Source organism: Mustela nigripes, chromosome 1, assembly GCF_022355385.1.
Source record: "Mustela nigripes isolate SB6536 chromosome 1, MUSNIG.SB6536, whole genome shotgun sequence".
In the NCBI taxonomy this organism is placed as follows: Eukaryota; Metazoa; Chordata; class Mammalia; order Carnivora; family Mustelidae; genus Mustela; species Mustela nigripes.
Window position 1 is genome coordinate 123,316,523 of NC_081557.1, and position 72,089 is coordinate 123,388,611.

The window sequence follows — 72,089 nt, forward strand, 5'->3', positions numbered from 1 at the left end:
AGGAACAGAGAGGTTAAGATAATTAACTAAGGGAACCCAGCAAATAACATGTAAGAATGGTGTGATAACCCAAATTTCCTAACCCAATGCTTTTCCTATACATCATCCAGCTTTACTATTCCTGATGATTGTAGTTAGTCATAATCCGTGATAAAATTATCGGTAGTGACTAAGTTATAAACAAGTGACATCCCAAAAATTGCATCCCATTTTCTTTCAAAAGTTACAAAATATATTTAACCCAGTCAGAATTATTCTAAAAGAATGCTCAACTAGGGCAGTCTTGGGTGACTAGTTTAGCCAGAACCCCAATATCTATCTGAGTGTGCCCTGTGGGTCAGATTCACTATCCAACACCTCCAACAACATTCTTCTGGAAGTCTGGAAATAGGGTCTGTCTCTGAAGGGAAGTGTCCTCTGGGGCTGGCGTAGTCAACATTTCTTTTCTAGAGAAGTAATTCTGATACTGTCTAATTTTTCAGTTCTCGGGAAATGGAAGTTGTTTTAATCTCACTGAAGGAAGCACAGAGAGACCTCAGGGAAGGAAGAAAATAAGAGCCAGTTTCCTGCTAAATTGATGATATCAGTCAGCCAGCCCACAGGCAGTTGAACAAACAGGAGTTATTACATATGAAGTTTTGGCCAGAAAGGAAATGTAGATAGATTAAATATGGTGATAAAGAACAACATACTGGGACACTGGGCAAAGCTCATAGTAGCAAAACATCAACATCAAAGGAATTCCTCTTCCTAAGTAGCCACACCCTTGATTTTCCAAATGCCGGCAAAATGGGGCTCGACTGCAAGTAATACTGAATAATCTTACTTCATTTCTAATTTCATTCCCTTTAGAAATTTAAGAAATGCTGAGACAAACACAAAAACCTTTGGGACACAGAAAAAGACTTGGGTTTGTAAAATTATGTGGTTTGATATTCTGTTGCTTTAGTGAACCCGTTGTTTGTATTAAGTGGGTTTAGAGCCAAAATATGTTACTGATTCTCATCCAAGTCATGTAGTTCAGCCCACACTTCCAAGAAACTAATGGCCTGACTCTATTTAAATGTATTGATTCTGTACTCATAAGGTTGTGTCACAATGTGATTACACATTCTTCAATTTCTACCCAACTCCCCTACCCTTACTCCTGCTAAGAAATCTTTCATGCATTCATTCTTCATTTCATCCTAAACTAGTACTTAGGTAAGAAATAGGGTCATGACTCTTTTTCCCCTCTTGAGGAAAAAGGAAACAAGAGACGAATTTGCTAAATTGATGCTATTCTAAACCCAAACCAAAACTAAAACCAAAACCCAATTCTAGTAATATGTCTGCTCTCTAGCAAGAGGAAGCCAGTATTAGATTTGATTAGACCTTCTGGAATTTAGGCTGACTGATATATGTCTAGTATCTCAGATATCCTTTGGAATTCTTAGAGATGGAGATGGTAGAAATGGAAAGGGGACTCTGGCTTCAAAGGGGGAGGCTCTTTCAAATTGGGAGATGTTACTTTACATACTTTTGAACACAGAAAAAGCCCTGCTTTGCAAAATCTTTTCTTTGATACTCTGTTGTTTTCTGAAACTGTTGTTTGTAGTTGTGCGATAATAGAATGTGTACACCTGTGTGTGTGTGTGTGTATAGGTACACACACACACACACACATATACATGTATATATAAAATGACTTTGCCCCCAATTCCTGGCACAGAACTCCTAAAACCCTTGTAAGTGCCTGAGTGGTAAGAGCAGTAGAATCATCTTTTGTTGTAATAGAGAGCCTTTGACTCCCATTCCCAGCACAGGGCTCATGATACCCTGGTAATTTTCTGGGTGATGCAAATGTCTTTTGTTCCAATGAGGTGACATCCTGGAGGGCTCCTGGTTAAGGGCTGGTCAGCAGAAAGATCAAGTCATGATCAGAATCCTGGAATTTTTAGTCCCCCTCTCCCATTCTCTTGGGAAGGGAGAAGGGCTGAAAATGGAGCTAATGTGAATGCTTACCTATGTGAAGAAGCTTCATAAAATCCCAACAGTGTGAGGGTCAGAGAACTTCCAGGTTGGCAAACACACCCACATCAGGAGAGTGATGCACCCCAGGTCTGTGGAGACAGAAGTTCTGCACTCAGAACCCTCCCAGAACTTATCCTGTATGTGTCTTCATCTGGCTGTTCATCTGTATCTTTTATCATATACTTTAATAACTTGGTAAAGGCAAGTCAGTAATATTTCCCTGGGTTTGTGAGCCTCTCTTGCAAATTAACCAAATCTGAGGAGGGAGCCATGGGAATCTCCAAATTTTAACCAACTAGGACAGAAGTCATGGGTAACCTGGGGGCTAATTCCTCAAGACTGGACTGAGCCCTTAACCTGAGGCATCTGATACTCTCTTGAGGTAGATAGTGTTAGCATGGGGTTAAAGTGTAAGACACCCAGCTGGTGTCACCAAGAATTGCTTGGTATGGGGAAAAACCTCCACACATCTGGTGTCAGAGTGTTGTGACTATGGTTGTGGGAGAGAATAAAGGAGACACACAAGAAAGACAGACACAGGAGAGAGGGAAAAACTGAGTGGTTTCTTTTTTCCTAATCCAATACTGTATATGTAATATCTAATATTATATATCATATTATATTGTGGGAAGATGGTCCGAAAAAGAATTGCTTTGTTATCACCAACTCGCCACACAATTCTGCCTTTCCGGCTTCACCTGAAATCAGATGTGTGAGGAAGGGCTGGGGATGAAGCGGTTGGGAAAGGTAGAGATGGCGGACAAGATGAGAAAGGTGAAGGCAGATGTCCTTTTCTTCTCAGGCTAAGTGACAGCTGCTCAGAAACAGGTACTGAGATTGCTAAAAAGGTGAAAGTTCAAGCTCTCCCCACCACAGTTTTATTTATTTTTAGTTTTAGTTTTTTATTTTTATTTTTTTTAAATCCTACCAGTTTTAAAAATGAAACTTTGTCATACACAAAGTTTCGGCATGTCCCAGGAACACATTGGGTACTGTGCTCATACTACTCAGGAGATGGTTACTTGTAACTTTAGGAGAGACCTGTGTAAGACACCCCTGCAGCCAACCAAAATGCTGATAGTCACTGTTTCTGATTTTGCTGCAATCCTGTGTTTTTTTTTTTATTTTAATAGAATATTATATACATGTATATATTACATATGTATTTAATCAAAATTTTATATATATATATATATATATATACATATATATATGTATCTTTTCATTGTTGGTGTTGTCCACTCAGTGATGTATTTTCCATGTGATCCATCCATAATATAAATCTATTTTACTTCTTTTAATTGCATATAATATTCTATTATAAAAATGTACTCCATTTTATTCATCTACTCCCTGTTAAACATTTCCAAGTTCCCAAGTTTTGACATGATGAAACATTTTTCCTCACCATGATAGTAAAATGCAAGAAAATGCTTTTCTCGTTTTTGCGATTAACAACAACAGAGGTGATCCCTGGGTTCGCTGGAAAATGCACGTGTATTGCGATCTGGACAAACTGCTTTCCAAGGGAATCTTGACAAACTGGCATGCTGAAATGGGAGAATAGCAGGGCTTGTGAGTTCCAGATCCTGGCACTAGAAATTTCTTGCCAATGAGGGCATTTTTTTCTGTAAATCAGAAAAGGGGAAAAAGAAAAAAATGGATTTCTGCCGTTGAGTTTCATGACTTCAAGAGGAACCAAATCTCAGATGTATTTCTTCAGAATAAGGAACATAGGCATAGCAATCATCCAAAGTTTCTTCTCTCTTGACTGTGATCTGTTGGACCTTATCTGTTCTTGCAAGCAAAGTTTTGTTGTCACTTTCCTGACGCTCAAAATTAGAAAAATCATATGTCCAAGCCTCTAGTACTTAGAGTTGTGCAAACTCCATATTCTATTTTCACAAGCACTTCTACATAAGTCTTTATAAAACAAAATAGAATTACAGGAAATAAGGTATCCCATATGTACTTAATACCTCTTGGTGGACTGTCCTTTTATGGGATTAGGGGCAGCTGGGAGGGTGGGTCAGTAAGAGGTCTGTTAGATTAAAAAAATGCAAATTATTATTATTTTTAATTGGTGCCGCTCATATACCAAGCTATTATTGCTTTTAAAGGGATGTGTGCTCCATAGAGCTGCTTTTCTTAAAGAGCTCATTTCTATGTCATATCCCCACCCACAAAAGTAGTGAAAATCTTAGAGTATGAAGGACATAAAAATAGGGGTTGACCAATTGCTGTTCTTTTATAAACAGGGCCCCTATTCTTCTGTTTTTTTTTTTTAATCTCCATCCCCACATATTTTGCAATTTCTGTTTAGAATATTGGCAGATAGTAGATAGAGTCTTTGTAGTCTGATTTACAGTTTGAATCCTTATCAATCAAATATTTAAGGTAATTCTACAACACAAGAGAACTTTGGCATTTTATGTTATCTCTGCATCTCTGGAAGACAAGACTCAATTTCTGTACACTGACAGACTAACTATGTAAAAGTAAGAGCATCTACACTTTAATTGGCTTAATCTTAGGAAAAAATAGTCAAGAAGATCAGAGTGTTTCAAATTGGTAATAAAGGCATATAAAAACAGGCACGATCATCTAGATAATAGAAATCGATTTCCTATCCTTGTACTAAAACCCAGACCCCACAAAGCAGCCTGATGTAATTCCATTACCATACTAAATCACTTGGCACCTGCATGGCCTTTTTATTTTTATGTTACTATTACTCCTGGCAAATGAATAAATTTCACTCAGCAGAAATAAATTAGATAACTTGTCACTCAAGCTAATCACTATGGAGCTTTCCTTTCCCTGCTCAAAAGATAGGTTGACACCTCCTGGGCATTAATTTAGTCATTTCTTGATAACAGAGCATCTATTTGCACATGGATATGAATAAAGTTATAAAGATTTTAAAAGTAATTATGTCTGGGTCTCCCTAGAATTTGAAAGTCTAATTAAAGACCGTTTAAATCTTTTATGGCATGCGGTCCAATCAGGTTGCCATTAAACTGGAACAAGGTATGTAAAAGATTGCCGGAACATTCATCTAAGCCAGGATTTAGCTGCTCACAACACTGAAGTTTCGGGACTCCAGGATGGCTCAGTCGCTTAAGTGTCCGCCTTCAGTTTAGGTCATGATCCCAGGGTCCAGAGATCAAGCCCGGCCTGGGGCTCCCTGTTTAGGGGGGAAGTCTGCTTCTCCCTCTGCCTGCTGCTCCCCCTGCCCATGCTCTCTCTCTCTCTCTCTGACAAATAAATAAATAAAATCTTAAAACACAGAAACCCCTTGAAGTTTCAATAAAATAGAGGAAAAGTGGTACGTAGAGGGACTCAGGTCTGTAACTCTGCTGAACAAAGAGAGTTAAGTCCAGATCCTCTCTTCTAGCTGGCATTAAGACTATGCCCTGGTACACACTTGTGTCAATGAACTATGTGGCCTTGTATTATTCTGAGTAGAGAACGGACACAACTGGAAGCAGTCATGAGAGAAGGGCAAGGATATGATTTTGGCTACATCCACTCCTGTGAATATGGCATCTGTGCCTAGGAATAAAATTCACTCTGTCCTGTTTATTCCTATATACTCTTTTTGCTTTGTTTCTTTTAGGCTAGACACTTTCTTAAAATAAGTGAAAAAATCTATTGGCTTCATGTATGCATTAACCCAAGACCTAAAGGACAATAAGATGGACAGAATTTTGCTGTGTACTGAAAATAGTCTATGTTTTTCTCTTGGGAATTTTCTTTTTAAGATTTTGTTCATTTATTTGGCAGAGGGAGACACAGTGAGAGAAGGAACACAAGCAGGGGGAAGTGCGAAGGGGAGAAGCAGGCTTCCTGCCAAGCAGGGAGCCTGATGTGGGGTTCGATCCCAGGACCCTGGGATCATGACCTGAGCAGAAGACAGGTGCTTCATGACTGAGGCACTCAGGGGCCCCATCTCTTGGGAATGTTAACAGTTTTTTTGATCATATGTAAACATATAAAAAAAGATCCTATCCTAAAGTACAAGTAATACAAGTAAATTGGTGTAGGATATGTCTGGAAGAATATGTATTAGCAGGAAAAAAATTCAATCAATTTTATCTTAAAAAGCAATTTTAGGAGCATTTTTTTGGAAGGTGTGCATTTAAGATAGCTGAATGTATTTCTTTCAAGCAGATGCACTATGACTTCCTGTGTTAAAAAAAAAAAAACAAACTATAGGAGTCACAAGGAGGAAGGGTAATATTCATAACTTTGTCTGGGGTCAGAGTCAGTAAACAGATCCATTTTAAATTTTGGTGGCAGAGAGTCATTTGAAAAGTACTGTTTTCCCAAACAATTTCCTTCATGTTCTACCACCTTGGGGAAACTTAAGAAAAGAAGGAGCAGTAAACAGACTCTGTATTAGAGGGGAAGATGTTGCTGCAAGCCTACTAATTTACTTGTATTACTGATGTCTCAGGAAAGAATTTGCTTTTAGATGTTTACATATGATCCCAAATAAGTATTTTTCCTTTACCCCTTTCTCTCAATTATTTTCCCCTCTAAAACTTTTACATTCTCAAGAGAGAAATATGGACTATTTTCAGTATACAGCAAAATTCTGCCTTCTTTTTCAAGTCCAGTGTTTCAAGCTTGACCCAAACCACAGCAAAGGAGGTATGCTTTGTCCTACATCCCATCAGCATTACTAAATATATATCAAAAGTCATCTGAGCAAGTTAAGCCTTGTAAAATTTACTTTAATGTCTTTGAAAAATGCCAAAGTGCTCACCAATCAGGAAAAAAGAGACCAATGGAAAATTATGATTTCTCCTTCACAGGTAGTTAAAAAACATTTTTAAAAAAATCAAGCTCAGAATTATTGAGCTAAGTAACAATTATTACTGTTTACACAGAAGTGCATTACTCAGCGCCATGGTAATAATCAGATTCAGAGCTTGACAATATGTATGATCCCTTACCCAATATAAATAAGAGTTTAATATCAATTCTATCTCTGGGTGAAAATAAATACCTCCGAAAAGTCGATGATTCTCATTTTCTTTCCCACTTGGCCTGTAATAGTTGTTTTATGTCATTCCTGTCAGAGCTCTGATACAAAGTTGTGTTGTATGTTACATCTGGGCTTTCAGCCTTTACTGAAAGTTAAATGAAAGATGCCTTTGCCACCAATTCAGAATTCTGAACTGTCAGTCTTCCTTGATTTTAGTTTGCCCCATATCCGCCAGCCAGTGGTCAACCCGTGCATGGTCTTTGGAGTTAGACAGATTGTGGTTTGAAACTTTGCTCAGCCCTTTGTATTTTTATTTGGTGAGGTTTCTTGTCTTCTCTGAGGTGTCATTCTCCTCTTTCTAGATGATGACTATCTGATCACAGGAGCAGGATGCCAAGACGTTTCTATACATGGGAGCAGGCCCAGTCCACTTGCCACACATGGCCTCTGAGGCTGGCGATGAGGACCTGCCCTCCATTGGGCACACTGAAGATTTCTACAGACCTGTCCAATGAGCAGCTTGCCAGGCGGGTGCCCCAGTAGTCCATCTGGGCGTTGTGAATCATGTCCTCATGGGAGGTGTCCACAGTGCCAATTATTGACACCATGGCTGTGATGACAGTAGCTCCTGGTCTCAGATGTTTTACAAATTCCAACTTTCATTCATTCAGTATTTACCAAAGAAATCTATTGCTTATGGTTTTCCCAGTCTTGGGTCACAGCAGCAAATAAGACAGTATCACTGAAATGGGGCTTACAATTTAATGAGGGGGAGGCATGGTCTGTAATACTGTAGAAAATAAAAAAATATGTATAAAGTTAGTAATGGATAGATGATAGAGCAGTGAGTGTAAGAAGTCCTATGAAGAACAATAAAGTGGAATAAGGGAGGAATGCTACAGGTCAGGTGTCCAGGAAAGAGAATCTGGGTTGGAGATTAAATGCAGAATGTTCACTGAAAGGATCAAGGCTTGTCAGAGAAAGGCAGGAAGCAGGATTGGGTGAAGAGAGAATCTGGCTATAAAGTGGACACAATGAGACCTCTGCCAACCCTCTGGGAAGCCAGGATGGACCTTTAGAGTAGTGTGCAGTTGGGGCAAAGGAGTGCCAGGTCTTTATGCTCCTGCAATGACCAGAAAGTGGTTGCAAGCTGTCCCTTGTGAGGTGGCTCTTTTCTGCCCTGGGCAATTCCCAAAGAGGGCTAATAGCAGTGCTCAGCCTCAGTACTGTATTCAGTACAAGGTGTGCCTCGTCAGGTGAGAAGGAAGAGATTGCTCATTTTATAAAAGATGATCTCCTAAAACTTTTTTGAGGGTACATTTGAAAGACATGAAAGAAAAACCAACTAGACATCTGGGGGAAGAGGATTCTTAGGGAAAATGATTTTAACCTTCATTTTAGATTTTTCTCAATGTAATTTCTATGCTCATTTATTGCTTTTCTACTCACGTTCTATCTTGGACAGTAATAATAGTAACAACAATAATATAATTTTTTATCATGTAATTGCAAGCTTTACTTTTAGGAGTTGATGTAAATGTCCTTCATAAAAATTTACTAGAGTATTAATAAACCAATCCATTTATTCCCTCAATTACTCAGTGAATATCTATAAGAGCTCAATGTATATCCCTTGCTACACGAGGTGTTATGGGTAAAATGGTGACAGGTGAATCAGTCTTTGATTTTGAAGCTGTTGACTGGGGAACACAACTGAAACAGGCTATTTAAACACAGGATAGAGAATGGCCTGCTGTGGTTAAGCACAGGGAGGGAAGATGCAAAAAACATATTAAACTAAACCGTAATGAAACCGGCATATGAATAGATGGGATAGGATAGATAACTAAAGCAAAGTCAAAATGAAGCAATTGAATTGGGGCAGAATGCTGTGTTCACAATAGATTATGTAAGTGACTCTGTAAAGGAAAACCATGCTTTACTCACTTTTTAAGTTGTAGGATGGGTTAAATCCACAAGGGTCTAGAAAGATAGCCATCTGTGCAGAAAACACACATTTCTATGATAAATCAGTTGTGCAAGAGGTTTTCATTGTGAAAGATGGGCTCTGAGCATGAAAGGGACTTGGTAAAACATGGCTCAAGGAGTAAACTGGCATTTCTTACCAGAGTGCTGAAAAATTCAATACCTTCTGTATTGGTTAGAAGGTAGAATGAGTTTTGAACAAGTTAGCTGTCTTGGGGGAAATAAAAAACACTGAATGTGTTAAATAAATATTCTTAGGAGATGAGATCTACTAATTGCTCTAGCAAATTTTATATGTCCTAAGAAAGTGTTTGAAACTTTCTTGTCATTCATTCCACTGCCTAGTTATTGAATGATGTCCCTCTTCTACTAACTAGTCTGGGCACATAGAAACCCATGCAGTCATTGCTCTTAGGAAACTTATAGCCTGGTGTCTGTGGGGCTGTGGGTGGCTTATAATAAAGTAGTAAGCCAATGTTACAAGATGTTGTGAGATATTCCTATTCTCTCATAATTGCCATCCATGACAAACCAAGAAAGCCTGAGTACCACCTCATTCTTAGAACCACTGAGCTGCTCCTCATATCAGTGGCCCAGCCACTTCACAGGGGTTTTTTAGACTTTACAGAACAAGACTTTCTATTGCCCATGTTCATGCAAGGTGAACAGAGTGGAGGGAAGAAACTCACTGGGGTTTCCTTGTCAGTGACCTGGTAGGGAATGTATGGAGGAAGAAAGAAGAGTGGTCTCCATTCCCAGATTCTAAGTGGGGAAGAGGAAGGGAAGCTCTGGAAGGAAAGTTTGTACAAATTAGGGATACCTGAAAGAATATGGGAGAGACTGGCATTTTGCTTATTGTTGGAAGGCTCTTTGGGCAACATTTTACGAACATGTCCCTATTTCTACATGAGTAGAGGAAAGACAATTGGAGTGGGACAACAGAGCTTAGAGAAGGGCAGTGCTTGAGAAGATGAACCCCACCCATTTGGTGTGTACTGATGCCAGAATATCCAATGGATCAAGTGGAAAGTGGCCAAAGAACTATCTTACTGGTATCTCACACAAAAGGATGGCCCCCTAAGCAAGGGGACACCAAGATTAAGAGCCTTGGGATAAGAATTTGGGGATAGGAGATGAACAAGAATAGAAGAGACAGCTGGTGTGAATCCCCATGTGATGTCAAGGCCTTCTGAGACTCCCTCGTATCTTTGAGGGATCCAGCATTGGACACTGACTCCTGGAGTCCATTGGTGGCATTTGTGTAAGCCAGATCAACAATCACAACCATCAAGAAGAAAAACACAGCTTGGAACAGTTAAGTACAATGATGTCACTTCCCTGTTTTTTTGTTCTCCACTTCTAACCCTCAGGAAGCTAAAGCTAGAAGGGAAAGGGGGTAGCCGCAGATCTTTGAATTGGATGTGAGATTCACATATTGAAAGTGAAATAGTTTTAATAACAAAAGAGACTAGAAAGCTTCTCTCTCTCAGATGTCTGAAAGTAATAGGAAACATATATTCCATATAGCATAAGTAAATAAAAAATTGAATTTTTTTTTTTTTTACCTTTTTGAGTTGGGACTTGCCAATAACCAGTTATGCAAATAAAGAGTATAGTCCTAGACACTGGTTGCTATGAAGAAAATAAAGGGAAAAAATGAGATAGAATTTAATGGAGGAAGGAGAGAGGAAGCTGCTTCCTCCTGCATAGGCAGGGGATTCCTATTTCATTCAATAAAATTTTATTGTTTTTCTGTCCACTCACTATTCTCAGCTTCGGGGATATAGTAATAAACAAAGCAGACAAAAGTAAAACCAACAGTAATCTTCTTTGAAGGTGTGAGACAGGAATGATATGAAGGAAGTAATCAAGGAAAGATATTGGGGATAAGTGAGAACAAGAAAGAAAGAAGCATAATGTGTTGGAGTTTCAAAAGAAAAGGTCAGTGGCTGGAGCCTATGAATAAGCAAAGATTTGGAGAAGGTACTGGGGTGAGAGAGAAGATCGGTCATAAGGACAGGTGAGACCCTGGGAGAGCATGCTAAAGAGTGGGGATTTTAGTCTGGTCCAATGGGAAGTCCATTGGAGATTTTTAAATTGGGGAAGTAAATGTTTATGTTTTAATTTATGTCTTATGTTTTTAGAAAAAATTTTCTGATTGCTTTGTGGTAGATGGAGGATAGGAAATAAGAAGGGAGATAGGGGAATAACATGTAGGCTCTCAATGTGTTCCCAATCTTACCTTTTCTTTGTGGTAAGAATAGATGACTTTGTCTTCTTTGGAGAAGTGTCTGTTCATATCTTCTGCTCACTTTTTGACTTGATTATTTGTTTTTCAGGTGTTGAGTTTGAGAAGTACTTTATAAATCTTAGATACCAGCCCTTTATCTGTAACATCATTTGCAAATATCTTCTCCTGTTACATGGGTTGTCTCTTAGTTTTGTTGACTGTTTCCTTTGTTGTACAGAGCTTTTTATCTTGATGAAGTCCCATAAGTTGATTTTTGCTTTTGTTTCCCTTTCCTTTGGAGACGTGTTTTGAAAGAAGTTGCTGTGGCCAATGTAGGAAAGATTACTGCCTGTGTTCTCTAGGATTTTGATGGATTCCTATCTCACATTGAGGATCTTTCATCCATTTAGATTTTATCTTTGTCTATGGTGTAAGAGAATGGTCACATTTCATTCTTCTGTATATAGCTGTCCAATTTTCCCAGCATGATTTATTTAAGAAAATGTCTTTTTTTCCATTGGATATTTTTTCCTGCTTTGTCAAAGGTTATTTGACCATAGAGTTGAGGGTCCACATCTGGGCTCTCTATTCTGTTCCACTGATCTAGATGTTTGTTTTTGTGCCAGTACCATGCTGTCTTGATTGTCACAGCTTTGTAATATAGCTTAAAATCAGGCAATGTGATGCCTTCAGCTGTGTTTTTCTTTTTCAATATTTCCTTGGTGATTCAGGGTCTCTTCTGGTTCCATACACATTTTAGGATTGTTTGTTCCAGCACTTTGAAAAATGCCATTGGTATTTTTATCAGATGGTGTTGAAACTATAGATATACAAACAGCTAACAGACACATGAAAAAAATGCAACATCATTAGTCAACAGGGAAATTCAAATCAAAACCACATTGAGATATCACCTTATAGAAAGGCAAAAATTGACAAGATAAGAAACAACAAATGTTGAAGAGGTTATGGAGAAAGGGAAGCCCCCTTACACTCTTGGTAGGAATGCAAGTTTGGTGCAGCCACTTTGGAAAACAGTATGGAGGTTCCTCAAAAATTTAAAAATAGATCTACCCTATAACTCAGAAACTGCATTACTGGATATTTACCCCAAAGACAGAGATATAGTGAAAAGAATGGCTATATACACCCTAATGTTCATAGCAACAATGTCCACAATAGCCAAACTGTGGAAGGAGCCAAGATACCCTTCACCAGAAGAATGGATAAAGAAGATGTGGTTCATATACACAATGGAATATTACTCAACCATCAGAAAGGATGAATACCCAACATTTGCATCAACATGGATGGAACTGGAGGAGATTATGCTAAGTGAAATAAGTCAAACAGAGAAAGACAATTATCATATGGTTTCACTTATTTGTGGAGCATAAAGAATAGCATGCAGGACATTAGGAGAAGGAAGGGGAAAATGAAGAGAAGGAATCAGAGGGGGAGATGAACTATGAGAGACCATGGACTCTCGGAATCAAATTGAGGGTTGGGGGGGATGGGGTAGGCTGCTGATAGGTATTAAAAAGGGCATGTATTGCATGGAGCACTGGGTGTTATATCTAAACAATGAATCATGGAACACTACATCTAAATAATGTACTATATAGTGACTAACAACATAATAATTTTAAAAAAAGAATAAATGGTGCTGGTCACTTTTCAGTACTCCTTTTTCTTCATTTCAGAATAATCAGGGATGGAGTTACTTTGATCTGAGAAAATTAAAATGCTCAGCACTTTTGGGTTTTAGCAGGCTTAGAAAGAATTTAATTGATTTAGGCTAAGTAAGACTTACATTAAACTGATTGCTTTTAATTTAATATTATCCTTCATCTGAGAATGGAAATTATTTTCACATGGTTGGCAATATTGGAAATAATTACTCAACTTCGATTGATAAATGGTCTAAAAATTACTTTATTAGCTTTTCTCAGATATTTCCACATCTTATTACAAATAACACTACCCACATGAGAGAATAGCCATGAGAAGGGTCAGGGACATCCTATGAGTGACGTTAGTAGAGACTGAAATAACATGATCTCCTAATGTATGATGCACTGATGGTATTTGGTAAAACCATCTGGAAGAGGCCCAAACTGAGACAACAATTCCACTTAATAAACTCCATTGGTTGATGTTCATCAACTGATAATGTGAACTCAGGTTGAACTCTAGTCACAAAACTTGGAAAGAGGGATGCTTGAGAAATTATATGTTCTTCATTGCGAAATGACTGACCTGAGCCTAAGATCAATTCTAAGACTGACTCTAAGGGGTGGATAATTTCAAGGCCAACCTAAAAAAAAGTTGAAACCACTCAGCACCTGTTGTTCCTCTCAAATTCTATTCCCTAACCCATCTATACTGAAGAACTTTTTGGATACCCACTGGAGGACTGAAATTCTTGTCTCTAATTTGAACTAAGAGTCACAGTTCTCTATAAGCCACAAACAGTCACTAGATGTGTTAGGCATGCAACCAACACTATCTAGGATCTCATAGATCTGGAGGACTGTTTTTTATCATAAATAAAACTCCATGTGGATTAATGCATTGTTCACTAGGGAAATGTGGTTTAGTAACTCTGGTCATTTTTTTTTTTTTTTAACTTTGCTAAACTGTGGAAGACACCAAGATGTCCTTCAACAGATAAATGGATAAAGAAGATGTAGTTCATATATATGATGGACTATTCCTCAGCCATCAGAAAGGATCAATACCCACATTTGTATCAACATGAATGTAACCAGAGGGGATTACGCTAAGTGAAACAAGCCAATCAGAGAAAGACAATTATCATATGGTTTCACGCATATGTGGAACATGAGGAATAGTACAGAGGACAATAGGGGAAGGGAGGAAAAACTGGGAAGAAATCAAGAGGGAGACAAGCTGGGGATTGCAGAAAGGGAGGTGGGCAGGGGAATGGGGTAACCAAGTGATTGGCATTAAAGAGGATACATGGTGTAATGAGCATTGGGTGTTATACTCACTGAATGATTTATTGAACATTATATCAAAAACTAATGATGTACTAATTGAATTTAAATTAAAAAAAGAAAACAATGGTTTTTATTTTTTCTTAAAGGTATAATGCAGGGTTATTATAGAAAATTTGGAAGTTAGGCAAATGTACAAAAGGAAAAGCCTAAAATTCACTATAAATACAATCCCTAAGCATATAGACACACACAGACACACACACGATGAGTTCTTACTACAGGACCCATTGGTAATCTTTCAAACATGCAAAAAAAACCTCATTCCTTGTCATTAAATCAAACAGATGTTAGCATAATGTGAATGTTAAGTCTTGTCCTGAGATTTCCAAAATGTACCAGAATTTAGACATTTAAAGCAGTCACTTTGGGAGTTCATGGTACACATTTATTCAAATGCTGATGCTGAGCAACACAGCTTTGTGACAGTCTTTTGTTGTCCATCAAGGGAAGGCAGGTGACACATGGCCAGGGCCTTGCCATACCCTGTCTTTTAGGATAGGAGAAATGAAAGCTCAGACATCCCTTACCCTCAACCCCAGGGCAAGGCTGTCAGTGTGTCTCGTGTGAGGGACGAGGAGGTGGAGGACTACATGTGACACGAGACTCTTTGGTTTAACTTTGTGTCATAGGCATGAGGGTGTCATGGAGCCCCTTAGAGATTTCTGACTCAGATCTGCCCTGTTTTTGAGATGACAGGGAGTCTCCAGAGATCATTTGGAAGTCAGGCCTTCCTCTGTGGGTTCCTACCCTATGCCTATCCCTCTCTTTACTGTTGAGGGAAGGCTCTAAATTCCAGGCAGGTTAATTATAATTGAGCTCACTTCATACCAATGGAAGCCTTTCAAAAACCCTGCCTTAGAGGCAAAGATTTGAAATAAACGCAGTCCCCGTCCTCATGGAGGGGGATAATAATAAATTGCCCTTTTGCTTTATTTTTAATCACAGTGCCATTTCAGCAGCCAGGCACTTGGGATACTTGACTAAATCTCATTTTTTTTTTCTGGGACATTCCTTTGCCATCCCTCACATGTTATTTCATTTGTGTCTGGACCACCATGCAGCTAGGATGCAGGCTGAAGTCTCCCTCCCTCTTCTGCACATTCTCTGCTCTTGGCTTTGTTCATACCTATCTCCCTCGCCCCGCAAGGATGACAAGAACCCTGGTTCGGATGCATCTTCTCTCTCTTTATTTCCGCAAGTCTACACACTTATATACGTTTACATGACCAATCAGCGAGCAGGGTACAGGAGGGAGCGAATCAGGCTGTGCACCTAAACAAACAACTTCGCTAGCAACCAATGCTGTTTACTTCCTCTTTGGGCGTTCCGCTTAGTCTCACGAGGCAATCCTAACCTGGCAACTAGCCAGGCGCCATCTTTTAATGGCGGAGGCCGCCCTGGCCAGGGGCCTGCCTCCAACATCTCCCCCTTTTTTCTTTTATGGCAGGGATCGTGCCTGTCTTAGGTTGTCAGTGGCGGGGAATATCCTTACCCATCATCAGACGGCAGATATCAATGATCTGCGTCCTGTCTTAGGTTGGTATATTTCCCCCACCAATCTTACCCGTCGTTGACTACTGATCCAGCATAGTTAGCCATATTTGGGGGGATGTTCCAGCCTCGATGGCTAACAAAGCCTGCACCATGGCTTGCTGTTGCCTATGTTGCTGTCGCCTCCAAATACTAGCAGAATCAAGCCCACTACAAGGATTGTCATCAGACCATTTATGCTAGCCCATTGTTTCGTAAAGGTTAACACATCTTGCAATGTTTTGATTATCTCTGGGAGGGTTGCAAGCTCAACTCTGGTGTTATTTATCCTTGTTATGCCTAGTAGCAGGTGCTGAGTATAGTTTTGGAATTCTGCGGACTAATTCCCCCGCAAGTATTGAGAGAGCTGTCGGGAGACATTCTGTAAGTCACTCATATTAGTATAGGCTATGGGAGTTACACAAATTGCCGGGAAGGGTACTATACATCCCAGTCCCAATAGGGCCCCCCATATGTCCACTTGTTCTTGAACCAAATCTACTCTCTGGTTGACTATCAGGATTCCTGCTTGCAGATGTGCATTGATCTGAGTCTATGTTTGAAGGGCAGCCGCCATTCCTTCTGCAAGGGTGTTCACAGCTTCTGCAGTGGGTATAGTTGCAGCAAGCGAGACTGCTGCTGCCGTGGCAGCTGCTGTAGATATAGCCAATGCTGTCACAACGGTGGCTGTGATACCAAAATCTCTCTTCTTTCTGGATAGCACCACCGGTAACTTGTCCTCTGGAATGGAAACTGGGATAGGAACATGGGTAGGGATACGCATAATCACAGCCAGCTTGAAGGCCGTGACATTCCAGCACTGGGAAATATAACAATTCTTAGTGCAATTCAACGTATCATTCAGCTCGCTAGCATTTGTTACGAGGAAAAGGAATGGTGGCCAGACGCATATGGGAGTGGGCTGATAAGTAATATTATTGGGACAAGACACATTAACTGTTGTCTCAAAGGTACTAGAGTCATTTTGTTTATAAGAACAGTTGAGGAATTTGCCACCATTTAACATGGACACTGCTGAGGTATCAGTACATGCTCCTAGCAAGTTACAGACCTGCCATGCATCAAAGGGAGAGGAGGGAATATGAGAGAAGAGTTAGTCACTGGTAAAGGATATAGCCATGCTTTAACCACTGTCCACAGCTCTCTGGCTTCAGTCTGCCACAGGAGGTGTAGCATCCCCAGAGTTATCATCAGCATCTTCAGCATCATGACTGGTGTTTGGAGGCAAGGCTGCATGCACCAGCCGCTCTGGGATCCAAATTGGAGCCTCCTTTTCCTGTGGAAAAACACATACAGACCCCCTACTCCATACTAACACTGGATCTGGTCCATTCCACTTTCCTGTGAGGATGTCCTTCCAAAGTACTAAAGGCTTAGGAGAAGCAGCAGCATCACTTGCATGTCTGTCTGCAGCTGATTTACCCGTTTTGTCCAACGTTAAAAAAATCAAAATAAAGAGAATGGTGTTGAGCTTATCTTTAGGGGACCTGAAGGTGTCCCCTATTCCCCCTTTTTGTTTATAAAGCTCATTTTTTATTGTAAGATGCGCGCGCTCCACAACACTCTGTCCTTGTGGGTTATAGGTATTCCATGTATCAAGTGAATGTCAAGTTGTTGTAGGAAGGCTTTAAAGGGTTGTGAGGTGTAGCCTGGACAATTATCTGTCTTTAATTGGTGTGGCTTTCCCCATGCCGCGAAAGCCTGTAGGCAATGGGCGATAACATCTCTGGATTTTTCCCCGTATGCACTGAGGCGAAAATTATTCCAGAGCAGGTATCTACAGAGACATGAACATATCTTAACTTTACAAATTCTGAAACATGTGTGACATCCATATGCCATATATGATTAGGTAACAAACCCTTAGGATTAACCCCCAAGGACGGGGCAGGTAGTAAGATCATGCAATTTCTGCAGGAGACTACTATGTCCCGTGCCTGTGCTTTTGTTATGTTAAATTTGAGGTGAAGAGTTAAAGCATCCTGTTTCTTCAAATCCTCCCATAAGTGGTCCCATTGAGGTATGTTTAGCAAGCCTTCATCTAGGAACCATGGAGCCGCCTTTTCCACTGTATTCAAAATGGCCCGAGCAGTTTTTGCTTTTAGTGGAGTTCCATTGGCTTTCAGCAGGTCTTCTAAAGACCCTTCCAACCGCACTTTAGATACTTCAGATCCCATTATGAACACACAGACAACAGATGCGGACGTTAAAGACTCGCCGCTAAATTCCGGCTCTAAGGCCGCCCCACTTCCTATTGCGGACTTGTAAAATCCCGGCTCTAAGGCCGCCCCGCTTCTTATTGCGGACTTGTACAAGATTCCCACCACTTTGATCGTGGTCCCTTCCCCGCTTACCTGCGGTTTTGATAAGAAAATCCCGGCTCTATGGCCGCCCCGCTTCTTGTTGCGGTCTTGTACAAGTTTCCCACCACTTTTGTCGTGGTTTTACCCCGCTTACCTGTGCACTTCTCCCTTGCAAGGTTTTTCTATTTTTACTCCCCGCTTTACCGCGGAATTCCCACTTTTGAACGTGGCTAATGTCCCCGCTTACCTGCGGACCTTTACTCCCCGCTTTCCTGCGGATTACCTTGCAAGATTCCTTTTATTAGTTCCCAGGTGCCGGCGCCATTTATCGCCCTCGACCCGCAAGGACAACAAGTAGCCCCGGTTCGGATGCATCTTCTCTCTCTTTATTTCCGCAAGTCTACACACTTATATACGCTTACATGACCAATCAGCGAGTAGGGTACAGGAGGGAGCGAATCAGGCTGTGTACCTAAACAAACAACTTCGCTAGCAACCAATGCTGTTTACTTCCTCTTTGGGCTTTCCGCTTAGTCTCACGAGGCAATCCTAACCTGGCAACTAGCCAGGCGCCATCTTTTAATGGCAGAGGCCGCCCTGGCCAGGGGCCTGCCTCCGACACATACCTTCATTCCTTCACATTTATCCTACTGGGTTTAAAATCTTAAAAATGGACTGAGAAGAACAAATCATCAAGATAACACATGTACATGTCTATAACAAATGTTTTTTCATGAAATTATAATAAAAATCATAATACTGACATTAATTGATCACTAGGATTGCCCTGGGCACTATTCTAAATGTTGTGTATATGAACTCGTTCACTCCTCACTACCACGTGTTGAGAAGGTACAATTGTGATTATCAACCCTATTTTGCAAATAAGAGCAATGAAGCACAGAGAGGTTAAATAGTATATTCAAGACCTCACAACTAGTATATGGTAGAGCTTGGATTTGAACCTATGTGTCCTGTCTGTAAGAACTGTGTTTTTAACCACAATGCTATTTGGCAACCATTCTTTGTTCCAGCCTCCCCCCACTACTCATTTCAGGTCCTAGAAATAAACATTCACACAGGCAGTCTTGTTATTCTCTAAAGAACTTATTTGGGTTTTTGGGGGGGGGGAAATTCTATTGCACAAATCACATTTCCTCTTCCTTTCTAATTCATCAGTTACTGTTCTCTTTTGTTTTTAGTTTTCCAGATCTTTACTGAAATATCCATATGTTGTTATTCTTTCTTCTGTTCTTTAAATTTTGTTTGTTACCATTTACTATGATTAGAAGGAGGCTTAGAAAGGAGAAAATATATACTCCCATGATCATTGTGTTATCTTGAATGAAAGGTCTATTTTGACCTGACTTAGAGAGGTGTGACTTGCATTAGGGTTCCCCGGGTGTACCTTTGATCCACCACCAGGCTGCTCTCTCAAACTTGACTCCTACTTTAGGCTTCATACTTTTCTGTATGTCTACTTCCCATCTCTAACCCCTTCAGTCTTTCTTGAAACCTACAGTTGAACATGATCTTTCTTCTTCATCTCAATTCCTGGAACACCTGTGGTACTTCACTGGCAATGTGCATCAAGATTTCTCCTTCATTACAGTCATTTCTATGCACAATTTCACTTCCATGCTGCACAGAAGCTTCTAATGAGTAGTTGCCAAATCCTTTTGTAGTTGCCAAATCAAAGTCAGTGCTTGAAATCAGGTGCAGTTGTACTCAAATGATAATTACAGGAGTAGGAAAGATTAAAATTTACAAATTTTTGTAAATAGCTTTAGGAAAGAAAAAAAAATTGATAGGATTCAACAACTGCTTATGATGAAAAAAAAAAAATACCCCAGCAACTGGGAAAGGTTGATGATGGTTATAGGTGAAAAATTATAGGAAACATTATTCTAAATGGGCACACAAGTTCAGACATAATCCCTTTAGAAAAAGAGGAAGAATAATGTCAACTACCACTGCCCCTGTGTAACATATTACTCAAGATAGCAGCTAAAACAAATCTTAGTTTCCATGACCTTTAGTTATAGTCATGCAACTAACTCTGGCCAATGGCATGGGAGTGAAGGTTACCAATTATCCCACTTGACAGTCTGTCCCAGAAAGACTCATGGGAATGTCCCTCCATTCTTCCCCCCTGCTAGGTGATTGGAAAGATGACTTTGCAGAGCAAGAGGAACAGTAAGCCTAGAACCCTGAATGACTGTATGGAGCAGAAATCATTTCTCATCCCCTCTCAGATTCACACTGGACAGTTATATGAGCAAAATTATGAACTCTAATTGTGCTGAACCCTAAAATTTTGGTCTTACTTGTTGTAGTATTTAGCCTGTCTAATACAGGAATGGGGATGCATAGCAAAACCCTGAAATATATGACATGGATTTAATATCTTGGTGTCAGGAGACAAAGAATGAGATATTACTTTAGGGAAGTGGACTAGTCACACTATGTCGATGTAAGTTATTTGGTGAGTGCTGTCTACAATAACCTGGAAGGGATTACTATGTGCCTTCTGTGTCTATAGCTTAGGAGATGGTTGGAAAGAGCCCAAGTTTTAGTGTTTGTTAATTGTCACAGCTTTTAACAATATTATAACAAAAATGAGTTTAGGAAATAATTGGCTGATCCAAGAAGAAATTAAGAATCTTTTGGCCTAAAAGAGTGGGACAGATAAGACTGAAAAAGACATCGATGTTTCTCATTAACCAAAGAACTCAGCCCTGGGGCTAAGAGCACATCAAGAATATTGCTTTTCATTATAACCCATTATTTAAGATGGCTCAAAGAAGCTGTCATTAAGTTAGAGGCAAGGATTAATGCAAGTATACAAAGAAATGAAAAGATTTAGAATTTTGTCTCAGAAATAACTTTGGATGTAGTTACAGGAAAATGGAGCTGACTGAAAGCAAACTGAACAGAAGTCACTTTATTTTCTAGGGGATTTGTGTTGCCACAGTAAGTTTGAGCCTGGCTTGAAAAAGTTTTTTCCTATTTCTCTATAAATCAACCCTACCACCACTGGAAAATGTGCTACCAAATTTGTATAGCTCATAAGCAGGGCACAACATTCACTTCAAATATGGCCATGGAATCTAATGACCAGGAAGAACTTACTCAGTGCAAAGCCAAGTGCAAAGCGTATTGCCATAGAGAACAACAGACACTTCCATATCCTGCTCAGGAGCCTACACAGTGTTTGCCCATCAGATTCTCTCAGTGCCACGGACCAATGACTGATGTGTGTTTCACATTCATCTCTTTTTGGATGACTAATTTTTATTGCAGATGTCCTAGCTCCACCACTGTGTATTGGATATAGCTGTGGGAAGAAAACTTGACTTCTTAGCTTGTTGGTTGTCTGATGAGGAGAAACTACCTTTCAGCCTGATGAGAAAACTGTATATGACCAAGAGGTCCTGGGCTTTGAGCTGTATGCATTAACAAAGGGGAGAAGAGTATGATATGTGTGTGAGAATAAAGGGCATACATGAGTATGTCGTGACCAGAGGCATGAGTTGTGGTAGAAACTGCCAGCTGTCCGTTAAAATCTGTTCTACTTTTATTCCTGAGCACAAGGCTTGAGTTTTCCCAGACTCCCTTGCTGTTAAGTGTGGTGGTGTGACTGAATAGTAGAGAATTGAATATGAGTCGAGAAGCAGCCATTCCCCATCCCTTCCTTTCGGTTCTTAATTCATGGGAGGGGTGGATTAAACATCCCATATGTGCTCCTACTTATTATTTCCCTCTTCTGGAATGGTAATTTCAAGGGAAATTGACGATGGCAAAGATGCCATCAGCTTAGGTCCATGAATGACTATGTGAAGGATAATCTCTGTTCCCCACAGACCTGCAATATTTCTGTACCATTACTTGAACAGAAAAATTAACTTCCTATGTATTAACATCATTATGTTTGGGGTCTTAAATTGCTCTAATTAAAACCACATACATTCTAGTGGGTGAGATAATGTAACAGGAAGTTCAGGCATTGACAATACTCAGACTCAGATGGAGGGCAACGGATAACCTGATTAGGTTTAGAATCACAACCACATCAGGTCCTGAGGATACAGAGAAGTATCTCTCACGGGAAGAGGGCTATCCAAGTGGTCAGCAACCAGATGGAAGAGTTAGGATTCAAGTCCATTTTCCAATCCTAGTAGAGGAATTGTGGGAAAAGTCATTCTTATAAATCCAAAAATCAGGTATTTGTCACTTGAAGAAACTTTTTCAAACTACCAGGAAACACAGTATTATTCTCATTTCCAAGTATGTCTGCAGAAAACTTGAGAAAAAAGAAAAAAAAGGAACTCTTGGTCTACTCTAGATTTTGCTTTCAATTTTTTTTTTGTTTTTTTTTTTTTGAGAGGGAAAGAGAGAAAACATGCGTTGCGCAGGGGAGGGACAGAGGGAGAGAGAGACAGGGTTCAATCTAAGATGACCGGAGCTGACATCAAGAATCAGATGTTTAAGCAAGTAAGCCACGCAGGCACCACTTGGTCTATCCAAGTTTTGATTTCAAGAAGAGTTACTAGAAATATAAGTAATAATGAGTCATTGTGGTAGGCTCTGTTCTGAGCTCAGGGGAGGAGCCATGACGTGAAGATCCTGTGTATTGCCCTTGAGACTCTCACAGTACACGCTGCAAGTAAGAGGAGAGTAAACCACATGATACGAGAGGTCATGCAATAGAGCTGTATTAAACAAGAATAAGGGGGGACTGCTGGGAACTTGGACTCCCATATATGGGAACCTTTGTAATAACCCTGAGGTGAGGAGATCAAAGCAAATTATAATTAAAGATTTTTTAAAAAATTATGACATGGTTATCATTACATAGAAGACTGTGTATCATTACATAGAGCTTTAAAAGTGGAAAAGAACTGTTATATGTCAGGGGAAATGGGCAACATAACTCCTGTACCTTTTGTTCCAAAGGTCCCGGTGAGAGAGATGACAGCTTCTTTTGCTTTCCTTTTGGGTTTTCTGTATAAGCCCCTGTGGGAAGCACGACCACTGCTGAATGGGGTGGCTATCAGATATCTGGGAATAAACACTATCTTCTAGAAGACTTAGTGTGAGGGGGAAACAGATGCATGATTTTTTGCCTTCTGTTGTTGGGCCAACACTGCTATTCCTTAGGTCTCTAAGAGGAAGAAGTAGCCTGATTCTTTCAAACAAGGATTTAAGTGATGTGAAATAAGTTGAGCTCATGGAAGATCATATATATACTTGCTCCTAACATTGCATCAAACTAATACATGTCTTAATACGAGAAAATAGCTTTTAAGTCAACAGCATATTAAAGAAAATAAGATCACTTTCCTTTTAAAGTGTACAGACCAAGTTATTCTATTGATGAATTTTTCTGTTTTGCACTTTATTTGAACATTTATCCTTCAATTTTCAAGGACGATTTTTGCCAAGTCACAGCACATATCGAGCACACCCACAAATGTGTTTCATGAGATATGGACAATGGTGCAATGCCAAGATGTTGCTGGTGTTCAATTTTAACAGAGAGCTCTAGCTTCGAGATATTCAACAGGATCCTGCAACGTTGGTACCATTTCATATTAAATTAGTTCCCCTTAACAACAAGAAAAAAGAAACTACTGAATATTACTGCACATTTTTTCTGAACTTATTAACTTATGCATGTTTATTTTTGTTGTGGTGGTTGGGAGTAAACATACTATTTTCTACGTTTGCAAGAATAAACTTGTACCTAGCTCAGGGGTTTTGTAAAGATCACACTAAGCATTTAAAATAGTGTCTGGCACATGGTAAATGCTCAATAAATATTAACATATCATTATCCATGAAGCCTGTGTTTAAAATAAATTTAAATGGCAAAATATTTCTTGAATGCGTAATTGTACTATGGTGCTATGGTAATAAAAAGGAAAAAAATTCAAACTTGTTTCTGCTGAAACTTTAAAATCTAAAACATATAAAAAAAGACATATACTGCCAATGTTCACATTTATGTAGGTAGCAAAATGAAACAAATCATTGTTATAATCACAACAAGGTCACTTAAGGAGATGAGACAGTTTAGGAAGGTTTATGAATCCAGAAAGCACCCAGAATTAGAAAAGAGAATTCTCTTTTTGAAGAGAATGTGTCTTTTTTAAATGTTCAGTTAGCCAGTATATAGTACATCATAAGTTTTTGTTGTAGTGTTCAATGATTTATTAGTTGCAAAGAGAATGTGTCAACATGATCAAAACTTTCTGGGATTAAAAGTCAGTAGAATCAGTTATTCCAAAAAGAATGGCTATGCTTCTGTCAGTTTAATAGTTGTTTAATATCCAAAATTTTTGACTTCTTACTTTGAGGAAATTTTTATCTGGTAAATTATATACACTGTAACTGACACTTGAAGTTACACAATATTTAAATTGTAGGTTGGTTCCATTATTAGCTGTTAAGCACAAATGGCAAAAATGTTTTTCATAACACTCTGAATCTTCATATGCTTTCCAACCAATTCTCTAAGAAAAGAAAGAAAGCAAGTCAGATGTACAAGTAGGGAAGGCTTTCCCCACCCCCCAATTACAAAACCTACACTGAGTGAGTGAGTTTGTTGGACATTTTAAAAATGATGAAAATTAGTAATTACTTCCTTTATCACCGAGAACCTATATTTCTAAACCTATTGTCTTCAAAACAAACTTACCTTTTCAATTTACTCTCAAGTAACATGTTAAAGCTACTGATGACAACTGAAATCTAAAAGGCAACGGATTTCGTTTCGTACGTCTACTCAGTGAAAAACGCATATTGTCATATTCCAGCGACAAAAGAAATACTGACTTTCCTGTTTTGTCCAACAAAAAATGATATGGCAAAAAGAAAGGTGGGAACAGCCTTCAAAGGCTAAATATTTCCACAGGGCATTTAAAGTGCATTGGCTATGGAACTCAATGCTGCCTTGCTGGTAGCGAGTAAGGAAGAGTTCGTCACAGATGATGTTAATCAGAGCTGCCATTTATTGAGCACCTCCTGGGTGCTGGGCATGCCCTCCATACCTCATTTTCACACCAATGTCAAGACGTTTTTGCAAGACAGTTAGTCTTACCCTCACATTGCAGATAAGGAAATTGAAGTTGCGTGAATAAACAAGCAAGGGTTCGAAATCGATTCTCTTTCCATACCATGCCAGATGAAGCCTTTGTAGCACTAGGAATAATGTCATTTTAAATATTAAGAAAAGCATCCTGAAATAAGAGCAGGTTTTGTGAAGCCTCACAGGAATCACAAAAATGAATTAAAGTCCCTGCACCCAAGGACTCACAGTTAAGTAGGGGATAGAATTCAGATCATAGCAAATGTAGCAGAAGACTATGGACTCCGGGGAAACAGACTGCAGGTTTTAGAAAGGAGGAGGTAGGGAGGGATGGGTGAGCCTGGTGCTGGGTCTCATGGAGGGCACGGACTGCATGGAGCAGCAAAGGTTATATGCAAACCATGAGTCATGGAAAACTGCATCAGGAACTAACGGTGTACTGTTTTATGACTAACATAACACAATAAAAAAATTCACAACAATAACAGCAACAACAAAACAAGATGCACAAATGACGTGAGGATTCAGACTACATGTTTCCATCTAAAAACTGCAAGCGGGTTATCGGGAAGCTGCCCGTGCACATACACCCGCTGAACAGAGCTGAGGACACGAGATACTCATTACATAGATAACCACTGACGCTGTGACAGGCTTGTGCACGATACTGGGTAGAATTTTGTATTGCTTTTTGTTTGAATGACATTTGGCTCTTAGGAATTTCCTATGAGAAATGTGCTGCCTTTGATAAGACAAATACTGAGAAGAAACCAGAAGGCTGTTGATCTATTGCTGCATATGAGTTTACTGAAATAACCCTTCCACCTTGTCCTTCCGTGGCTTCCCCATGTTCTTCCTTCACAAATTTCTCGTCTTTCTCCATTCATTTCCCCTCGTGGAAACCCTCTGCTCACACCTACACAAGCAAACATATGGACTGAAGGATCAAATTTTCTTATCAGGTTCATTCCCACCCCTGATTCGGGTCTCAATTTTAAGAAATTCAACATGAACCGTTCATGTCAGCCTCCAAGGTAAGATTTCTTCATGATAGTCTTAGACTGATTGAATTATTAAACTACAAAGACCGTAAACGAAATTCCTCCTACAAACATTAATTGCGAAAGTGAAAAGTCCACAGATAGAAGTGTAGAGAAATTAACTGGAAGAGTTCCAGGAGGTTAAAGGAATTCATACTTTAATTATTCTCTGAGTTCTTTTGCTCTTGTTGAGAAGGGACAGCCACTCTAGTCTATTGTCTTTGACTTGTAAATTACTTTAGAGACAAGCCAACTCTCCTGTACTTGGTTCAACATTTTGTTTTTATTGAAAAAGTACATTTCAAATTGCCTTGGTGCTTGAGTAATTCAGTAGATTAAATTAACCTAATAATACGGTTAAACTACTTTAAAAAATATGTAACAACAGAAATCCACCCTTATTTTCAATTTAACACAAGAACCCTCTCAGAACAAACAAGTAGGTTAAAATTTAGACTTTGTAATTTATTTAAAAAAATTGAACTTGCTGAGCCCAAATATGTACATAATATTATTTACTTAATTATCACACAATAAAAAGCCACATGGATTTTTAGTCATTTGGAAGTAGGCAATCACAGGAGGGTACCTCTCTGTTTTTATATTGCTTTTTAAGTTTTGTTATAAATGAGTGATAGCTCTATGGTTACAAAGCAATCGTCTAATGTCTAGAAATTTCTTTTGGATTATTTAGGCTAATTTTCAAAGCTTTCCTAGAGAGAAAATAGGACTGGATAGATTAAAGAATTCAAATGAGAATACAGGACAACCTATTAGCATATTCACCTGCTTGTCAAGTTTGCCCTTCTTATTGCATTTATAGAGTTACTCAGTTTCATTATACTGCATTTAGAGAATTATTAAGTTTGCAAGGAAATGTCATTATATAAGAGGTCAGGACTCTATGACCTCTTATATAAATAACTCTGCCAGTGGAACAAAAAAAGAGTTCACACTTGACTGTCAGACAAATTCCTTGAAATAGGTCATTCACACATGTGTAACATCTCACCTCTTCAAGTGGGAAAACCTTTTTGTGTCAATTTTTGCATTAGAGGATGAATGTGAATGTCATTTTATACATCTATATCTATGTTATCTGTAATGTATGTGTTTATGCACGTGTGTACGTAAGGGATCTCCAAACACAAGCCTTATCAGTGTAACTAAAATATCATTATCATCAGTGTACTACCCCATCTTGCAGTGGAAAGAAATATTAGGATTTCAGGTCCCCTTAATATATTTAAAACAATGACAAGTCTCAGAATTCTGGGATGAGAACTTAATATCATCCAGACATTACAAGCCTTTCATTTGACAGCACAATCACTGAACTGTAATAAAATAGAATAAGTCATAAAGAACTACAGACGAAGTCAACTGGAGTTTGGGCATCAGAATTCTAAATCAATTAATTATAAAAATAACACTAACACACAAAAGCATGCATAAAAGGAAATAATTGCTCTTCATTTTGTAATGTTAATGAGTAGAGACATTTTCCATCATCGAGTCACTGGACTCCTTATGATGAAATTTTCATCTTCAAGTTGTACTGCGTAGGAAGGTATACAATATATTGGAGTATGTAATTCACACGTTCGTTTTTCATTTGACTGAAGTCTTGTGTCTTTGACTTCTTCCAAAATTTGGCTTAAGGATCAGATTCTCGTGAATTACTTTTCTGTGGAGGATTATAGAGAGGGGGAAAAAGCAATAGTATGAGTCACAGTTCTATTTAAGCAAAACAGGAAATTAATGCATAAAATACACTTTAGAATTCTACATTCTCAGAGTTGTCCTTGAATATAACTATAAATATTGAATGAAAGGAATTTTCTTTCAGATTAGCACTATAAGAGAAAAACATGTAAAGAAAGGATTCTTAGAAAATCTATTCTAAAAGCCTTAGATAAGGCACAAACATAATTACTCTGCTCCTAATTTCTACAGAGATGAGATGCCAACACCAAACTTGTATAGGGGCTGAATATAGTGGGAAGGCAGCAACTGATGCGTGAGTTAAATTACATATAGGTCTCTGAACCTAAGGCAATCTCCCTCATCTATAATGGGAATAACTTTGTTCCTTGGACATCAGCAAGGAGAAGTCTGTACAGCATCTCACATCTAAATTCCTCTCTGATACTAACATATGGGGAAAGGGAGCAGGGTTGGTCTCTTTAATCAAACCTGATGCTCAACCTTTCTTGGCTACAAAGTTGAATTTGTGTTACTTCTGGAGAGTGCATTAAAGGGGTGAGAAGAGCTTTTGCTCTTGTGAAAACAGCGTTCTCCACAGTTTTCTTCCTTTGGGGTATCAGAGGAACTGTGTATCCCAAACATTCTCCTGTGAGAAATGAGCCGCCACCAAGGACAGCTAACTCAGATCCAACTATTCTCACTTCCTATCAGGCCAAAACTACATGAAAATTCAGGGGGTTAAAGTAATTAATACTTTACCCCCTAACATTTCCAGTTCTCATTTATAGGGCACGGTCCCTCTGTCTCTTATTGTCTTTGACTTCTACGTTTCTTTACAGCAGTATGCTACAAAAACAGGACTAGAGTATTTTTAGAAACTCTTATGTATTTCCCAATATTTCCTGTGAGATGGGATCAGATTTTATAACCATTTCACTAATTTTCTGAGACACACTTAATAACTTCATTTGCACCAATATGGGGAAATGAAAAAAGCCTGAAATCTGATTCATCTGACTTTCCCCTGTCTTTTCCATATATTTGAGGCATGAACTGGGAACCAAAGCATTCATCTTGCTAATGTAGAAATGCACATAATTCCCTGAAGCATATTCTGTCTTCTCCCATGCCATTTGCCATGTTGTCCTTCTGTCCCAAGATGCCTTGTCTTGCCTTGGGTAATGTTCATGGTTTTGGGTGGTAAGCACTTCGTTTAGAAACAGCATCAGAACATTTTTTTTAAAAAAATAATGCATCACCTGTACCCCTGGGGATAAAAATATATGTTTATAAAAAATAAAAAATTTTATTAAAAGCCTTAAAAAATAAAAATAAAACATGTTCATAAAAAAAGAAAAAAAATAATGCATTATGTAGATAAAAATTACAGATATTAGCTCTACCTGCAAGTCCTAAAACAAAGTATCCTTGTGCATGAAGTGGTTCTGCGCCCGACTTCAAACTTTAAGTATCAGCCGATGGGGTTTTACTAATCCTTTTTGCTGAGAACTTTGTATATGGAATTTACTCTACAAAGCATGACCTTCCTGGGACTAAGGAATTATGTAATAATCATAGTTAAGCTTACAGGACAATCCACAAGATAATTTGATTAGGCAAGTCCTGCTCTAATAGGTTATGCAGCTGGAGTGAATCTTTCAAACTTTCTTTCGCCACTCCAAACTCTAGGAAACCCAGCAAGTCCTTTGAAGACAGGTGCTTAGTCCCAGGTTAAAACTAGAATCCAAAAATTTATAGTTCTTCAGTCCTATCGTGATTTTTTAAAAGATTTTATTTATTTATTTGAGAGAGAGAGCATGGGGACAGCAGAGGGTGGGGGAAAGTGAGAATGTCAAGCAGACTTCCCGCTGAGCTCAGAGTCCGGGCAGGGCTGGCTTTCAGGATCCTGAGATCATAACCTGAGCTGAAACCAAGAGTCAGATGCTCAACTGATTGAGCCACCCAGGTGCCCCTGTCATGAGTTTTTGTAATTATGGAAAAACCCTAGTCAGTTTTGTAGGGGGGGTTAGGTCCTTTTTGCTTGAGCCTCACAGAGAGAGATTCATTCTTGGTGGACATCTGCCAAGATAGACATCACTTGGATTTATGCTTCAGGTGACATCTAACAGGAACTATATACTCATCATCAAGAATGTACAAGAGGCCATCATGAATGAAATAAATGGAATTGTCTTGGTATTTAAACCAACAGCTGAGGCAGCAACCACTACTTAGCAATTCTTAGGAATTGCTCTCATGCTGGTACAGAGGTTCCAACACTGTTAGAATTTACATTTTATTTTTTTTCTGTAAGAGAGAACTAATTTGTTTTAACCTAAAAGTCTCCTATTTTTCTTAAGTTGGAAATGAATATTCTTTTTAAAAACCACTATGTAGGCTAATACTGCTCTGTGTGAACAAAACTGACCTGCAGTTTTCCAGGTGTTGTGTATCTATTTAGCACCTGCAGGTGGAGGTAAAAACTGGGGCCGAGGAACTGGCCATTTGTGCAGAGAAGGTCATTTGGGTGTGGAGCCTACATCACTTATTACAGCTAACAGGCATGAGCATTTACAATGGTCAAGAACTCTTCTAAATGCTTACTTGTTGTAGCTCACTTAATCCTCATGAAACATTATCATTATGTCCATATTAAGTGATCTCCACATTAACTATCATTATCTCCATAGTAGAAGCTTGCTCACGGTTACACAGCTAGTTAAGTGTTGGAGTATGGATTCAAAGCCAGGTCTAGCTGTAGATCAGGAGCTATTAAACTATATCCACTGTAGGGTCTCCTAAACACACACCCTTGCAGTTTGGAAAATAGGAAGTATACAAAAGAACTTAACTTTTGCTTTTACTTATAGCATTTGTTTTAGGTTTTTTTTTAGAATAAAAAAGAAACTTTGTGCCTAAGGGATAATTTCACTATGCTGAAGACAAATGTTCCCATAAAAAACATCTTCCAGAGGTAACATTGATGAAATAGAATGTAAATGAATACGAATTGGGCATAAACCTCCCAACACAGAGAGAAGTAACTAATTTATTTCCCTCCCCAAAAGGCAAACGATATTAAGAATATCAGCACCAACCTAGATTCTTGTTTCTATAGAACTTCAAAGTCTGCATTTTCTGGGGACGAATGTTGGACAGGAAGTGAACGTTTCTATGAATAAAAATCAGACAAATATTAATGCCACAATTTTCAAAACTTAAGACCATATAAAGAAAAATGCCTCAAGTTCAAATCTTTTTGTTTTTGGTTAACGTTTGTTTTCTCTTGATTAAAATGTGTTTTGTAGAGGTTACTTTTGGAAAAATTCACAATTTCATAGATACTTGCAAACTGATTTCAACTTGTAATTGTCTTTAAAATAGTATTTGATATTTCATAGATGAATTATTACCCCCAAACATTGACTTTCATATTTTCCTGCTGTAATGAAAAGTTAAAATGGAAAGTTTTTAAAAAGAGGTAAGGTCTCTTAGCATACTAATTATGATCCAATTTTTCTATATACAAATGGAATATTTTCTCTGAATTTTACTAAGTATTTTAGTGACTTTTCTGATTTTAGATCATCAGCCAAGAGACAAGACAACTCATTTTGCCATATACACCCAAACACAAGGAGATGATTTCCCCCAGTATTTGTATAGCAGACCAGAGGACTTACCTTACATTCAAGCTTTACTACATCCCTCATATCACAGCAAACATTCTCAATGACTTTTACTAGGAAGTATTCTTTAGAAAAGATACATTTACATGTAGCAATGATAATCCATCATACGTTTAGACGATTATAGAAGTCACCTAATAGAAGTTGTTGTTATATCCCTGTCATTGCAAAGTTGTTGCCCCTCTAAATAAGCCTTTTTAAGAGAATATACATAGTGGCTAAGGTGTGGAGAACACAAAGAGAGATCAAGAAGAGAGGATGAGCGATAACTCAACCGTATCGTTCTTTGGTGACCAGATACCTAACGATCTAGGATTACAGTTCTAATTATGGCATCAGAAACACACACACACAAAATTTTGTTTTAAACATGTTAGGTAGCAAGTTAGAGTAAAGGTTATGTGCTTTGAAATGCTGTGTCACATAGATTTAAAATTAGCTTTAGTGATGAAAAAAATCACCCATGTTGGAAAACATGTCGGTGGGGTTTGATGAATATGTACCAGGAAATATGAGACTGAAAAAGAGCAAAAGTTTTAAACATATGTAAATATATCATGTTATTTTAAATATTTTGCAAACACAAGTTAAAGTACATATATAATTGGAAATTTGCCTATTTTATGAATATCCATCAAAGTATTCTAAATCAAGTGAGGCAAAAACTTTGGAAAATTTTTCACTAGAAACTGGGGGAGAGTTTTATATTTTGGGTTCCTTTATAGGGAATATGCAAAAAAAAATCCACTAGAATAGCCATGACTTTTACGTGTATGGCTGAAAAAGATGGAGTTTTATGCAGTTTAGTTTCTCTTTGAGTTTATCTGAACTCAAAGGAATAGAGTTGCTCACACCAGCACTTACAGCAAAATTAAAAACTGGATTCTCACCTTTGTCAGTTGGCTAATACAGAAGGCAATTGCAAGGATAACTGTAATGATACCAAGCATCACTGCATAAATAATCCCTATTATCACTGAGGGAGAAAAAGAGAACAGAAAATTATAAAAGTATGAGATAAACTACCACATATCAACTTAAAAATGAAACAGGTAAAATCAGGGTAATATCACTTTACCATTTTATGGAAAATACATTATTATACTTTCATGTATGTTATATATTTTTAAAAATTAGGTTTTTCACAGTAACCATGTGGGAGACTGGAACTTTGAGTACTAACATCTTTGTCCAAGGTCACACATCTAATGATGACAAGTCTCCAGAGTTCAACTCACTCCTATTGTTCTGGACAGGACCTCACAGGCATAATTATGGAGAAAAGCCATGTGGACATTCTGCGGCAATATGGAAGAAACCACAAACTCATAGTTTCAAAGTTATGAGAGAAAATAATGTCTTGATGTACAAAGGGTATTGGGGAGATCATTGAATCAGCAGTTTTGGAGGAAATAAACTCAATATAATATACCCTAGTATATAAAATATGTATACTAATTAGTATAGTAATATACTATATGTATATATAGTATATTACTATATATACTAAAAATATTTCTCAAATCTTTTACATGTTGAGAATGAAACAGTTTCAATTTAATGAAACAGTTTCATTAAGTTTCAATGAAATTGAAACTTAAATGAAATTTAAGTTATAGATAGTCTTGCCTATTCATGAGTACTTCTACTTTCAAATGAAGTAAATAGAACTGAAGGCTAGACATACAAGTAAAAGGGCATATTTATTTGGCTCATTTATAACTGAAAGATTTATTATTTATTTTTTAAAAAGTAAATGTAGGGTTTTTTTTTGCCACAGGTGTTGCCCAGCCTTCCTGTCCGTGTAGCTTTAACTCATGAGCTGGTGATTCAGTTCTACAATCCGTTTTTCTCATATGAAGAATGGATGCAGGCCAAGTGTGAAGGGAGGCTTAGAAAGGCCGAATAATAAATGAGCACATAAATCAACTAATGCCAGATCCACAGCAGCACCTAAGAAGTGGGGATGACAGTCCTCCAGTCAGAGAGGGCTGGGAGGATAGCCCCAAAGTGGTGGCATAGGGCCCCGAATGAATCAGGATTGAGATATTTATTTATTTGAAAATTAATTTTATTTATTTATTTATTTATGGGCGCCTGGGTGGCTCAGTGGGTTAAGCCGCTGCCTTCGGCTCAGGTCATGATCTCAGGGTCCTGGGATCGAGTTCCGCATCGGGCTCTCTGCTCAGCAGGGAGCCTGCTTCCCTCTCTCTCTCTGCCTGCCTCTCAGTCTACTTGTGATTTCTCTCTGTCAAATAAATAAATAAAATCTTAAAAAAATATATTTATTTATTTATATTTATTCCTGAGATGTGCCAAGTAATCAGATGATTTTAAGCTCCTTGCTTTCTTTACAAGTAGGGAACAAGGATGTTCAATGGTTTTATAAGCTCCTATGAGACTTTTCTCAAGTACCCATGCTTGGTTAGAAAGCTAAAAAAGTTTAAATTATGTACTGCTAGTTCCAAAATATTTAGGAAAATAAGAAATGCATATTTTAATTTTAAAAAGAGCGTGTTTTGCTTGCCTTTACAATTTTATATCATGAAAGTTAATAATATGCCTTCTTCTGTTTTAAAAACTGATGCTTTTTGGGGGGCCCAGGGGAGCCTCAGTCGTTAAGCATCAGCCTTCAGCTCGGGTCGTGATCCCAGGGTCCTGGAATTGAGCCCCATATGGGGCTGCCTGCTCAGCGGGAAGCCTGCTTCTCCCTCTCCCACTCCCCCTGCTTATATTCCCTTTCTCACCATGTCTCTCTGTCAAATAAATTTTAAAAATCTTAAAAAAAAAATTGATGCTTCTTGGGGTGCCTGGGTGGCTCAGTCAGTTAGGCCTCTGACTCTTGGTTCCAGTTCAGGTCATGATCTCAGAATGGTCAGATGGAACCCCACATTGGGCTCCATGGTTAACATGGAGTCTGCTTGGGATCCTTTCATTCTTCCTGTCCCTTCCCTTCTGCACCTCCCCACACTCTGTCTTTCTCAAGCAAATAAAATCTTTAAATAAATTAAAAAGTTAAAAATTGGCATTTCTTATTTTCTTCGGCATTTGGAACTAGCAATGTGTCATATAAGATGCAATTATTGTTATTTTATGTTGAGTATTAACATACCTGGTTCAGAGAAAGGGTGGACAATTTGTTCCTTTGCTTCTAAAAACACAAAATTTCAAAATCAGAATACATAGAGTCTATCTTTAAAGTTCCATATTAGAATTATTGTTTAGTGGGTTTCTTTTTATTAACTGTGTTTGGGGAGCTACTGTTCAATTTTAAACAGTTAACTAGTAAACCTTCTGAGGTGATGGGTCAGTTTTAACATCAGTAATTCCACTATCTACTTTCAACTACCCAACAGGTATTCATGGATCAGACATTAGCAAACTATCTTCTTAAATGAAGGAAAGGGTATGAGAAAGTACTGAAAGAACCACTTATTGATGTCTACAAAAAGCAGTGCATTTAAAAATATATGAAAAAATGGGGAGAAGAAAGAAGACCCAATGAGCCATCACCCCACATGAGTTTCAGCCCAAACCCAAGAGAGATCATGTCAGGTATCAATTTTCCAGTTTTAGGCCACAGCCACCATCTGAATCCAAATCCTTATTGTGTCTCATCTGAGCTTTTGTCAACAGTTGGACTGGATTCCCTATCTGCAGAAGTTTCTAGCATTGCTGCCTCAATGCAGCTTAAGGTACTACTAGTATTAACCCGATGACATTACTTTCTTTGCAGTCACCAACACCATTTTATGTGTCGAAGTACTAAGACTACCACAGCCTTACCGTTTTCTTGAATTTAGTTATTACAAATAACATATCGCACCATATGTTATCATGTCGTCAGGGACTTGGTTATATTGGGTCATTCTTTAGAGGTTATGTTTAAAGATTAATTGGGGGTTGTGCTCTCTTTCTTCATAGCAGGTGGGAATTATGGTTAGTATGCAAGCTCAGGAGCGAAACAGGTGGGGTTTCAGTCACAGGAATCTCTCTCACTAGTTATGTGGCCTTGGACAAGTTCCTTAATTGCTCTGTGCTTTGGTAATTTCTTAGGCAAATGTAGATTATAATACCTATCTCTTTGGGTGAAATTAGGTAATGCATGAAAACACTTACAATGGCCCCCCAATGCTAGCCTTTATTTCTAGGATTCAGGGCATGTAGCGCTGCCTGTCTATGTTTGACATTTTAATGCCTTCCAGTTGGACACCATCAATTGGCTTCACATTGAAGTGACTTTGAAAATTAGATTGTTTGTTTCATTGAACACAGAAGCCCAATAATTAGTTCCTAGCCCTCAGCCTAATTTTCCTTCGCAGGTCTCTGTTTTTAAAATCTGCTGCTTCCGCTTATCCCAGAGCATTTTCTCCGTGTTTCTATTAACTAATGATCCTGCAGCTTCTCAAGGTATTTTCTAAGCCTTTTTAAAAAATCTGGAGTAGCCTGGGGCACCTGGGTGGCTCAGTGGGTTGTGCCTCTGCCTTTGGCTTGCGTCATGGTCTCAGGGCCCCAGAATCGAGCCCCACATCGGGCTCTCTGCTCAGCAGGGAGCCTGCTTCCCCTGGCACCACCCCCCCCCCAGCCGCCTCTCTGCCTACTTGTGGTCTCTGTCTGTCAAATAAATAAATAAAATCTTTAGGAAAAAAGAAAATCTGGAGTAGCCTGCCTAAACCCACCTACAAGAGACACTTTCCCTTTCCACTTTCAACTGGCTTTGGTGATGTTATCCTCTTTTTCTGATAAAAATAGCCAGAGGCAGTGAATTTGACCTAATGGCCCTTCTCTCAGTACCCAGCATGACTTAGAGTTCTCATTTACTAGGTCATTACGGTATTACGTATTACGATATTACGATAGGCTTGGGGTGAGGCAATTTTGCATACATCTTCTTATTTGATCTCTAGAGAAATACTGTAAGATGAGAATTATGGACCCAAAAATGAAGGGGACAGAAACCTCTTGGGGAACTTCACTCAGGGTCAGCGGGTAGGATAGCTGACCCCTGCATGGTTTGACTCCAGGCCATCCTCACCACTGCACAATGAGATCCCTTCCATCTGGCCCGCCATTTCATGATCACAGTCAGCATTTATGAACTCTGCTAGATTGTTTTAATTTCTTTAGCCCACAGTATTATTTCTGTGAGATATTCCAGAGGTGAGAATTCCTCTGGAGTAGAGACGGTGTCTACTTAGGGTTGTTTCTCAGTGTTGGTCACAGTTTTGCCACAGTGACAGGTCCAATTAAATAGAGTTGCATCATAACAATTAACTCCAAAGGTAACTATTTTAAAATATAAACAAACCTGGTTTTTCTTGTTTCTCTCTTTTTTTCCTTGTTTCCTAAATTTCATGTATGAGTGAAATCATATGATAGTTGTTTTTCTCTGACTGACTTATTTCACCTAGCACTATACCCTGTAGATACATCCACATTGTTGCAAATGGCAAGATTTCATTCTTTTTTTAGGGCTGAGTAACATTCCATTGTACATACAGACCACATCTTCCTTATCCCTCCATCTATGGATGGACACTTGGGCTGTTTCCTTATCTTGGCTACTGTAAATAATGCTTCAGTAAACATAAGGATGCATATATATTTTCAAATTAGTGTTTTCACCCTCTCCTGGTAAATATTCAGTAGTGGAATTACTGGGTCATATGGTATTTCTATTTTTTAATTTTTGGAGGAAACTCCATACTGCTTTTTTCACAGTGGTGGCACCAGCTTGCATTTCCACCAGTAGTGAAATAGGTGAAGGGGGTTAAGAGTATATATATATATATTTTTTTTTTAAGATTTTGTTTATTTATCTGACAGACAGAGATCACAAGCAGGCAGAGAGGCAGGCAGAGAGAAAGGAGGAAGCAGGCTCCCTGCTGAGCAGAGATGTGGATGTGGGGCTCGATCCCAAGACTCTGGGATCATGCATGACCTGAGCCGAAGGCAGAGGCTTTAACCCACTGAGCCACCCAGGTGCCCCTAGAGTACATTTCTTGTGATAATTATATTGTATACCTGAAACTAATACCATAGTGTACATTAACTATACTTGAATTACAAAAAAATTTAAAAATGAACATACTTTTTCTCCTGTCTGGGGGTGGTTGGTGTGTAAAATCTGAAGAGGCTTGTCTTATACTAGGAGGGCTAGGTGATGGCTTCACTGGGGGAGTAGAGGCTGTAGAAAACAGAAGTTGAGAAGAAGATCAGCAATGAGGTGACTGAGTGGACTCTAGAGCATATCATACAAGGCAAATTTATCCCATGTCCCTCTCAGTGGCAGCTCCAGAATTTCTACATAGCAGGGGCTTACAGATGAAGAAAGTGTATCTTAATTTCCTGTGTAAAGCACTAAAATCTGCCTCAAAATGTCCTTGTAAGGACTAAAGTAGTTTCTTCCACATATGTACATTTACATACACATGTTAGTAGAGTACTTGGCACATAAAGAATGTGACATACATGTTGGTTATTACTGCTGCCATTCTTATAAAGGGAAGAGAGACTGGAAGCTGCTTTTGCATGTCATGTTCCATAACTTCACGAAATTGTCAATGTTAAAGAAAGGGAGACTATGGGGAGGACTGTGAAGTGTGTAAACCTGGCGACTCACAGACCTGTACCCCTGGGGATAAAAATACATTATATGTTTATAAAAAATATTTTAAAAATTTAATAAAAAAAAAAAGAAAGGGAGAGACTCATGACGATGACATAAGACCAAAGTTCTGTCACATGCCTCCCTTTCTCCACCTCCTTGGTACAATTCTACTTCCCTGGTAAAAATTAAAACCAAGACATGATTAAATTCAATTTTCTTCTTGTTGGATAGAGAGTGAGTCAATTCCAAGGTTCCCCACCCATGCTTTTTTTTTCTCCTTCAAAAGTAGCATTTCAGAATTATAATTGAACTGTAGGAAATACTGGCTCCAGTCCAAGATTACTGGCTGGGGATCCAGATAACCAAGTGATGCAATGAATTCTAGGCCATGGTTACTCCTTAGAATAAAAACATATAAACACACAAACATGTATATAAGATGTGTATTCTCATACATCCTTTGAAAATCCCTTTAAATATATTATAAATTTATTTTTGTAACAAAACAATTATATTTTTAAATTTTATAAGTATAAAATTTATGAATTATAAGACTTATAAATTAAATGGGATTTTTTTTTTTATTACAAAAGTAATCCAGTGGACCTGGGTGGCTCAGTTGTTTAAGGGTCTTCCTTCAGCTCAGGTCATAACCCCAGTGTTGGGCTCCCTGCTCAGCAGGGAGTCTGCTTCTTCCTCTCCCTCTCCCCTCCCCTCTGCTCATGCTCTCTCTCTCGTTATCTCTCTCTCTCAAATAAAGGGAAAAATGAAGGGGGAGAAATTGGAGGGGGAGATGAACCATGAGAGACTATGGACTCCAGGAAACAAGCTGAGGGTTTTATAAGGGGAAGGGGTGGTGGGGTGGGTTAGCCTGGTGCTGGGTATTAAGGAGAGCATGGATTGCATGGAGCACTGGGTGTTATGCATAAACAATAAATCATGGAACCCTATGTCAAACACTAATGACCTACTGTATGGTGACAAACATAAAACAATAAAAATAAATAAATAAACAAACATTATGGTATATAGTCATCTGAACTTTTAGCTATGCATCTAAATATAGGATCATTTTGTTTAAGTATGTATAAATATGTACATAGTGTTTAAAATATATATACTACAATCATGTACCCTATGTTTTTTAATATTCTTCTATGACAAGATTTTTAATGGCTGTATAGTATTCCACTGTATGAGTGTACCATAGTTTTGTCATCAGTCTCTGACTTTGAGCATTTATGTTATTTTTATGCATTGTTAGATAACCATCAGCATACTAAACTCTGGGCATGTATCTCTGCTTATTCCTTTGAGACATTCTAGTGACAGGAAATTGTGCTCAGGTACAACAACGAGGAGGTGGTCAAGCACCTGTCCAGAGACATTGTCCAGAGATACTGTCACCTCAGCTAAATGCTCAACATTTCCTGGAGAAAAGAACTCAAAAATATCGTTGACATTTCTGGTCAGTCTCCTCAAGGACTGAGTACCAAGACCTGCCTCTTTCTACCAGCTACCAGTGAATCCTGTGCAGGCAGGAATCATTGTCCCCAAACTATCTGCAATGTTTTCTCTTCTCTTATAAATTCAATTTTCATCTTGTTGCTCAACTTGGTTCTACCACCTGATTCATTACATGTATTAAACAATTGCTACAAAATGAACTAAATAGTATGATAAATTACAGATATCTCTAGGTTCATCTTCAACACTCAGGTGTGATGATTTTAAAAGATAATATAAGAAAAAACATTTTTAACAATAATCTGATGACAGGAATTTTAAGCTTCAACAAATATTGAAATCAAAATTATGGAAAAAATTTTTTTTATTAAGAATCAATGAAAGTATGTAAAAATATAAAGAAGGATACCTAATGAACAAAAATTATTTAATATCTTGATTATTACATCTCCTTTACACCTTTCCGTTCAGTATAATTATTTAATTATTTATTATTTAATTAATTATTTATAATTAATTATTTGTAATCACTTTAGAACATGAAATGGATTCTTTTGAGACATAAAACTTGTTTCCAGGGCTGCTAGTTCCCAGGGCTAGCTCATTTTGAATCCCCTCAGCCTTAGAACAGTGTTTTGTACATAATATGTATTTAGTGAAATACTAATAGTTATAAATTTTTAGCCAATTTCTTATAGAGGAACAACCAAGTGAGTTTCTAGGTTGCATCTAAAATAAAATAACAATGAATTAAATAAGCCATATGGCAACGAGGCACCTACAGAATGAGTACAAGCATATCTGAAAAAATGCATTCACAGACGAGCAACAAAGTATTTTCAACATTTCAATAACATGCACATACTTATTTTTTAAGGTTTTATTTATCTATTTGACAGAAAGAGAGAGAGAGATCACAAGTAGGCAGAGAGAGAGGAGGAAGCAGGCCTCCCGCCGAGCAGAGAGCCCGATGCAGGGCTTGATCCCAGGACCCTGGGATCATGACCTGAGCTGAAGGCAGAGGCTTAACCCACTGAGCCACCCAGGTGCCCCCACACTTTTAAAACAGAAAAAAAAATCTAAAACTGAAAAATAAAACAATCCATACCAAAGTTTTTAAGTGTTAAAAGACTGAAAATGTTAAAAATTTAACCAAAGCCATGGAGGAGTTTTGTCTGTGAACACAAATACGCCCTCCTCCAGGTTTCCTAACTCTTCCACAGGACATCATGGTCTACCTGAGTGGGGATTTGCAGGAGTCAGTTAGGGCAATGCTCAATCTATGGGCAGGTGGCCCCTCCTCTTTTCTGAACACCTATAAGACCCCACCTGTTCCAGCCCCCCACTTGTCTCCCCATCTTATGGCTTGTCCCTCAATCTTCTTTCTCTAGGCTCCAGCCATGCCAGACACCTCTTGGTTCCTCAAATGCACCATACTATTTCCCATACCCGCAACTTTGTGCCTCCTCTTCCCTTTGTCTGAGGTATCCTCTCCCATCCTCCCATCCCCCATCTCACCTAGCTGTCTGCTTCTTGGGACTCAGTTCAATACCATTTCTCTTTGAAGGTCCTTTCTTATCTCCACTCCTTGTACCACAAACTCTATCAAGTCCCCAGTGCTTGGCATGGTGTGGTAAAAGCTTAGTGAAATCTTCCAAGGACCCCTCGGTTACTGGGAACCTTGGGTATTCATTCATTTACTCATTAGTTCATGAAGGTGTTTTAGCACGCTTACTTTGCGCTATGTACAAAGAACACAAGAAATAAATGAATCAATAAATCAGTAAATCGATAAATCATGGTCTTCCCAGCAAGGAAATTGCAGCTTAGTAAAGAGACACAACGATTTGATCTAAGTCTTATAATGTGTTTTCTCTGGAAGTGAAGTGATGGCCCCAAAGAGGCTGTGGTCCATTCTATGGGGAGGAGGACGAGGTCGAAAGACCTCGGGGAGGTGTTCTTGGAACTCATCTTGCAAGAACTCTAGGATTTCGACTGTGTGGACATTTAGGTACTGAGTCAGCAGTGCCAGCCATGCCCAGGAATTTGAGACATTGCTGAGGGATCTGCAAATATCTAAGTGGCTGTCGCACAAATGGGAAGAGAAGCAATACAGAGAGGGAGTGAAGGAAACTGCTGAAGAGCTTAGCAGAGCCCTGTGTGCCACGGGCCCTGGTAGGGAATTCGGACGTTATCCTTAAAACAGTGGAAGGACAATAAAGGGTTTGAAGCAAATTTTCATTTGCGGGACATCACTGTCAATAGTAGGTTGAAGGATGTGGGGGAAAAGAGCATGCCCAAGAATGAGAACCCTGTGTTCAGGGGCGGCCAAGATAAGCAGTCCCTTTGTAACCTGGCACTCCTTTCCACTGAGGGTCCTTATCACTACTTGGCCTTGCTTTTTGGCAGAGAAGACGTATAATCTGAGGGCATAACAAGTAGAAAATGACAGTGTGTTGTGGAGAAAAAAAAGACCCAAGAATAGGATCGAACACCTCTTAAAACCCGTACCTTAGTGCTTTGTGTGTGTGTGTGTTTTTTAAAGATTTTATTTATTTATTTGACAGAGAGAGATCACAAGTAGGTAGAAAGGCAGACAGAGAGAGGGGGGGAAGCTGGCTCCCTGCTGAGCAGAGAGCCCAATGCAGGGCTCGATCCCAGGACCCTGAGATCATGACCTGAGCCAAAGGCAGAGGCTTTAAGCCACTGAGCCACCCAGGTGCCCCAGTGCTTTGAATTTTAAACAAAGTCAGAGAAGGGGAAAAAAATAATTATAAATGTATAAGCAAAGTATATATAACTTTTTGTTGTTGCTGTTATCGAAATGAGAAGATGCTTATGGAGTACAGACCTTATTAAAATAAAATTTGAACTTTATCAAAATCATTTTCAGCCTCTGGCAAATAGGTGTCTTTCTTCTCCAAAAGCTATTTCTCAGAGAAAAGGAGCATTTAGTGGAAATTTTTTTCGAAAGAAGTAAAGGCTGAAGCCCAAGGCCCTAAACTCTAGCCAGAACTCAGGAATATCTAACACTGAAGGCAACTCATTGTTTAGAGAAACAAAGTCCTTGAGGTAATTTCCAAAAATTGCGTATACTTGATTCAAGTCCCAACTGCAAATGTTGCGTTCTACTTGCACACTTACAAAAACTTATTGGTGGCCAAATTTATTTGAGGCCAAAATTTTCCACTTCTCTTCTTAGAAATACCTGCCTTAGTTCTCCAGAATTAGTTGCTTTGATGCAATTTCTTATTATACTCACCTAAAGTCACCAACACAGTAAGAAAATAAATATAGCAAATAAATGCCCTAAGAGCAACTTGATAAAAAATGTTTTTTAAACTTCATTTTCTCAACAATCAAGTATCCGGAACGGATCTATAAAATGATCTTTGTTGTAGTTTTCCTTCCATTTTTAGAAAAAAAAAATCTGTATTTCAATAGTCATTAACCTGTGTGCTTGTTAGCAGAACGAGGAGGGCTCAGAATCTTTTACAGAAACACATGGTCTACCAAAAAATGTTAGCTCGAAGGATTAATAATTTTGCTCACTCACATAAGTTTTTCTATTTTTAGCACGTAGTTAAATTTTAAAGAACTTGCTGGTTATTTTTAAGATTCACATGGGGCAATTTGAAACATTTTATCAATCACTTCAAATTAAATACACTATCCCTGGGTTGAAAAATGTCACCTAGGAGAAACAAAAGAAGTATCCTCTTGTACATTCTCAGGTGCTTAAACTACTTTCAATATTCAAAGTAAGGAAACTAAAATCCCACAATACTACGCGTACCCCTAACAACTGTCAAGAATGTTTTGATGTTTACATTCGGCAGCAATAGCCCTCAATTTTGTGTGACTCTCCCACAGTCCTTGGGCCCTAATCAGCTAAAGAATAGCTGTGGACATATATAGTTACCCAAAGCTGCAAAATTTCTGTGAATAAGGGGATTTTATTTTTATTTTTTTTATTAATTTTATTCATTTATTTTGACAGAGAGAGATCACAAGTAGGCAGAGAAGCAGGCAGAGAGAGAAGGGGAAGCAGGCTCCTCTCTGAGCAGAGAGCCCGATGTGGGGCCCGATCCCAGGACCATGAGACCATGACCTGAGCTGAAGGCAGAGGCTTAATGAGACCATGACCTGAGCTGAAGGCAGAGGCTTAACCAATCACCCAGGCACCCTGCTACAGTACTTCTTAAAAAGTACGTTACAGTGACTGGAATTGAATCACCTAATTTTAGGTTCGGGAAGGGTGTCATGAATGAATCCATATATGCCATCCAGAATGGTGAAGATTTCTAATTTTCATGATTGTATCATCTCTTACTTATATACTATTTGAATTGTTCCAGAACATTAACCTCTTTTGTCTCTTCTCCTCACTGCTCCGATCTCACGGTTGCTCACTAAAACTCTACCAGTCTGAGATGTCCCTGTGTTGAGTCAGGGAGCATGGGAAAGCCCCCATCTCTGTTCCCAGTGCAACAAAAGGGTGGGGTGACATGTGGGCCCAGGACACATTAGAGATAGAATGGAGACTAGAGGTCCAGTTTCCTAACACCCTCCTCCATGCTCTTCCCACCATATCACACGGCTTTCCCAAACAGTTAACATTTCTAACATGAAATGTTATAAGAAAGAAAAACAATAAAGTGCCATGTTGGACAAATGCCCTATGGTCTTGCTTAATGGCCATACTCCCAATAGTTGAGCTCCTGACTCAGTGTGATAACACCGGCTCTTGCAGCTGCTGCCTTGGGTTTGGTTCCCTCCTGACTTGCAGGTGATAGAAGTCTTATCTTGCAAAAGCAAACTCTTACAAGGACACACCCTACACATGAAATGCCTGAAGTAGTTTCCAAGTCAGAAAACTAAATTTTCTAAGCACTACAGTTTTTTGCTGTTGTTGTTTTGTTGTTTTGTTTTGTTTTTGGCATTGTGAAGACCATGAAAACTGATTGACAGACTTATCTGTGGAAGTTTCCCACAGCTAATTTGTGGTCAGATAGGGACAAAAACTCACATCTCCTGACTTCCAACTCAGTGTCTCTTTGGCCAGCCCTCTTGTTTTATACAGAGTGAATGTATAAATGAGGATCTTGCCTGTTCCCAAATATTTATGTATATATACATATATGTATACATATATATATGTATATATATATAAGAAGATGCTGAGGAAGATGTATACACACATGTGTATATACACATGTATATACATATATACATATATATGTATGTGTATATACATATATACATATATATGTATGTGTATATATATATATATATATATATATTTGGAGGACACTATTGTTGCGAAACAATATTTTAAAGGAAATATTCAGTTTTGCTCTTGAACCACAGGATTGACAAACTCAATCTGGGTCAAGTCAGATGTCCATCCTGTCTGTGGTCACTCATTTTCTTTTTTTGGAAGGGTTTTGTTTTTTTTTTTAGTAGGCTAGAATAGTCAATTACAACTTAGAAAAACTGAGCTTCCTAAAGAATAAGGTGGTCATTGTGATGACATTTGAGCCTGATGTTTTGAATAGCCCTCAGTGTTTGGTTTGAACTCTCTGCTCAAGAGCTCTTAAAGAAAGGGACAAGGACACCTGAGGGGCACAGTGGGTTTAAGCCTCTGCCTTTGGTTTGGGTCATGATCTCAGGGTTCTAGGATCGAGCCCCACATCAGGCTCTCTGCTCAGCGGGGAGCCTGCTTCCCCCCCTCTCTCTGCCTGCCTCTCTGCCTACTTATGATCTCTGCCTGTCAAATAAATAAACAAAATCTTAAAAAAAAAATAAAAAAATAAAAAAATAAAGGGGCAGTTTGTTAACCGGTACATTTCATGGGCATGGTGTCCAATGCAGTAACCCAGTTTCCACTCATCTACAGAGGCCTGCTCTGGTGACTCCCATGCAGCCAAGTGGTCACACTTCTACCTTCCTTCACTTGATAGAATAACAGCTCCTCATTGAGTCCTCATTGTCGACTAGAGTGACAGCAACTTCCTTCAAGGAACCTTGAACGTGACTGCTTGGCTCTGAACTGCCCAGCTACTGGCCATTCTCATGGTCCCAAATCATTGTTGAGACAGCAGGAACAGAAGGAAAAATCAGCCTATAATCTCAGACACTGTATTTTCTTCAGCCCAGATAGAAAGAAAGCAAAGGATATTTATCTCTGCTATCTCAGTGAGAAAGGAGGTCAGAATTTCACTCTTAGCAGGATCTGAGTAGGTCACTGAATTTATCAGTAGTGGAACAGATATCCTCTAAGGATATCCTCTAAGGAACAAATTGTTTGTTGACTGAGATAATAATATTCATATTTAACACATTGCCTATTCATTACAGTCTGGATATCCTCTCTTGCCATCTTCAAAACAGTTACCTGAGTGCATATTACTATCTATTAATCATTAACTATAGAGAAAAACAAAGATCAGAAACATTGCCTAACTTCCCTAAAATACTCGGGTGATAAATGGTAGAACTGGACACTAACATTTTAATTTTATATAATATTCACATGTCACAAAATATCATTCTTCCTTTGATTTTTTAAAACACTTAAAAAGTAAAAACCATTGTTAACTTGAAGGCTGTACGAAACCTGGTGGTGGGCTGGATTTGGCTCACAGTCTGTAGTGTGCTGCTGCCTACATTAGTGTATGTAGACTCTCTGGCTAGGGAACTCAGTCATCACTGTTTTTTTTTTTTTTTTTTAAATTTATTTATTTGACAGAGAGATCACAAGTAGGCAGAGAGGCAGGCAGAGAGAGAGAGAGGAGGAAGCAGGCTCCCTGCTGAGCAGAGAGCCAGATGCGGGACTCGATCCCAGGACCCTGAGATCACGACCTGAGCCGAAGGCAGCAGCTTAACCCACTGAGCCACCCAGGCGCCCTCATCACTGTTTTTTGAGAGAGCCCTTTAGATGGTTCCAACATGTAGTCGAGAGAGTGAATTCCTGCAGTAATCGGTTTGGAAATCAATTCACTGTGTCATTGCTGGCATTAAAATATTAAATTGTATAAAACAGAAAAGAGTGCATCACATAATAAGGAGAGTTTTATTTTGTGGAATCTTGTTTCATATGTGTTTATGTATTTGTGTAGAGTGAGTTGCAGTGGACATTTACTACATTTTATTCACATTTGAATGGGTCTTGAGGTTGAGATACCTTGCTATACACTATCCGAATATCTGGCCTCCAGAAGGGCTGAGGGAATCAACGGTACATGACACAACTGAGATCCATTCAAGGCACCTATGAGCTGCTGGCTAGTTGGTTCCACCCTAGAATAATATTACCAGTTTTTATAGGATCCATAAAAGCAGTTGGAGTTTCTGTGTATACTGTGCCATTAAAGTGATCTGGGTTTTCTGAGAGAGAGTTCTTTAAAAACATAAAGTTAACCAACAGGGTAATTACAAATAGACTATATACCTTCAAAACACATAAGAGGATAAAGGTGAACTGACCATAGCACAAATGTCAAAACATCAGAAATAAATCATTTAAAAAAGAAAGTATGAATAAAGATAACAAAAGATACTAAATGTCAGTTGTGAATCCATAGATGCATATAAATGAAATTTCCACATTAAAATACAAAGACCCATAGATTGAGTCAAAATAGACAGGAAAAAAGGACCCTAATGAATGTATGCTAGATCACAAGGAGCACAAACAAGACAAAAGAATGCAAAATGTGTAAAAAAATAAGTGCAAAGGTATATTAGACAAATAAAGATAACTCAAAAGAGAAATCAAAAATTTTGAAATTAGGTAAAGTAAATTAAAGACAAGAACATTTACAAAGACAGGGAGGGTTAATTTACACTATTAAAGGACATATTGCACAGTGATTCTTAGGTAAATATGGATCATTATATCCCAAAAACATACCAATAAGAAATACCAAGCAAAAGAAGAAATTGACAGAATTATAATAGTTGTGGAACAATTTTAAGACTTTTCTCCAACTGTGATAGATCGATGAAGGAAAAAAAAACAAACAAACACTGACAGGACCTGAAAAACATCTGGCTTGCAGTCACAAGTGATTATGTTTACTTTTTTGGTGCAATAAATCAATAAGAATAAACTTTATTACATGCTCCTGCATTCATACCCTCACTTCAAAGTGACATTGCTGAAGTGCCCGACAAGATGCTTTTGTGATCTGCACCTGACAGGGTAGTTCAGGGAGGACAGACACCAAGAGGCATATTTGTGCAGTGTGTCTCCCAGCAGGATGCAATTTCACTACCATGATTCACCCTGCCAGTTGCCTTCAACCCATGTACTATTCTTGCATTCTGTACTTCGGGATTATTTTATTTCTTATGATTTTTAAGTGTAATCAAGACTGAGAAATAAGTGGGAATCACCAAAGGAAGATCCCGAGATAAAAAGGTTATCTAGCCCAGAGTAAAAGGAACAAAAGGCTAACATCATAGTCACACAGTTCAGGCTCATTAACTGCACCTGTAGGAGAAGACAGACCACCAGCCTTCAGTCAGTCGGGTCTCCACTTTAATGAAAGCGCAAGTAGAGACCTGAGTGACAATGTTGCAAGAGTAAGGAAGAGCCAAGCCTGGAATATCACTCTTTAAGAGACAAATTCGGCAACTTAATGTATTGAATAAGTGCCCAGATTCTAGAGCCAACTTGCCTGCAATTCAGACTAATTTCCCTAACTACTAGCTGGGACCTTGGGCAGTTTGGCTAATCTCTCTGTACTTTTGTTTCCTCTTTTGTGAAATGGGGATAATAATTGTCTCTATCTTATAAATTACTGAGTTAAATAAGTTAAAATATGTATAAATTTTGCACAAAGAGAAAAGCTGGTCTTAAATATGGAATTGCTAAGAACTACAAATAACCAAACTAATCTCAAAAAACAACAGAGGTGGAGGGCTTACACTTCAAAATTTCAAAACTTTCTACAAAGCAACAGTAATCAAAACAATATGCTGCTGCTCAAAGAATCAATGGAATAGAATTGAGAATCTAGAAGTAATCCCATACATATACCAATAGATCTTCAGCAAGTGTGCTGAAGTAATTAAATGGTGAAGGAACAGTCTCTTCAACATATTGTGCTGGAACGACTAGTATCCTAATGCAAAAGAATGAAGTTGGATTCTTATCTCACACCATCTAAAAAAAATCAAATAAAAAAATGGACCAAAGACATAAATATAACAGTTAAAACTATAAAACCCTTAGATGGAAACATGGAAGTAAAACTTTATGACCTTGGATTTGCAGCCAGTGGTTTTCTTTTTTTAAGATAAAATGCCAAAAGTACAAGCAACAAAATAAAAAAAAAATAAATTGGACTTCATCAAAATAAAAAACTTTTGTGTGTCAAAGGATGCTCTCAAGAGAGCAAAAACATGACCCACAGAGTGGGAGAAAATATTTGCAAATCATCTGTCTGCTAAGGGTCTAGTATCCAGAACATATAAAGAACTATTATAATGTAACAAAACCACAAACAACCCAACTTAAAGATGAGCAAAGAACTGGAGTAGACATTTCTCCAAGAAGATATACAAATGGCCAACAAATGCATGAAAAGATGCTTAATACTATCAGTCACTAAGGAAATGCAGATCAAAAGCACAATAAGATACGACTTCACACCCACTAGAAAATAACAAGTGTGGCTGGAAATGTGGAGAGACTGGAGCTCTCATACACTCTCGAAGGGACTGTAGAATAGTGCAGCTTCTATAGAAAAAGTATGGCATCTCCTCAATTTTATATATAAAATACCATATGACCCCAAATTTCTACTCCTAGGAAAACTCAAAAGAGAATTTTAAAAAAGGTGTTAAATAAAAAAAAAAAACTTGTACAAGAATCTTTATAACAACACTATTTATGAAAGCCAAACAAGTAGAAATGACCCAACATCCATCAACTGATGAATGAATAAATAAAATGTGGTGTATTCATGCAATGGAATACTATTCAATCATAAAAAAGAATGAAGTACTAACACCTGCTACAACATGGATGAAACTTGAAAACATTATGCTAAGTGAATGAAGCAAGACATAAAAGGCCATCACTGTATAATTACATTCATATGAAATATTCAGAATAGGAAAACTGATAGAGACAGAAAGCAAATTAATGGTTTCCAAGGCCGATGGGAGGGGAAATGAGAACTTAATGTATCTGGTATTTCCTTTTAGTGTTATGAAAATGTTCTGAAACTAAATAATGGCTATGGGTATACAACATTGTGATTATACTAAGTGCCACCAAGTTGCATATTTAAAAATGGTTAAGATGGTAAAATTTGTTACATGTATATCTCCACAATAAAAAAAATATTAAATCTATGTACCTGGCTGAGAGTAGTGCTTAGCACTAAATAAATGCTAAACGAATACAGGTATTATTCTTTGGAATCTAACTGTATACAGAACCTAACTTATACTATACCAATGTAGAGATGGATGTGCCAAAGTTGACTAAATAACTATGTATAGAACTTTGTACACTAAAACTAAAGATGACATCTTCTATTCCGGTGTTTACATATAATAATTTGGGTTATATAGAAACTCAACCAAAATCCCAAAGTGGAAATTATATAGGGCATAGTGTCTGACCACAATACAATAAAATGAGAAATTTATATGGGGGGAAAAAGTGGAGGAAAAAATAAAATTTAAGGAAGTAACCAACTGCAACAAAGTAGAGGATTAATGCAGGAATTAGTGACCATTTTGAAATTGACAGCAAGAACATCTCTTATCAAAGTTTAGTAATAATGGCCAAAAATGTACTTACAAAACTCAAAATCTCAACTGATCATTATTAAATAATAAAAGACAATAAATAAAATGAGCAAAAGTATAGCAAAATAAAGCTTACAGAGATTAAGGAAGAAGTCAATAAAGATAAAATCAAAAATGACTAAGAGTAAAATATCAAAATTGATTATTATGTAAAAATAGTTTTTGAAGAATTAATAAAATAAGAAAACCATTAGAAGTTTCAATCAAGACAAGTTGAAAACATAAAACACAAGTATGTAATTGTTAGGAATGAAAAAAGGTACATAAAATTCACAGATAACATTTTTAATTGGGAAAACTTAATTAAAATAAAAAGTACTTATCAAATTCAACACCCAAGGAACAAATAATCCAATAAATAAATGGGCAAAAAACATGAACAGACATTTCTGCAAAGACAACCAAATGGCCAACAAGCACACAGAAACAGTGCTCCACATTGCTTGGCATCAGGGAAATACAAATCAAAGCCATAATGAGATACCACTTCATACCAGTCAAAATGGCTAAAATTAATCAGTCAGGAAACAACCTATGTTGGCAAGGATGTGGAGAAAGGGGAGCCCTCTTCCACTCTTGGTGGGAATGCAAGCTGGTGCAGCCACTCTGGAAAACAGTGTGAAGGTTCCTCAAAAGGTTGAAAATAGAGCTACCCTACAGCCCAGCAATGGCACCACTGGGTATTTATCTCAAAGATACAAATGTAGCGCTGAAGGGACACATGCACCCAAATGTTTATAGCAGCAATGTCCACAATAGCCAAACTATGGAAAGTACCTAGATGTCCATTGAGAGATTAATGGAAGTTGTGAGATATATATACTATTCAGCCATCAAAAAATGAAATCTTGCCATTTGCAATGATGTAGATGGAACTAGAGAGTGTTATGCTAAGAGAAATAAGGCACTCAGAGACAGACAATTATCATATGATCTCGCTAATATGCGGAATTTAAGAAACGAAACAGAGGCTCATAGGGGAACAGAGAAAAAAAATTAACAAGAAGAAACCAGAGAGGGAGACAAACCATAGGAGACTTTTAAGCATAGGAAACAAACTGAGGGTTGCTGGAGGGGAAAAGTGTGGGGGGATGGGGTAACTGGGTGATGGACATTAAGGAGGTCACATGATTTAATAAGCACTGGGTATTTTATAAGATTGATGAATCATGGACTTCTACCTCTGAAATTAATAATACATAATATGTTAATTGAATTTAGATAAAATTAAAAAATAAAATAAAATGTGTCTTGGAAAAATATGTATGATATGATTGAAGGGTGCCTGGGTGGCTCAGTCAGTTTAGTGTTTGCCTTTGGCTTAGGTCATGATCTCAGGCTCCTGGGATCAGCCCCCACATCAGGCTTCCTGCTCAGCAAGGAGTCAGCTTCTCCCTCTCCCTCTGCCGCTCCTTCCACTCCTTCACTCCCTCTCTCTCTCAAGTAAATAAATAAAATCTTTAAATATATATATATATATATATATATGAATATGTGACTATATCTACCTATATCTATCTATGATTAAGCATCTAATGAAAATAAGCCCGAGAAATAAAAAGCCATAAAAAAAGAACACTGCCAAAAATTGCACTCAAGAAACACACTCAATGAAGAAATAATTAAGCAAATCAAACAAGACAACTCTTTTGGAGCCTTCAAAAAAAAAATCAATGCCATTAAAAAAAAAGTTGGGGATTCTTTCTAAACTAAAATAGATGCAGCAACCAAATTCGATGAATGAATGCAGGCTAATATTTGATTTTAAACAAAAACAGCTATAAAAGACATTCATGGGACAATTGGGAAAATAAGAATATAAAGAGTATATTATGATATTACTATTAATACTATAAAATATGAAATAATGTGATTGTTTAGGATAATGCCCATTTTCTTAGGAGGTGAATATGAAAATGATTGTGAGTGAAGTGCCATTCTGTCTGCAACTTATGCTCAAATGATACAACAAAAGTATATATATTTATACACTTATAGACAGATAAAACAAATATGGTCAATTATTCACAACTATTAAATCAGGAAATATAATATATAAATATTTCTGCTAGTCTTCTTTGATTTTTTTCCATGTGTTTGGAATTTTTCAAAATAAAAATTTAGCAAAAAGGAGTAGGATAATATAATTCACCATATTTGTGTATACATGAAGAAAATATAATTTTTGCTTATTTTTGTAAAAAAATCCTTCTACTATAATTGGAAGAGGTCACTTTTCTTAAAAATATCTTTCATGCTTAAAACTGAGACATAGTGATTAATTATTTTTTAATAAAATGCACAAAAATTCCTTTACCTTTTTAAAAAAGATTTTATTTATTCATTTGACAGAGAGAGAGACAGTGAGAGGGAACACAAGCAGAGGGAGAGGGAGAGGAGAGGAAGAAGCAGAATCCCCACTGAACAGAGATCACTAAGTGGGGCTCAATCGCAGAACCCTGGGATCACAACCTGAGCTGAAGACAGGTGATTAATTGACTGAGCCACCCAGGCATTTGCCTTTTTAATAGCAAATGCATATGTGCACAAAAGTGGATTGCAGAAAAATATATATATAGCAAATATAGGTAAAATGATCCTAAAACAAAAATTAAATGCAGCACAACATTAAAGGAATACAAGAGCCAAGGAATTGATACTAGGATGGGAAGCACAGGGCACTATAATATTCATTGATATAATTCATCACTTCAACATACTGAAGAATAAAAATACAGCAAAAAAAAAAAAAAACCAGAAACTAGTAAGATGAATAGACATCTTTAAAGGAAAGTAAGCAAATGTTTAAAAAATACTCCTGTCATACTTGGTAGAATAGATATTTTCTCTCTTGATAACTGTCAGAAAATTTACTATCATACCATTAAGCTATGGAAGTCAACTTTCAATGTTTCAACTATGATGCAGCAAAGGTATTTTAGAGAATTTTAGATCTTTTCTTGATTAAATCAATGGGAAATTTCTCAATATGATAAGGATAATGTAGTGAAAGCAACAGACGTCATAATTAATGGTGTGACATTCATATTATAGACAGTCTCAAGACAAGGATGACAACTGTCACTACCATTATATAACATTAACATATATAACATTTAGAAGTTCTAACAAATGCAATATGATAGGAAAGGAGCAGCTAAAAATATTTATTTCAAGTGAAGAAACAAATTTTGTTTTTATAGGGAATACAATTACCTAGTTTTGAAAATTGAAGAGAATCAACTATCTTAACCACAAAGAAGGTTAGTGATGTCAGTTATAAAATGAACATATACAAAGTAATAAATTCACCGTAGGCTGTCAATAAACAATTTGAAAATATAATGAAACGTGTTTTTTTAAAGATTTTATTTTTCAGGGTGCCTGGATGGCTCAGTTGTCAGGCGTCTGCCTTTGACTCTGGTAGTGATCCCAGGGTTCTGGGATCAAGACCCACATCCAGTTCCCTGCTCAGCAGGAAGCCTGCTTCTCCCTCTCACTCCCCTGCTGTGTTCCCTCTCATGCTGTGTCTCTCCCTATCAAATAAATAAGTAAAATCTTAAAATTTTTTTTTAATTTTTCCTTTATTTGAGCGAGTGCATGAGAGAGCATGAGGAGGGGGAGGGGCGGAGGGACAAACAGACTCCCCACTGAGTGGGAGGGCTCTCTGAATCCCAGGACCTGAGTGCCCAGGTGCCCCTGAAATTTATTTTAATGAAGACATAATATAACAGAACATGTAAAATGCCTCTTCAAAACGGAAACACATAAATTTATCTAAAGTCTCTTTCAGAATTTTTTTCAATTCTTCGGAGGATGTAAGATAAGACTCAGAAGAAAAATGTGATCTATTCCCAATTCAGAGATTTACCATTACAAAGTTTTTCTTTGCCATGAGCTAATTTATTCATTTTCATTCTATTTTCACCTAATAACATGGAGATACTTTCATGTTGCCTAAGGGATAGCTTTCCCAGGTGATTCTGAAACTCATCTGGAGGAACAAACAAAAACTTCCGGCTTCCGGTCAAGGCAAACTAGCTTGTTGCAGACCAAAAATCCTCCTGTCCATGATACACAGAAGAGCTGAGCCAATGGAAAGCATCCAGGGAGGGCAGCAGAGTCTACCAGAACAACAGGCTCTGGAGGTGGAGGGGAAGTGCAGTTGGGTGAGCTTGACATTGGCCACCAGCTCTCTCTCCCCTGAAGACATTTATTTGTCTATTTCCAAGTGAGTCCCAAGAAGCTGTGAAACTTGTGAGAGAGTTTAATGGTCTCACAGAATGAGGGGTTCAGGGCTTACTGAGGACGAGAAGCCACAATGAATGCAACAGATTTTAAGTTGGGGCCCCCAAAATGCTACTTCCTAGAAATAGGGGTGAACAGAAAGAGAGCTTTCCAAAAGACCAAATGCTGGCTGTAGCTCTCAGAGGCTTGGTTGCTGAGTGGATTAAGATGTTTCTTCTCCAGGGCGCCTGGGTGGCTCAGTTGGTTGAGCAACTGCCTTCGGCTCAGGTCATGATCCTGGACTTTCAGGATCGAGTCCTGCATTGGGCTCCCAGCTCCTTGGGGACTCTGCTTCTCCCTCTGACCTTTTCCTCTCTCATGCTCTCTCTCACTCATTCTCCCTCAAATAAATAAATAAAATCTTTTAAAAAAAAAGATGTTTCTTCTCCAGTAACTGCCCCCGCAGAAGCCAGGATCTGAGCTGGCTCTGGTTTGCTTGCCCTCACTCACCTCACCCCAAATCTGACTCTGATGGATCCCTACTGTATTACAACTGAATATTTTATTCACCATTGATTTTTTAAATTCATCTTGAGTTTTTTAAAAAATATTTCATTAAAATATTTATCTTGATGACTTAAGGTTTTGGTGCCCCCTTCACTTTGGTCCTGAGGTGACAGGTTCTCTCACTCTATCCTAATCCCAGCCTTGAATCCTAAACTTCAAATCAGTGAATTCCATTTCATGCAAATTACATTTTAGTAAAGCTGTTAAAAAATAACACAGAGAAACAGCTTCTTTTCACTTGCAATCAAGGAAATCAAAGTCAACACATAAATATACCAGGTTGTTCACTTAACCTTTATCTCAGATAAAGACTTCTGAGATACAATTTGGCAAGAAAGTACTGAGACAGATGCCTTCAAAATATACTGATGGGTATACACTTTGACATAACTTTTGGGGAAGTGAATTTAGCAATATTCATCAAGACCTTTAAAATGTTCATATTCTGACACAAAAATGAGTCTACAAGATGTCTATCTTAGAATTGTTTAGGTATTAAGGGGGGCACTTGTGATGAGTACTGGGTGTTATACATAAGGGGTGAATGACTAAATTCTACTCCTGAATCCAGTATTACCCTGTATGTTAGCTAACTAGAATTAATTAATTAATTAATTAATTAAAATTTTATTTATTTATTTGACAGAGAGTAGGAGAGAGAGGAAGAAGCGGGTTCCCCACTGAGCGGGGAGCCTGATGCGGGGCTTGATCCCAGGATCCCGGGATCATGATCTGAGCCAAAGGCAGATGCTTAACTGACTGAACCAGCCGGTGCCCCAAGCTAACTAGAATTTACATAAAAACCTAAACAAACAAACAAAAGACTGTAAAGCAGAAACAACCTAGGCATAGGTTGAAACATGGCATAGGTTAAATAAACTATGATTATGCATCAGCTGTAATACCATGAAACCATTAAAATGTTTTATAAGTATTATTGACTAATACAGAAAAGATGTTCTCTAAGTGAAGAAAAGTCAGGTTTCAGAATATTATGTGAAGTCATTTTTTAATGACTGCTTTTCTTTCTGTGTTCCCTCTCTCACTGTGTCTCTCTATCATAAATAAATAAAACCTTTAAAAAATAAAATAAAATGGATAAAACTTTCTGAACCTCTGTTTTTTCACTTGCATAATGGGGATAGAACCTATTCCATAGAGTTATTGTCAGAATAAAATTCATGCAAGGGGCTTAGCGTGGTGCCTGGAACATAAAAAGTGTCCCGCTTGAACTACTAATATTTTCCAATTCTTCTTGTTCTCTAATGAATATGTGAAAAGTTGAATATAGGCATCACCCTTGTCCTCTCTTTCCATATGGTTTCTGTAAAGTGGAGAACTCATTGTCTCTATCATTCACAGTACCTAGGATCAGATGTGTAATTGGTGCTTGCATGGAGACTCTGAAGACATAGGAACAAGTTAAGGTCACGGGAGGCTAATGGTACAGAAGACTGATGTTAGTCGTAACGCAGTCTGATTTTCATATTGGATTAGAAGAAGCATAGCTTAGCAGAAAACCCTTCACTTGACTCATTCTCCATTTACCACCAAGGATCTAAAACTCTTCTTCCCTAAGTGAAGCCAGTTTGTCTTTCTTGTTGTACCTAGTTAATTGCTTAACTTTAACACCTCTGTGAGTTATGCACACCTTGGGGGGAAACCCAGCACCTTTGCTTGGATCTTCAAAGCAACTTGCTAAATTTGAGTCTGATTCTAAAATACCAAGGGAGATAAGGCTCTAGTGGAGGTGAGGGCAGAACTCTCTTCCTGCACCTTTGCTCTAGGGCCTGGTGTCGCACTTGGGGACTGAGAAAAGAATGTACAATGTTTTATGATTTGGGGCTTGTGATGTTTCCAGAGTTGTTTACTTTTCTAAGACAGGCATGGGCCAGAACACTCCCTAAGTCCCATGTTGTGACAGAAGTCTCTTAGGGTTCTATATGCTGCCACTTTCCTGATACTCTTAGCTGCTGGAATGTGGCAGCTGGCAGTTTGGGGCTATGCATCATAACAGAAGTGTATGGGTTGTGTATCATAACAGAAACAAACCCTATAAAAACGGAAAAATAATTAAGGATGGTTTATCTCATCTGTTCACCAATAATTCTTGCTTTTTTCCTGACCAGATCCCTGAAATCAGTCTCCAGACATCGTAACCAAGTTTATTTGAGCAGTCATAGCCACAATGAAATGCATCTCCCAGGATCTTAGTTTTCTTGTTAATCTTTGCCAGCATTGCTTCGTGATAGGGGCCTCTTAGAAAGCAGAGATTTGTTCAGTTTTCTTTTAAATAGTTTTTAAACTCTTCCTAATTACATTTTATTGATTCTCTTTGCAGAAAATTTAAAAACATCAAAAAAAAAAAAATCCCAACACTACAATCCCAACACTTGGAGATAACCCTGGGATGTTTCTTCTCAGGCCTTTTGTTTTAGTTTCCATCTAGGTCATGTATCACAGAAGACCACACAGAGAAGTACTAATTAAATGTACAGAAATGATGATGATGGCTGGAAAACTATTGCAAACCTGTTTCTGTCGGTAGCTTAATTTGTTCTTTCTGAGTCCCGGCATCCTCTTGGTCTTCAGCAGAAATACAACCTATAAAGACAAGTTGAGGAAATCACTTAAAATGTGCCTCCTAAATTGGTTCATAGGTATATTGAACAATCCTCTAGAAACCAAAGTTTTAAAAAAAAAGCATCAAAAGAATGTTAAATCTGGTTTCCCAATTTAAAATTAGTATGTGTCAGGTTTTCTTTTTAAGGATTTATTTATTGATAAATAAATAATCCGAAACCACGAGTTGGACACTTAATCACCCAGGCAGCCTTGACACTTTCCAGACTCTCTCCTTCACACTTTCCAGACTCTCTCCTTCAGTTGCTGCGGGGGGAAGGGGCAGGATCCTGCTCAACACCTTTGCGTTACTCTATAAAGCAGTTACATGCAGAGAATTCTTCAGAGGGTTTCAGAAAAGCCAAAGATGGTAAAGGAGCAGCGTAGGCACTGAGGCCTCACGGTGCTTAGAGTCACATGGCCTTGGTGATCACTCATGACGTTTTCACTGAAGGCCTTAGTATACTCTAGCAAGTACTGATAGGAAGAATTTCTTTCTTTTCCAGGAATCTTTTCCAAATATCCCACCCCACTCCTGCCGCAAAACCAAACCAAAACCAAAAAACCCCAAAAAACCAAAAAACCCCAAAAGGTTAATGCAGGCCCCCTTCCCCCTCTGAACAACAGAAAGAATACCTCTTCTCTCTTCCGTGTAATAGCTCTACAGTACTGGAATATATTTAAATATTATACCGTATCTCCTCTGCTTGTTTTCGCTTCTTCAAGCTAACTGTCTTTATACTTTGCTACTTGAAAAAATTAGAGCAATTTTATTAGTCTTCCGTTTTCCTGTAATTTTCCCATATTCCTGGACTTTTCGGAAATCATCACATACCCAGGTTTACTCCCTAGACAGTAATTACTATCATAGCTAAATTATTTATTAATTTGCTGTTACTTTATTTTGTCCTTATTTCATTCCTTGGAGGCATGTACCAACATTGTATACATTTTACAGATGAAGATACTGAGGCGAAGAGAGGATATTTTGCCTTAATGTTCCCCAGGCTTTCAGAAGTGGAAGCAAATTTGAGCCCAGTCCTGTCTGTTTCTCATGCCCGCATTTTAACCATTACACTACTTTATCCCCTAATATATCTTAGAAAATGTTAGATCCTTTCCCTGTCTCCTACAGAGTGCCCAGAAGATCCCTGATCTGTGCTCCAATTTGAGTCAGAGTAATGCCTGGGAGATAAATACATTTCAAGGAACTGCCTGCTTCTTATCTCTGTGCTGGGCTCTAGTATTTCTAATATACAAAGACTGCATTTGGGAAGACATTAACCATACCACTCTCAGGAAGAAGCCAAAACTAATTGCTAATTCAATACAACTTAATAATACTCCATATTATGATCTCAGGGTCATGAGATCGAGTCTCACGTTGGGTTCAGCACTGAGCATGGAGCATGCTTGGCACTCTCTCTCTCCCTCCACCCCTCTCTGTTCTCTCTCTCTCTCTCTCTCAAAATAAAAAAATTAAAAAAAAAATAGGGGCACCTGGGTGGCTCAGTCAGTTAAACTTCCGCCTTTGGGTCAGATCGAGATCCCAGGGTCCTGACATCAAGCCCCAGGTCAGGCTCCCTGCTCAGTGGGGATCCTGCTTCTCCCTCTCCTCTTTCTCTCACTATTTCCCTCTTTCAAATAATAAATAAAATCTTTAAAAATAATAAGATAAATAAAAATCAATAATACTCTATGTTAATCTTAATGAATTGATTTTGACATTTTGATATCTCCCCAAACCACATTAATACCTAAGCCAATAAGACTTGCTTTTTCTTTTTTCTCCATCATTCCTCAGTAATGGACCACAGAGTGGGAAACAACTCCCACATGAATTCAGAGTTCATGCTTGTAGCTCATACTCTTTCAGTGGGAGAAGGAAGAAATTCGAATTCTTCAGAAAACTGTTTTGAAAACTGAGGACCCAATATCCACCTTCATTAGTGACTCTTTAATTTAGAAGTTAAACACAAAGAAGGCAACAAATTTATTCACCTGAGGATATTTCTTATGCTAATTGATACAATTCTTTTCACTGTAGCTGGATTTAGAGCTGAAGCATGCTTCTCTTAATGGAAAACTCTGATCCAGCCATAACTACTGAGCACCTGAGCACTGTACTCTGATTCCTTCCACCGTACCAGCTCAGTTCCAATAAAAATCCATTCACCAGACTGAGATCTGAGACACTAGTCATTCATTTATTCATTTGAGTAAGATAGAACTTAAAGCAGGCAGTTTATATTTTAATCTATAATTTTATATACAATATAACAGCATCATGCTAAAAAAAAAATCCACTTACCCGAGAATAGTAGTAATATAATTACTATTTTTTCATACATCCTGAGATCATGAGAGGGTTCTCAGTAGTCAGTACCGGGAAGCCACCAAGGATGGACTGGTATGGTGGCCCGTGGTCCCCACCCAGGAGCTGGTATCTTTCAGACACACCTTTTTGAGGCAGCACTGATAGGCCTGGGAGGTATTTGAAATTAGGCAAATTTGTCAAACATCTGTCAGTAAAGATACATGGATAGCTTCTTAGCTAGCATTATTAAAGTGTTAAGTAAGGTCTTCACTGCAGGGAATTGGTTGTTACATGTTAAATTTATTTGGCATAATTTTTTCTAAGATTTTATTTATTTATTTGACAGACAGAGATCACAAGTAGGCAGAGAGGCAGGCAGAGAGAGAGAGAGAAGCAGGCTCCCCGCTGAGCAGAGAGCCCGATGCGGGACTCGATCCCAAGACTCTGAGATCATGACCCGAGCCGAAGGCAGAGGCTTTAACCCACTAAGCCATCCAGGTGCCCCTATTTGGCATAAGTTAAGTGAGCATTGCAAGGCAGTGGTCTTCAGCAGCTGCTCAGTTGGAACTTGAAGGCCTGAGACAGGGTCCCTGAGCAAGGGTGGGGTAGCCGTTAGGGAGCTAGAAACCTTCTCATGTTCATGTAGAGATCCTCAGGGGCCGGGATGAAAGTGACTTCTTACATGTGAACTGAATGTATTGGAGAACTCCATTGCCATTGAGTGCTCTGAGGTTTGAAAGAACTCCCACACCCACGACAAGTCACACAGTGATCTGAGAGTGCATGAGACGCAAGAAAATTTCATTTCAAACCGGTGTTTCAATGCAACAGCTAGAACCCGCGTGGCTGCAATCAGGGTGTTCTTTCTCTCCAAAATATGCCTCACTAAGCAAGCAGAAGTGTGTAGCAGGACAATCATGCAAACACTCAAGCACAAACACAGATGACCCCCAAAACCTTGTTGTAAAGCAGGTTAAAATGTGGGGTATGGCCCTCTGAGGAAGGGTCATTTTAAAGGGAGGCAGAAAATGAAACAAAAGAATATGAATTAGATCTGAAACTGCTCAAAAGAAGGCGATTGGGTACTCTACCTAAATCTTCCCATTAGAGCCATGAATATCTTTCCTGCTTGCCCTAGGAAATCGACTTGCTAAGTCAACAATTTGTCAAATAAATTATATGTATATCTTCACCCAAAATGTGGTTTAAAAGACTATTTATGAAACTAACGGTTTGCAGCCTCGGGAAATGGAGCCACAGAGAGAGGGAAAAAAAGTCTTTTACTGGGGAAAAGATGGAGAAAAATGTCAGCTAACATCCCAGACAGGGAGCTTGGAGGGACAGAGCGGGCACTGAGATGCAGGCTTCAGGGGGCACTAGGACTGAGGGTCACAGAGGGGGACTCAGAGACAGTGCAAGAATGTTAAAACCCCAGAGTCCTGGAGTCCCTCTGAAGGGCCTGCCAATTCAGGCAAAGCAATTATAGCAAAATTTACAAGTAGTTAAATGTAACCAATATTTAGGAAACCAAAATCTTGTTTAAATTTAGTATTTGTTATGGCTGGATATCAGGTTGGGTTGCAGAAATTATTCCTAGTAGACAGTCAAATAAAGGAGATTTATTTTTGAATATTAATAAGAGCAATAAGATTATTTCACATGATTTCATATTTTTAAGGTGAGAACAATTAGCATGAGCCTTAAAAATGCTATCTCCCTTTGAAAATAGGCAAATAGTCACTATTCTCACAATGGATTATTAGGCAGCTATTAAAATCATGTTTTCAAAAAATAAAGTCAAATCATGTTTTCAAAAACAGTTGATATAGAGACAAAATGGAAAAATGGCAAGATCCAAAATTTTATATACAAAAATAAAATCCTGTTTGATTCTTTTTTTCTTCTGTGCTTGTTTCCTCTGCCTGGAACACACTCTCTTCTTACATGATCTATTTCTATTCTGCTTAAGATCTCAGTTTAAGAGTTCTTCCTCCAGCAAGCCTTCCCTGACTTCCTAAGTATTCATCAGGGCTTTCTGTTCTCTTATCATCGAGCTTACCACATTGCACTGCAGTCATCTTTGTGTCCTCACTGGACTACAAATTCTAAGTGCGCATGCCCAGCCTGTGGCTATCTTTCTTACCACTGAGAGCTTGGGGCACAGTTGACAATAAATATTTGTCAAATCAATGAATGACAAATGAATATTGCACTAGAGAGGAAAGCAATTTCTTTGAGGCGATCTTGGGGAGCAGAGGTAGGTCTAGCTATCTATCTACCCATCGCCTATGTCATATCAGAGCTTCAGTTTACCTTCAGCATGGAAGTCTGTCGCTAAGGCGGAAGGAGAACAAGAAAATCAGTCTAAAATCCGTAGCATCTTCAGCCAGGAGCTTTCCTGGGGAATCACTTCATTAACCACTCTTGGAACTCCTGCAACACTTAAGCTAGTTCATTTGCTTTCCTGCACGACTATTTCGTTGTATTGGTAAGTCTTGTCTCTCCCTTGTTCTACCTCCAGCACGGGGCAGAATACCCTACCGAGGCTGAGGGGCAGTCAGTAATTCGTCATCAGTGCTGGGACCACCAGACCACATAGCCAGCCGCCTCCATGAACAGCCCGCCCCAGAAGAGAAATGGATGCTTTGCTCTTGGTCACTAGGAACGATCAGTCAGCTCTTACCAATGTGGGGAGTGGGAATTGACCTTGGGGTAAGGACAGTTTTGTAGCTTCCTGCAGGCACCCACGTTGACCCTACCTGGCCTGATTAAAGACAGGCAAAACCTGCAGGGTTCTCAGCGTGATAACAGGAGGCGAACCCGCAGGACACACAGGGTGCGTGGAAGGAAACTGCGCAGTGACCTCTAGTGGCAAATCCGCGTAATGGAAGGAAAAATGTGAGACCTGAAAATGCAACAGAAAAAAATACTCAGATTACATCTCTCCCTTCCATGCATTTCCCCAATCTTCTTTATATTCTTACTGAAACACATATTCCAGAGCATCACAAAACCCCACCTCTGAGATACATCATGCAAATCTGTCAGACAAATTTACATACCTTTTGAGAATTTTGAGTTTATGTCTAAAATAAAACAAGTGCTTTTGAGACATTTCCTCAAACAGGGAAATCTTATTTCAGTTTCTTGGTACTGTATGTCTTTGCGCTATTTTTTCTTGATGGCCAGTAGTCCACAAGAAGGACGAATTACAATGTGGCAAAGGAGGAAAGTCAATTTGGATCTGCCAACCTAGCTCCAACTTGTTTCACCATTGTATCCCTTTTTGTCAATTACTAAGGTCCCAACTGTTTCAAGATCAGACTATACCTCCAGATCAGACCATGCTAGTCTGATCTGCCTGTGGAGAAGTCTACTTGTTTGTGTTTTTCATGGAGAACCAAAGAGGGAGGGTAGATGCGGGAAAGTTGACATAATGGCTTCCATTTATCTTGTGCCCGGGAAGCCGCACTCTGCTTTGCCAGAGTGGTTTAACATCTTTCCTTGACCTTCTTTTGTTACCATAGCATTTCAAAATTGAAAGAAACACAAATTTGACAAATCTGTTGCTCAAAATAACTCTATTAGAGAGGAAGAACAGATACAGGTTTCCCCTGCTACCCAAAGGCAGGGCCTTTTTGTGAAACTTCATAAGCTAAATGGCATAAAGCAAAGAAACGATTAGTATTATTTACATAGAAACATATCTGAGCATTTCCAGAACCCCAGAAAACCTCTTTTTGGCTTTTCTCATACCTTAGACACATCTTGCCAACAGATGCACAAAAGAAGTGACGATAAAACACAGGAGCTTGCAGACACCCTCAAGGCTCTGACAGCCTGATGTTGAGATGCTGCTGAGCCTAATTCCGGGGAAGGACCTTGGAGGGGCTGCTCTGGCTCTTTCGGTTTGTGCCGCCTCCGTAATGGCTTCAAGTAAAAATAAACACTCAATGCTATTGTCATTTCTTGTCTTTTTTTCCTCCTAAAAACAAAAATCCTCATCAGATTTTAACTTTTGGTTACTGGAAACAGGTTCTAACGTAGGTCCTCCGTTGGAGCAGAGGGGTGCAACACAGACTTTCACAAAGCAAGGGATACCTAGATTATCATTCTTATTTTATACCTGAGAAAATCGAGAGATAGATAGGTAAGAGATTGTAAATGTATCCCTTAATTTTATTTGGCTCTAAGTGTCTTCTTATTAAAGATCAGAAAGGATTAATTAATTTTTTTAATGAACATGAAGTATGTATTATACATATTAGGCATTTATTGGGAGGGGATTTAAGAAACTCTGTCCCCCCTTCAGCGTCAGGAAGATTCATCAAGAGTGAGCTTTGCATTCCCATATAGGCAGGATACCCTGGAGCTGAGAGAGGACTGGCTGTCTCTTGGGTTAGGTAGCCTTTCTGGAGATAGCCAAGTCCTTCCCCCGATGCTACAGCAGCCAACTTACACTATGTTATATTCAGGAGGAACCCCAAAGCCTCAGTGTCTTCAGCAGCATTGGTTCATTTCCTGCTCATGTTACATTTTGTCTGTGGAAAGGCTAGGGCTTCCAGGATCCAGACAGTAGTCCCCATTTGAAATCTGCTACTCTTGTTGCAGAGGGAAAAGAAAAATGGCCAAAAAGGGCAACGGCTTTTAACTGTTCTGCTGACACATGGGACATGCCAGTATTGCTCACAGTTTACTGGCCAAAGCAAATCACAGGCCAAGCTGACATCAGTGGGGCAAGGAAGTATACTTCCTCCAAAGGGAGGTCCTGCGAGTCATATGGCAATGGTGAGGCTATTTAACACACTTTCAGGAAAGGCAGTTGATAATTGAGAGCACATGATATAATTGCCATATCCATTGATGTAATTGACCATATCCATTTATACTCTCTGCCCAGCTCCGTTCTGCATTTGAGTTTGTAAACCCAGTTTAGATAGGAGAGCTCTGAAAGGCCTTCTAGACCTGAGATTTAACCCAGGTCCCCATTTCCTTTCCTTACAATCATACAGTGATGTGCTGTGTGTTGGAGGCATGCTAAGTAAATGCCCAAGAAGTCGGAAATCCTCAACGCCACATGAGGAGGCAGTGAACGAGTACTCCAGGTCGGCTTGCATTCCATTGTGCTATCCTACTGGAATGGTATCAGGCATGATCTTTCCATGGAGGCTCAACAGGTCATTTGTTCTGCATCCATTCAATCATTCAATGAATGATTAATGAGCACCTACCAGGCATTTTATCAAGTGCCAGAGATACAACCTTCAGTGACTCAGCTTCCCCTTGAGGAACTTGCAGCTAACTTGGGGGACATATAAGAAGGCAGTTGCATTCTGGAGTGCCTATTATATAAGCAAAGGGCACTATGGGCACAAAGAGGGGCTCCAAACTTGAAATGAAGACATTACGATGGGCATTCAGTTTTAGAATAAGTAAGTCACAGAGATGAAAAGTACAGCATAAGAAATATAGTCAATAATACTGTGATAACAGGGGTGCTTGGGTGTCTCAGTTGGTTAAACATCTGACTCTTGATTTGGGCTCAGGTCATGATCTCAGGGTTGTGGGATCAAGTCCCGGGGGGCTCGGCTCAGTGCTCAGCAGGAAGTTGCCTTGTCCCTCTGCCCTTCCCCCAACCTGGTGCATGCTTTCTCTTTCTCAAATAAATAAAGAAAATCTAAAAAGAGTATTGTAATAGCATATGATGACAGATGGTGACTACACTTATTATGGTGAGCACTGGGTAATGTACAGAATTGTCAAATCAATATGTTGTGCACCTGAAACTAATACAGCATTGTATGTAAATTATACTTTGCTAATAAATTTTTTAAAAAGGAGGCTCCCAACTCAAGCATCAGGTTCTGGAAAGACTTTCCGGAGTAATCAAATAGACACAGAGGTTGAATAACAAGGTCAAGGGAGAAACAAGCACATTTTAGGCAGAGAAAACAGCATAAATAATGGTCTGGAATTGAAAGACAGCACTCGGGTGGTTTGCAAAACTGAAATTCTAAAGACGCACACACAAGTGTGCACATTTACACTTTTTTTTTTTTTTAAGATTTTTATTTATTTATTTGACAGAGAGAAATCACAAGTAGACGGAGAGGCAGGTAGAGAGAGAGGAAGGGAAGCAGGCTCCCTGCTGAGCAGAGAGCCCGATGCGGGACTCGATCCCATGACCCTGAGATCATGACCTGAGCCGAAGGCAGCGGCTTAACCCACTGAGCCACCCAGGCGCCCACATTTACACTTTTCAATGCCTAGGATGTCAATTCTCTCTGCCCTTCACCTTTGTGTACATGAATTTGGCCCTTGTTCTGTATGTAAAGAAATACCAGGGGAAGTGTATCAGCATAAGATAGAAGACAACTACATAGTAACGTCTTGTTTTTTATTGAGATGTAACATACACAAATTTTAAGTGTGCAATTTGATGGATCAATTATATATACACACACACACACACATACAGACACGTGCATGTGTGTGAGACCACCTCTCAGATGAGGATAGAGAACATTCCCAGAGATTTCACTCTCTCTCCCTCCCACTGTCTATCCCCCTGATCTGAGGTTGACCACTGCTCTGACTTCTAACACCATTGATGGGTCTTGTCAATTCTCGAATTTCATATAAATCAAATGACATATTATGAACTCTTCCGTGTCTGGGTTGTTCCCTGCTTAACATAAAGTCCAAGAGATACACTCAGGTTGCTGAGGAGAACTTTCCTTTATATCACTCCGATTATCCAACTGACTCTGCACACCTTACTGAAAAGATCATCTATTCCCAACTTATTGTTCCTTCGCTGAGGGTAACGTGTGCTTTTTCCTTCCAGATGCTTCAAAGATTTTCCCTTTGTCTTAGATTTTTATGATTTCGGTTATGATATGTCTGCGTGTAATTGGGGGAAGGGGAATCTGAACTTCTTAAACTTATGACTTGATATTTTTAGCTGTTTCAGAACATCTTGACCATTATCCCTTCGAATATTTTTAAATAGTGTATCGCACTTTCCCCTCTGGGATTTCAGATATGTATATATTAGATTTTTTAAATTATTTACATATTTACATATTTTTTCCATTCCTTTTTTTCTTACTGTGCTTTAGTTTGGATATTATCTAATGACCTTTAATCCTGTCATCTGCTGTGTCTAGTCTGCTGTTAAATCTATATCATGTGGAGGTACCTGGCTGGCTCAGTCAGCTAGTCATCTGACTCTTGATTTCGGTTCAGGTAAGGTCTTGGAGTTGGGAGATCGAGCCCCATAACCAGCTCCATGACCAGTGGGGTGCCTACCTGGGATTCTCTCTCTCTCCCTCCCCCTATGCTCTTCTCCTCACTTGGCCCTCTCTCCCTCTCTCTAAAACAAATAAATAAAATCCTTTAAAAAATTAACCTATACCATGAGTTCTTTGATTCTGATGTTGCATTTTTAATTCAGAATGCTCATTTGATTCTTTTTATAGGTTCCAGTTCACAGTTAAAATTCTACCTATTTTCATTTGTTCTAAGTACTTTTTACTTTGATTTCTTGAACATAATCAATCATAGTTATTCCAATGTTCTTGTCTGCTGACTCTAAAATCTGGACAGCAGTAGTTCAGCTTTTATCTTAGTTACTTTTATTATTGCAAAATACATGTAACATAAAATTTGTCATTTTAACAATTTTTAAGGTTATATTTGAATAGCATACTTAAGCACATCCACATTGTACAACCACCAGCTTTTGCTTTTAAAAATAATAATTTGGGGGCTGTTTTCCTACCTCTTTCATGCCTCTTTCCTACCTCTTCATGCCTCTTTCATACCTCTTTTTTTTTTTTCCCCCTGCAGGACATTGACCTTAGCTTTCTAGGTTCCCCCATACAGATTCAATGAAGATGTCCTGAGGAAGGGATTCATTTGTTGGAGGCTCTGCCCTCTGGCAGGAGTTTGTTTTTCCAGTTTAGCTCCCTACACTGCTGAGCCATTCTAGAATTCAGCAAGTGCCCTACTGGAGCAACAGGCTTTGTGGTTGGGACTCCACTAGTTCCCAATCTGTTATGCCAGCCCCGATGAACCACCAAAATCTCTGACAGTCTCCCCCTCCTCTCCCAGTGTGTTTCTGCTTGCAACCTATTAATGTTCCCATGGAAGAAATCAACAGATAGGTGAATTCCTCCAGGGAAAGAAAAGATTCCCTCCATGTAACTCTGTAACTCCCTATTACCTCCCATATCTGCAGAAGGTTGTGAAGCCAACAGCAGTATGTTCCTGAGGATGTTCTCATCTTTTCCCCCAGTATGCTGAATTTGGAGAAGTAGTTGGATCACGTATTTCAAATATCAAATATCAAAGAGCCAAGAGTCATTTTCAGTGCTTGATGACTAATGCTTTAAAAGCTTAAAAACTGGGTCAGCTGAGTGGCTCAGTCATTAAGCATCTGCCTTCAGCTCTAATCATGACCTCAGGTTCCTGGGATCAAGACCCTCATTGGGCTCCCTGCTCATCAGGAAACCTGCTTCTCCCTCTCTCACTCCCCCTGCTTGTGTTCCCTCTCTCCTATCTCTCTCTCTGTCTAATAAACAAATTAAAAAAAAATATTTAAAACTTAAAAACTCACTCAAAGAAACTGGTGATATTTTATGAAAATCTGGGATTATTCATCCCAATATCCCTTATGTTTTGTCTTTCTTAGCTGCACTCTTGGAGTCAGAGGACAGAAACTATGGGGCTTGCTATAATAATAAATATAAGTGAGCCTCTATAGGCCCTCAGAGCCAGCCAAATCCAAAATAAGTGCATTTATTTTCAGGTTATAAAACTGTAGGATACTTTCTACACTGCTACTCTGTTGGCTTTGTCTGACAAATCCACGACATTAATGAAAAGCTACTGAATACTAACCAAGGATCAGGCATTGTACTAATTACTTCTTGTTGGTAATATATTAATCCTTGTCATGATTCTATGAATTAACTACCATTCCCTTAACATGTTGGATTAGAATCCAAGCACTCTGCCACCAAAGCCCAAGTTTATATTCTGCAAACTCTATTCCCTCCTGTTTTACTAGACCATATCATCAGTTAGCATGGTCTGGAAGGACAGGGACAGACCAAATACTAAAGTTAGGGCATTGTTCCCTAGTTGCATGCAGGAGTAGGTAAAGAGGCTTTAAATAGAGACTTCTCTGTGCCCTGAAACAGGTGCATACTGTTCAGAGGTGTGAACCTGACTCATTATGGCTAGGGAATAGAAAGGGAGAGGTGAGAATGGCAAGAGATATGGCTAAAGATGGTGGTCAGTGAGATCATAAGGCATGTTAGGATTTGGGGTTTCATACCATGGACAACCGGTAAGCCACGCCGGGCTGTGCAGCAACATGGGGCCATACTCTCCCCAGAATGGAGCACAGCTGCTAGGGAGGTGACTCCGCTGACAAGAAGAGTAAGAAGGCCTTAGCAGAAACTGAAGAACAGAAAAGCCAGGTGTTTGAATAAGCCGGCCCTTGAGGAGTTAGCTGAACGGACTCAACAGCTGCTTAGACCTCAATATTGAATGGTCTTGTGTTTACCTGGATAAGGGGAATGAGAGGAGGCCGCATGTTGCTTCCAAGCTTTCCAGCTTGTGTGACTAGGTAAAGTGTGGTCCCATTTATAGAGATAGGGGATTCTGCAAGGCAAACCAGGTCTGTGAAGGAAGATTGTGCGTTTCATTTGGGTATGCTGTGTTTGAGATCTCTCTAGAAGATCCCAGTGGAGAGGTTAAGTAGGAAATGGACAATTAAATTAGGCCCTCAGAAGAGGAATCTGGACTAGAGACAGAGGCACAGAGGGGTCCCCCAAAAATGGAAAGAAGGGAACTGATACTGGATAGGAGGCAAGGCAAAGTTTGTACAGTCTTTGGCTGAGGGGACAGGTCCTAGAATGTTGCTAACGCTTCCGCTCCGGAACTGGAGACATGGAGGTAGCCTAAGCCATTATCATCTCAAGTAAGTTCCAGGTTCCTTTAACATCCAGCTGAAACCTTATAAAAGACATTTTTTTTTTTTTTGGCCCAGAATTCACCCCTTTTCTTGGGGTACTTTCCTCCCCTTCAGAGGTAGGCCCACAGATGACATGTATTTTATTATATGACCCTTAATTTTGACCATAGCTGATTAGCTCACACATGGACACCTGATCCAACCATCCGATTCCCCTCTGGAGAATATTTTATTGAGAAACACAGAAGAAAGGAAGTTAGAGGTTAAGCTCTATTAATGATGGCATTCTCAGGTCAGCCTCAACAAAAACGTCCTGAATTCCATGGAACTGCTGGGCCTCCAACCCTTTCTGACGCCTAGAGTCTGTGAGGTAGCCAGCCCAGTGTCCCTGCAATAAATTCTCCCATTCTAGGAAGCCATTTTGAAGTGGGTTTGAAATACTTGTAACCAAGAAAATCTTAATGAGGACTGGCCTTGATGTGCCTAATTAGGGAATCATTACCAGAATGAGGCAAAGCTGAGGCTGAGCTGAACTGGCCAGGGACCAAGAGAGGCAGCTTCACCAGTGCCCACGACAGAAGCGAAGACTGAGGTGACAGAGCCCCCACGACTGGAGGGCCCTTGTATGCGTGGCTAATCATGTGGGATGTTGAACACAGTCTGCAAATGTCCCTCAGTCCTGCCTTGACACTTCCATAAGTAAGATTTGAGCCTCCACTCTCTCTTCCAGACAAACCCCGCTGCGTCTTGTTGTTGTTTGTTTGTTTTTAACTATCTGTCTAGAGCAGAAGGGATTCAATTACCCTTTAGCCTTCAAACTATGCCAAAGGATGGTGCTGGCCTTCTGTGGCTTGGAGCAAACTCATATTACACAAATCTGTTTCTCATTTATGTGGTTCAGCCATAGAGGCGGGGCTGTTTTTTTTTCCCTCATAGAATGTGACAGTACAGAAGGCCGGCATCCTTTTTATTCAGACATTCTGTTCAGATCCTGGACATAGGAGGGAAGGAGAAGAAAGTACTGGAAAATTTTAATGTCTATCTTTTTAGGACTAAAGCTCTGAGAACAAGAAATGATAGGAGAAGGCATTTCCAAACACACAGTTAATTACTAAGTTACTCGACTCAGATTCTGTTAGCTGGTATGATTTAATAATTGAGTCATATGGTAAGGTTTCTAATGCCTTCACTACAAACACTGTGATTGATGCTCGATATAGCTGAAAAGTATACGCAGGAAAACACTGTGTCATAAGAAAGAAAGCAGTCGCGGTAATGGGGTCCTACAGTAGCTTCTGTAGTGATTTAGGGATTTCCCTGTTTAAAATTTATAGATGATAGTTATTCTTCAAGATACCATACCAAGATACCATACATAAAACTATGTATATTCACATGGTATTCTGAGTAGAGAGACTCAAACACAGAACGATGCTTGAGCTGGTTCTTGCTAACCAAGCCCAGGAGAAACTGTCCTTTAACACCTTGCTCCTGGATCCCCTGAGCTAGTCTTTTTATTTATTTATTAATTTTTGTTTTTATTTTAAGTTTTGGTTTACATTCCTTGCCAGCATTGATTTACAGTAGAAGGCACCCAAAGAAATTTGGGATCTGAGGCAACGCCACGCCAGGGGAACTGGACAGTCAGATCCAGCCGGGATCTTCTAATCAAAGCATCAGCATCCTTGGGACATCTGTCTCTTCCTGTCTGAGGAGACAGCCCAGGAGCACCACCCCCCGACCCCATCTGTGGAGGTGGTGTTTCTACTTTTGCTATTCGATCTTGGGAAAAAGCTCGCATGGCCGGTCATAGCTGTTGGGAGGCCAGCAGCGCTTAAA

General features: G+C 38.8%; 1 protein-coding gene across 2 annotated transcripts; it reads right to left on the reverse strand.

The window, feature by feature from the left end:
- Positions 1-26,492: 26,492 nt before the first annotated feature.
- LOC131999892 (glycophorin-A-like) lies at positions 26,493-60,393 on the reverse strand. Of its 2 annotated transcripts, XM_059373102.1 has the most exons (7): positions 60,260-60,393; positions 57,859-57,930; positions 37,717-37,812; positions 34,738-34,776; positions 32,516-32,601; positions 31,035-31,108; positions 26,493-27,916 (listed from the first exon to the last, which is right to left on the reverse strand). In XM_059373102.1, exons 1-6 carry the CDS (start codon positions 60,297-60,299, stop codon positions 31,049-31,051), a joined length of 393 nt encoding a protein of 130 aa, XP_059229085.1. In that variant the 5' UTR covers positions 60,300-60,393; the 3' UTR covers positions 26,493-27,916; positions 31,035-31,048. The 2 variants fall into 2 exon arrangements, with proteins under 2 accessions (XP_059229085.1, XP_059229092.1); XM_059373109.1 differs by lacking the exon at positions 37,717-37,812 and having other exon boundaries at positions 60,260-60,390.
- Positions 60,394-72,089: the final 11,696 nt, after the last annotated feature.

Excerpts from the sequence above, each read along its gene's own strand:
- LOC131999892 (XM_059373102.1), bottom strand. The coding sequence starts at position 60,299 with ATGTATGAAAAAATAGTAATTATATTACTACTATTCTCGG. Across the intron at positions 37,813-57,858 it reads TAAGCTACCGACAGAAACAG|CCTCTACTCCCCCAGTGAAG; the intron begins GTTTGCAATAGT and ends TGTTTTCTACAG. Across the intron at positions 34,777-37,716 it reads ACCCCCAGACAGGAGAAAAA|AAGCAAAGGAACAAATTGTC; the intron begins GTATGTTCATTT and ends TTGTGTTTTTAG.